The 66,311-nt window shown below is 35.9% G+C and overlaps 2 protein-coding genes across 9 annotated transcripts; one reads left to right on the top strand and one right to left on the bottom strand.

Annotated features, from left to right (window-relative positions):
• Positions 1–18,502: 18,502 nt before the first annotated feature.
• On the top strand, positions 18,503–27,866 carry LOC142631994 (uncharacterized). Of its 5 annotated transcripts, XR_012843710.1 has the most exons (9): positions 18,503–18,655; positions 18,801–18,841; positions 20,045–20,170; positions 20,278–20,303; positions 21,479–24,430; positions 25,410–25,514; positions 25,687–25,861; positions 26,702–26,983; positions 27,367–27,502. XR_012843710.1 is itself a non-coding variant. In XM_075806407.1 (8 exons), exons 3-8 carry the CDS (start codon positions 20,057–20,059, stop codon positions 27,571–27,573), a joined length of 3,579 nt encoding a protein of 1,192 aa, XP_075662522.1. In that variant the 5' UTR covers positions 18,503–18,655; positions 18,801–18,841; positions 20,045–20,056; the 3' UTR covers positions 27,574–27,866. The 5 variants fall into 5 exon arrangements, 4 of the variants coding, with proteins under 4 accessions (XP_075662522.1, XP_075662523.1, XP_075662525.1 ...); XM_075806407.1 differs by lacking the exon at positions 26,702–26,983 and having other exon boundaries at positions 27,367–27,866; XM_075806408.1 differs by lacking the exons at positions 18,801–18,841; positions 26,702–26,983 and having other exon boundaries at positions 27,367–27,866.
• Positions 27,867–28,532: 666 nt separating this feature from the next.
• Positions 28,533–59,040, bottom strand: LOC142631996 (DEAD-box ATP-dependent RNA helicase 10-like). Of its 4 annotated transcripts, none has more exons than XM_075806411.1 (15): positions 58,893–59,040; positions 56,122–56,166; positions 55,827–55,971; positions 55,606–55,729; positions 50,773–50,842; positions 49,177–49,239; positions 45,929–46,003; positions 41,120–41,239; positions 40,528–40,569; positions 40,367–40,441; positions 39,089–39,235; positions 38,801–38,938; positions 34,425–34,536; positions 34,249–34,337; positions 28,533–28,801 (listed from the first exon to the last, which is right to left on the bottom strand). In XM_075806411.1, exons 3-15 carry the CDS (start codon positions 55,948–55,950, stop codon positions 28,688–28,690), a joined length of 1,293 nt encoding a protein of 430 aa, XP_075662526.1. In that variant the 5' UTR covers positions 55,951–55,971; positions 56,122–56,166; positions 58,893–59,040; the 3' UTR covers positions 28,533–28,687. The 4 variants fall into 4 exon arrangements, with proteins under 4 accessions (XP_075662526.1, XP_075662527.1, XP_075662528.1 ...); XM_075806412.1 differs by having other exon boundaries at positions 55,827–55,951; positions 58,893–59,033; XM_075806413.1 differs by lacking the exon at positions 56,122–56,166.
• Positions 59,041–66,311: the final 7,271 nt, after the last annotated feature.

Genomic DNA, 66,311 nt, shown 5'->3' with positions numbered 1-66,311 from the left:
TAGGAAAGTTTGTATGGAAAAATATAACTTATTTTTGGAAAAGAAAGACCACGGAAAACCTAAAGTGTGCGTACACATGCACATGCGCATGCAAGGGTTTTAGAAACTATACAAGACAAGTTTTCTGCATTTAAAACTTGGTTTGGAACGAATTCCATATCTTCTGGGAGTCACCCAAAGCCCTAATTTTTTTACTATATAAAGCCATAAATTGTACTTTTTCAAAGGAGAATGGATTCTGTGGTAAAACATATAAAATTCACTAGAAAATAGTGAATTAAAGATGAAGCTTTTCACAGTCATGCATAATCTTTTCCTTTGTTTCAAAATCTACATATATTAAAGAAAAAATTAGATCTGTATCTAAGAAGGATACAAATTAGTTTTTGATTTGAGAAAAATTCAAATCTACATCAAATAAAGATGCAGATCTGTTTTCATTTAAGAAAAATTCAGATCTACATTTAAGAAAGATGCAGATCCGTTTTTTATTAAGAAAAATTCAGATCTACATCCAAGAAAGATGCAGATATGTTTTTAATTAAGAAAAAGAATTGGTTATATGCAGATTATTGAAATTAAGAAAGAGATCATAACAACTATATATAAACAAATTAGGACCATGCTTTAAACAAAACAATGATTAACAATTCACATTGTGGATGAAGAAAAACATGCATCATCATAAAAGACAAAAACATAAAGAAAAGGAAAGGGTGATTGAAAACAAACTCTTGCATGGAGCACTTCTTGTTCTTGGAAGGATGTTTTAGGGTTCAAAGAAATTTATTCAATTATCTTTGAAACCTAAAAACCCCAGTAAGTATCAAAGAGGATCAGCAAATATAAGCACTTGGAGAGTCTAAAAACATATGCCTCTCAGAGCACCCCAAAAAAAGTCCTTGAATTATGAGTTCCAGTCTCTATTTATAGAGGCCAGAAAACTCTAAAAAATATCTCTGATGTGTAGAATACGAATCGAGACTCATCCTTTTGCGAAAAGATCGAAAGGGGTGTGCTTTATCGTCACCCGAAGGGCATTGGGCCAAAGCCCAAAAGAGGCCAATTTGGCACTTTTAAAGAGCCGTTCGGCACTCCAAAAGTGCTGAATGGTGCTTTTGGATGCCGAACGCACTTTCGTGTTTAGGTGTGTTTTAGACTCTCTTTCTAGGGTTTTTTTATTCGGTCCTTGTACTTAGACGTGTTCTCATCCTTAGTCTATGATTTTTTATCTCTTTTCTGGATCATTCAGACTTTTTAAAAACAATTATCTTGTAGATAAATCTCTTAAAATAAATCTTGATAAAATTCAGATTATCCAAAATTTTATTATTATCCAATCATCCCTTTTATTCCTATGCATGCAATCCTATTTTGGACACTAATTATAAACCAATCATAAAAATATTTAACTAATTTTAATTTTCTAACCAATTAGAATTAATTTAAATCAATTGTGTGTGGTCGACTCTTCCTAAACACAATGCATGTTGATAGTCCAAATTTGATCATGCGATATTTTTCAATCCGATGGTTCGATTTGGAAACTGGACACACCGTTGCGACTGTAAGAATCTCAAGATCATTTTTATGCTATGCAATGAATAACTTGATGCATGTAATGCAAGAAAAAATTGATGCATGTAATGCAATCATAATTTTTGGGGTACATAGATGGTCATTGCAATCATCTTCCTTGATTAAATCATGGATGCAAAATCAAGTGTCTACAAATACGCCAAAAGGCTCTTTGATTACAAAAAAACAAATAACCCATTGAAATATAGGATCAAATTAAATCAAGACGATTAAATACCAAAATTTCCATTAGCTTTGAATAAACCAAGCATAATTTAAGATGAAATAAAAATTGCAAAGTAAAAAAAAGATCTTTATAAAACTATAAACAAAAATGTAATCAAAAGAAATTAAGATACCATCACTTAATTGGGAAGAATTATTTAAAAATATGTTTGCCTCTAGTTAAATGATGAGAAATGTATCCCTTTTCATTTTTCATCCTCTTATGACAAACACAAATTTAGGAAAATGAAACTTGGCTTCAACATTCATTCTATTATGACTACCAAGCCTTGTATAAATGTTCCTTCTAAATTATTCGAAGGATTAATATAGTAATTTCCCCTTAGTTAGATACCCTATCCATATGCTTAGCTTAAATTTAGAAATACCCTTTCCCTAAGTATGTCCTATAGTAAAATAACTATCCTATCGAATGTATTTCAAAAAGAAATGAATTTTTTTTGTTGTGGCATAAGTTTCTTGAATGTTTCAACCTCTACCTTAATGTCTATGATCTTATCTAATGTATTTCAAAAAGAGAAGAAAAAAAATAATCTAAGCCCTTATGCCCAGTATATAATCCAACAAAATTGTTGATATGTGATCCTAAAAAAAAGAGTAAGCCTTAAAAACAAGAAAAACAGCAAACATTATATAGGAGACAACATTGGTATTGCGCTGTTATTACTTAGTAATTAAGTACGATATTCAATCTCATTAATCATTGGGTTTTTTTTTTTTTTTGATACAAAATAGAATTTCTACTCTAACCTAATCTAATGTGTGAAGCTCCCTCCTAGACACTTGAACCCCGGCCCTTGCCCCCCACACCCCACAAGCACTTATACCTGTGGAGTGACCATCGCACCAAGGGTGTGCGGTAGTTTAATCATTGGGTTTTTGTTTAAGGTTCCAATACCATCTAAGTAACTAATTTCGGCAAACCACCATTTGAAAAATAAATTTTAATAAAAGCATATTATGGTATTAAAATAATAGTCCTATAGTAGTAAAAAAAAATAGTCCCACAGTGAATAAATATCAAAACTTGATAACATTATGTGAATGCTTTTGTGAAAGTAACGTACCAATATTCAACAAAAACCAACTGCAAATTGCAAAATCCTCGTCAAAAGACAAACTGCCAGTAGCCATGATAAAGAAGTCTTTTGCTTTTGTGAATAGAGTTTCTTCTTTTTGGATTTTGATGATGGTGTATTGTATTAGACTCCAATGGCAACGCAATCCCACTCACAACCTGTTCATAAAAATTAAATTAAAAAAGGAAGGGAAAAAACCCATAATTAGCAAAACTGTTAAAAAAAAAAAAACAGTAATTTTATCAATATAAATTTGAGTCTCATATTGTATAGCAGTTTTCCTCAACCTCATCAATAATAGAAAGCTAGCTGCCTAATAGCTACCTTCTCCCTGATTAGAAACAAAGAAGAATGTCATTAATCGTGTAAAGTAATATTGATAGAGGTCAAGCCCTTCTAGGGTGAAAATATGGTTAACAACTATAGTGAGTTTTGAAGGGCATGGATAATTTTAGAAGGAAGTATTTATCTGATTTCAAAAGATGGTCAAAACTATTTTGAAAATAGTCTATGGTTTTTGTTTGTTAATCATCGTGATTGATGCCTGTCAGGTGTCCGCCGGAAATTCTATTCTTACTCGTTATACAAACAAATATCAACCAACAATCAAGATTCAAGACATATTAGCCAGTTTGATACCAAATGCTTGTGTAATAGATGGCAATGGTCGCTACTTGGGCAGTTCAGGTGAGAGAGAGCCTACTAACAAAATCATATGTTCTTTTTGTACCATACATATAACAAGTAACATATTCAATACTGCATAGCATATGTGAATTGTTAACATATGCTATGAAGCTTTGTTTTGCTATCTATGTATGATGTCAATGTATTATTGGTGGTGGAAAATTTTTTTCAATTAAATGATGCATTCCCTAACATAAATTCTTCCAATAAATTGTGTGTATGTATGTATGTACGTACGTATGTATGTACGTACGTATGTATGTATGTGTGTATGAGTAAACTATCAAAATTCGTATTTACCACTGCAATTCAACTACAACCTAAAAACATAAAATTAAAAGAGAAAAAAGGTTATCCAGATGGACCAACAGCAAGAGAAGGTACTTACACACATTTTATCAAACACTTGGTGCAGACAAACTGAAAAGGATGAAGAAAGACAAATACTTAAATTTAGAGAAAAGATAGAGGAAAAGCAAGAGTACCTCAAAAAACAGAACCAAGACCATTGATAAACATGGAAGACCGAATGGTGGGAGCTATGGCTTGTGAGTAAGGTCCAATTTGCAAGCACGGCTAAGTATAAGAGGATTTCCCTTTCTGAACTAGACTTTTATGTGGTTCAAAAATACCCTTATTAATGAATGATAACTTTATTTAGAAATAGGGTCACAAATGCCAAATAACAAATTACAATTACTGATTATCTCTAAAATTTATCATTTTTATTTGTTTGAAAAATAAAAAATATATATTTCCAAATTACAATATATGCAAATTATTAACTTTTACCCAGAAAAATAGAAGATCCTTTTGAGCATGCGCAACGCGTGTGCTTAGAGGCTAGTATATATATAAAACTGTGGTTTAATATTGATAATGATAATTTTTGATTGATCAACACGGGAAGCTGAACCTTCCTCATCTGATCATCGGCCTTATACCAAAACCAATCCCAAGGGGATGACCTGATGGAAAAACTGGTTTTGCATCTCATACAAAACCCACAACAGAAGCAACACAAAAATCTACTTCATTCATAAGAGATAACATATAACCTTGAATTCTAGAACAAAGAAGAGAAAGCGTACCTTGATGCAGTAAAATTAAAAAAATAAGACTTGAGAATACCTTCAATCTTTGTCCCAATTCCACATGGTTCCCAAGATGAGTGGTTTCTCAATCAATTCTTAAGTACGTTGATTTTCCAAAAGAAAAGTGTATTCAAAATCCTTGTAGAGAAAAACTGTTTTTTCTTCTTTTAATCATACATACGTTTTAACTACCTTGACAGTTACTTTGTTTAATAACTCTTATTAAATAAAAACTGATTATCTAATTGGGTTAGCCTTTTGGGCTAGCCCAATTGGGCTTAAGTGTGTAGCCTGGGATGGGACCAAATGGACTAATAAAACTCTAGCTCCAATGGGCTTCAGACTTATTTGTCAACTTTTGACAAGTTCAAAGTTACCATTAATTATATAACAAATACCACTATGGAAATATAATTGTACTCTAGGCCTTATTAATAAATTATTTTCCAAGACTCTAATATGATATCATTTGACCCTTCATGAAATATCCATAGTAAACAAAGTCATAATAAACTGTCACTTTGTAAACAACTATTTTATTTCTTGAGTACTTGGTTTAATCTTTTAGTTATTCATATTTATGAAATCTAATTTCAATAAATATAAATTTTAGTAACTCTTTACTAAAGTGGTCAGTCATGAATAACTAGTTTCCATTAAACTTATCTCAATGGGATATTTCGTGTCAAAGAGATTATGGATTCCATTTTGAGAATATGTCTTCACTCAACACTACGTGTGGTTACCCAACATACTGAGATTTTGACCATTAAACTAAATCTCACTCCTGATATATCAAAGTAACCTACATTTCATGATCGGGTTCACTATCCTTTCAGGATTGAGAGTCTATGAAATTAGAAGTCGTGAGATTAATTATTCAGGTGATAGTTGTTAATTGAATACTTAATCTCACAGCGGTCCGGTTCAATATGTCTTACATACTTAAGACATATCAACACATCAACTAAAAGTCTCCACTTCCATGATCAAGACAAACCATCTTAGTTGATGCATTATAATCTTCGCAGATGAAACGCCCAATTCCATCACCGACTACAAACTATATTTTGAGTTTACAAGGAATTTGTAATTTATATCTTCTGTAACTAAATCACATACAATGCATCTCAATGACTATAATAATTTCCAATTAGTTCATTTACAAATAGTCTCATATAATTAAATAATTTAACTATTTAGAACATACCAATAAATTGGATTTTAGGGGCACAAACCCTAACTTGACCGACCCTATGGGCCATTGGGTTAGGTCTGGTGACAATCCAACCCCCAATCCCTACGACCCATCACTTTAGGGTTTCTCATGGAACTTGCGTGGGGTCCACTCATATATCCTACATGAAAACTACTTGCACAGCACGACCAAAGATCCTACCATACAATCAGATCTCTTATATATGGGAAGGTGATCTCTAATATCTTGGGATCCTTTTCTCTATAAGGAAATTCTCCTCGTATTAAAGATTTGGGTCAGCTCTCCACTACTATTTAAACCACAGACCCTAACCTTCTTGAGGTACGTGAATTCTCCCTAACTCTTGCACTCTTGAGTTCTTGGAGATTTTGCTATCACTGACTTAACCTTCGAAGGGTCTTTAGCTGGCACCACACCAGTGCCCTCTGTTTGGTTCTTCTATTTTATTCTTTAGGTACATCCAATGGCATGTGCGTGGACGTTAAACTCACTGACGATTTTTGTCCATCATCAGTTAACGCCGTCTGTGGGGAAAGAGTGATAAGTCATGTCGTCGTTTCAAAGAAAAAGAGTTGTATGGTCCTGACATGATCAATGGCCACCACTAACCAAGAGATTGGGAACCTGCCTAGCGCGTTGGAGAGGTAGGTGAAAACCTTTGCCATAGCGATTGAACAACTCACCTAGTGGAACCATGAGTTGGAACGACAATTGGAGTAGTGGAATAATCAGGAGCCAAATGTTCAGAATAACAGACAGGATAGAGACAGACGCAACAACAATCGTCTCTTGACGAACAATCACCAAGAGAGGGACAACCAAGAGGAAGCAATGTCATTAGTAAACGAGACCAGCGGGATACCAGTCATCCCTTTGAGTTGGGGGTCAGCGCGGTGCACGTGGCACAAGAGATGCAGACAATGAAAGAAAAGATGAACATGATGATGAATGCCCTAAGGGGTCAGGTGTCCACTAGTTTGGACAAACTAGTCCACTGTACTGACTCCCCCTTCATCGCACTAGTCACAACCTTCCCCCTTCAAAGCAAGTTCAAAATGCCATAAGTGGAAGCATACAACGGATCGAGGGACCCCTTCGACCACCTGGAGTCATTCAAAACCCTCATGCACCTACAAGGGGTCTAGGATGAGATCATGTGCAGAGCCTTCCCCACCACACTCAAAGGACCAGCCCCAATATGGTTCAGCAAAATATTCCCTAATTTCGTCTCAACCTTCAAGGAACTAAGTGAGCTCTTTGTCACACATTTCATTAGGGGTCAGCAATACAAGAGGTCTTCAACAAGCCTTCTGAACATCAAACAGTGGGATGACGAAAGCTTGAGGTCGTATGTCACTCAATTAAACAAGGAGGCACTACTAATCGACAAAGCTGACGATAAGGTCCTGGTCACAGCCTTCACTAATGGACTCCGATCTGGAATGTTCTTATTCTCTATTTACAAGAATGATTCGTAGACCATGGCTAATGTGCTATACTGAGCCACAAAGTACATGAATGCCGAGGATGCCGTGATCGCTAAAGGAGACGGACAAAAGAAGCGAGAGAAACATGATGATCCCCATCCTAGTAGGGGAAGAAAGTTAGACCGAACAAGTGATAAGAGGGATGAACAACCCCGCCGAGACAAATTGCCAATTTCACTCTGCTTGATTAAACCCTGATGTAGATTAGAGATGACCCCGCCTTGACGTGGCCTGATAAGTTAAAGGACGACCCAAACAAAAGGCCCAAGAATAAGTACTGTCGCTTCCACCAAGACCATGGACATGACACCTTCAATTGCTATGAACTAAAGCAACAAATAAAGGCCCTCATTAAGCAAGGAAAATTAGAATGGTTTGTAGGGTGGGAAAAGGCAGGAGAAAACCTACCAAGGGAGCAAAAGCCAAACTGCAAGTCAAAGAACGACCCAGGGCCCTGCTTGGAGAGATAAGGGTGATTGTTAAGGGAAGCACGATGGTTGGATCCTCAAGGAAGGCCAGAAAGACCTACCTACAAATGGTGCAAAATATCCAACTCATTGGTCGTCCACCCAAGTTCACTCAGATGGATGACCCAATGATCAACTTCACCGAGGAAAATGCCCAACAACTCCATTACCCCCACGATGATGCTTTGGTGATTAATCTGAACATAGTGAACTTCAATACCCGACAGGTCCTGGTGGACAATTGAAGCTCAGCCGATATCCTCTATTATCCAGCCTTTCAACAAATGAGGATTGGTAAAGAATGACTTGTGCCATCAAACGTCCTTCTGGTGGGCTTCGGCGGAACGAAGGTCATGCTTGTTGGATCCATCACATTACTGGTCACCATCGACACCTATCCCCAACAAATCACTAAGGATGTCACCTTCTTGGTAGTGGATTACTTGTCGGCCAACAATGCCATCATCAGGCTACCAACGCTCAACGCATGGAGGCAACCACATTGACATACCACCTACTACTAAAGTTCCCTACGGAGTGTGGAATAAGAGAGGCTCGTGGAGATCAGATTGCGGCCAGAGAATACTAAATAGCCATGCTGGAGATGGACGAACAGATGACTACCATGAACATTGAAGAGCGGTGAGTGAATGTAGAACCGACGGAGGGATTGGAAACTGTCTCCCAGGACGAAGAGCATCCAGATAGGATCACTCGTGTCGGCGCGCAAGCCAACTCTTTGATCAGAAACAGCCTAGAGCCATGAGGATATGTTCGGGATTGACCCAAAGATCATGGTCCATTAGCTCAACATCTCCCCATCGTTTCCACTCGTCCGACAAAGAAAAAGGGTATTCGCACAAGAAAGGGACAAAGCTATAGCCGAAGAAGTTCATAAGTTGCTGAATGCTAGCTTCATTAGAGGAGTCTACTATCCTGAATGATTGGCCAACGTGGTAATGGTTAAGAAGGCAAACGGGAAGTGGAGGATGTGTGTGTACTTCACCAACCTAAATAAAGCCTATCCAAAGGATAATTACCCCTCCCACGGATCAACCTCCTTGTAGACTCGATGGCTGGACACCAATTATTGAGCTTCATGGATGCTTTTCTGGTTACAATCAGATCAAGCTTAAAGAGTCTAATCAAGAAAAGACGTCGTTTGTCACAAGTCAAGGCCTTTTCTACTATAGGGTCATGTCATTCGAATTGAAGAATACGGGGGCAACGTACCAAAGGCTCGTAAACAAGGTGTTCGTCCGATAGATTGGACGGAATGTCAAGGTATATGTGGATGACATGTTAGTGAAAAGCAAGGAAGAAGAACACCACCTGAATGATCTTAGGGAGATGTTCGAAACTCTTTGCCTTTATGGTATGCAGCTCAATCCTAGCAAATGTGTGTTTGGGGTGTCATCGAGGAATTTCCTTGGCTTCATGATGTCCCAAAGGGGTATCGAAGCTAATCCTGACAAAATCCGAGAAATCCTAGGGATAAGCCCCCCGAAGAACATCAAAGAGATACAGAGCCTAAATGGAAGGGTCACGACACTCAACAGATTCGTCTCATGGGCAACGGATAAGTGCTTACCATTCTTTAAAATCCTAAAGAAAGCTTTTGAATGGACCGCCGAATGTCAAAGGGCATTCGGGGAGCTGAAGCCATACTTAGCGTCCCCACCGCTCCTATGTCTATCTAAACCTGATGAAGAGCTTTCCCTTTGCTTGGCCGTATCCCCCACAACCTTCAATTCAGCCCTGATCTAAGAGGAAGATCCCGTGCAATTGCCGGTGTACTACACTAGCTAGGCACTTAGGGGGGCAAAAGAAAAATATCCCCCCCTTGGGAAAGTTAGCCTTCACTTTGATCATAGGGGCTCACAAGATTAGGCCATACTTCCAAGCACACACCATAGTGGTTCAGACAGACAAACCCCTCCAAAAAATAATGGACAATCTAGAAGCCGCCGAACAATTGGTCTTGTGGGCAATAGAGCTGAGTGAGTTTGATATACAGTACCTGTAATCAAGGCCCAAGCCTTAGCTAACTTTTTTTTTTTTTTGTTGAGAAACTAGCCTTAGCTAACTTCATCGCAAAGTTTACAGTGGGCAAAACCAATGACTAGGGGGAAACCACTTGGAGGGTTCAAACAGACGGGTCATCCAACAAACATGCTGGAGGGGTCAAGGTAGTCCTTTAATCCCCTGGGGGTAGCCCTTTAATCCCCTGAAGGGGACATCATCAAATGTGTCGTCCGACTCTGGTTCCCGACGACCAACAATGAAGTCAAATACAAAGTCATTCTCACAGGGCTCAATTTGGCCAAAGTAGCTAGGGCCTCATCAGTTGTCCTTCATAGCGACTCTTAGGTTGTCATCGGACACATCAATGGGGATTACGAGGCCAAGGGAAAGTGAATGAAAAGATATCTCGACCTTATTAAAAGATGGGCGAGTCAAGCCTTTGCGGTAGAATTCATACAAGTCCCAAGATAAGAAAATAAGCATACCGATCGATTGGCTAAAGCCACATCCACAGAACACATGACGGTTAGTCGTCAAGTCCTATCCTTCACTTAGCAATCCCCCACCATTGAGGAATTGGAGATACAGATGATACCAAAAGGTGTTGACTAGATGACTCCAATCATCTCCTACCTCAAGAATGGGACAATTCCCAAAGATCGCAACAAATCCCGACGATTAAAGATGCAGGCAGCACGCTTCGTGCTAATAGCAGATGTGTTATACAAGAAAGGCTTCTCCCGACCATACCTAATGTGTTTAATCCCCGACGAAGTGGACTTTGTCATTAGAGAAATCCATGAAGGGGTGTGTGGAAACCACTCAGGGGCGCGATCATTGGTCCATAAACTCATACGAGCAGGGTACTATTGTCCTACAATGTAGAAGGATGCTCAATCCTACGTGAAGGCATGTGACAAATGCCAACGATTCAACAATATCATAAGGCAACCATCAGAACTGCTCACCCTAATGAACACCCCTAACATTTCGCTCAATGGGGACTGGATATCATGGGACCCTTTCCAATGGCAATGTGGCAACTCAAGTTCCTTGTGGTGGGGATCAAATACTTAACCAAATGGATAGAAGTAGAACCACTAGCAACCATCACGAAGAAAAATGTCCATGGCTTCGTCTAGAAGGGCATCATTTTTTGATTCGGAATTCTTAGGGTCCTCGTCTCTGACAATGGAAAGCAATTCGACAACGACGCGTTCAGAGACTTTTTCAAGCAATGGGGGATTAAGAACCATTACTCTTCACTCGCCCACCTGCAAGCCAATGGGCAAGTTGAGGTTACAAACCAATTCTTCCTCAAACTAATCAAGACTCGGCTTGAGGGGGCAAAGTGGGTATGGCTTATAAGCTACCAAGCACCCTAAAGGCATATAGGACAACTGCTCAGAAACCCACAGGTGAAACATCATTTTGTCTAGCATTTAGGAGCGAAGTTGTCATTCTCACGGAAGTAGGAGTAGCAAGCTATATGATAGCTCACCATGATGAAGGGAAGAACAAAGAAATGATTTGTCTGACTTGGATCTATTGGATGAAGTAAGAGCAGCTGCTGAACTACGAATGACTCGATACCAAGACCTCATGGCCAAGCATTATAACGCCAAGGTGAAGCCTCGAGACTTCAACAACAAGGACCTTGTCTTGAGGAAAGTAACCACAGCCACAAAAGATCCCACACAAGGGAAGTTAGGACCCAACTGAGAAGACCTATATAGAATTGTTGATTGCAACAAGAAGGGCACCTACTACTTGGAAATGCTAGACAGGAAAAGGTTGCACCATCCTTGGAATACCAAGCACCTTAGTAGATACTATCAATAATGCATCAATAGCAGCTTATGTTATTGCTTTTTCTTTAAGTTTTTGTTTAAGTAGTTGACAAACCGATTTTTTGGCTGATTAAACAGCAAGTTATCAACATTTTATTTAGTTTATTTTCAAATGGAATTATTATTATCTTCTACAATGAAGAAAGGTTTATAAAAGCAAAGCCCTACTGAAAGGGCAAACCAACTATCAAGGATGCCCTCGAGCACCTGATCCTTATCAGATCCTAAGCCCTACTTAAAGAGCAAACCGACAATCAAGGATGCCCTTGAGCACCTAATCCTCATCAAATCCTAAGTCCTACCCACAGGATGGACCGACGATCAAGGATGCCCTCAAGCACCTAATCCTTATCAAATCCTAAATCCTACCTATGGGATGGACCAACGATCAAGGATTCTTTTGAGCACCTGATCTTTATCAAATCCTAAGTCCTACCTACAAGATGGACCAACGATCAAGGATGCCGTCGAGCACCTAATCTTTATCAGATTGTAAGTCCTACCTACAGGGTGGACCGATGATCAAGGATGCCCTCGAGCATCTAATCCTTATCAAAACCCAAACTCCTACCTAGGGGTAAGGGACAATAGGTGCCCAACACTCTACAATAGTACCTCCAAACCGATGACTAAATAAAAGTTAGTTGATGCAAGATAAACCAACGAGCACAAACACTTGTGTACAAAACGCAATAGAAATATTACTACAAAGTAAAAATAAAACATTATAAAATTAATGAAAAATCCAAGTATCAACCCAAAACAAAGGGTAAAAGTAGCCTAAGCCCAACATAGGGCACCATCATTGTTTTTAAATTACAACCCAAAGACTAAGAAAAGAAGAAAAATACAGAAAAACAAAGTTTTTTAAAGATCAGCAAGGAGTTATTGGCTTGCTCCTGAGGGTCTTTGGGATCGTCGACCACATCACTAGGTTCGTCGATTACTAGCACCCTTTCATCGGTCTCCATATCGTTAGGAATAGGCTCAGCAGCTAGATTCGTCAGGGTGCTGAGCTTGATCTAGATCTAGGAGAAGTCCAAGTCTAGGAACATAAGGATGACTTGCTTGTGGAAGTCCTCAAAGTCGTCCCCATAATAACCTCTCATCTCATTGAAATAGGGTTGGGACACTTGGAATTCTTCAATGGCCTCCTCCTTTACCTTATCCATGTGCTCATGAAGCGCAACAACCTCGGACTTCAAGTTGGTATTCTCCTTCACCAGTTCGTCAACTTGGTGAGTCACCCCACTGAGTTTGGCCTTTAGTTTATCGCCTCTTGACCAAGGGTTCGAGAAGATTCCTTGAATTTCTTCAGGAAATTTGCCTTAGACTCCAAACGATCCTTCAGGCGTTTGACCGATGCCTCATGCGAAGCACAATGGATTTGCAAAGCCCACATCCTCACCAAACCCTGACAGAAAAGGGACGAATCTGAGTCAAAAGGGGACGAGTAAAATAAAGGGGTCAAAAAGGGATGAAAGTAATCGAAAGAGGGATGAATGGAATGGAAATACAACTTACCCTCATCATGTCATAGAGACCAGAGTCACCCAAAGGGTCAGTCTCATGCTTCGAGCATTCGCCCAAATCAGCATCCTGGACAATGGAACGGGCAGTGTCCATTTCATACTCCTAATCCTTCACCAGCAAAGGAAAAGGAGAAGGGGCGATAGGGCCTTGGGAAGTTATAAGACCCTTCCCAATCCTATGGCGAAAAGCGTCAGTGACAACCTCGTGTGTTTCCGGACGAATGGAGGGACCAATAGAACCTTTTCCTGAAGGCTGAAGGTTAAAAGAGTACTTCCTCTTCTTGGATGCGTGAGAGGGTAAGGCCGACGATCCCCCACCTTGAGCCCTCAACGCAGCAACCTTCTTGATCTCCTCCTACTTATTCTTCACAACTTGTTTTTTCTTTAAGGAATTCATCTTTGAAACTGACGAATAAGTTAAAAAGTGGGAGGTTCAGACTAAAACAAAGTAAAGGCGATAGACAAAAGTTCTTATGAACTCTCGAGACTCGATCCAATTGTCGGGCTTCCTCAAAAGGGATGGATCCACCACAAAATGCATGAAAAGTGTCCAAGTTGATGAGCCTCTTCCAAGACCTCTCCTCAAAAGGTATCTCAAAAACCCTTTCCAAAAAGGCCTCTTGCTCAGGAAGGATTGTTGAACAAACTGTAGCTGAAACAAACAAAAGAGCTACATCAGTTAAATAGAAAGCACAAACCGATGACCCAGAATATATCGAAGACTCACCTGACTTATTCAAAAATCCCCAAGAATGGTCGTAAAAAGACCCTATGCTATCCCACTCGTCGGGACGACACACCCAATTGACCCCTACATAAAGAACCTAATCTTCCACTAACAATCGAAGTCAGGCATATCAGATATCTACCTTAGGGCAGCTCGACGACACACGAAATTATAGAAACCCTTAGACCTAGGGATCTCCTAGGGTTTGTAACAATAGAAGAACTCCTTTAAAGTTAGGGACCGATGACCTTCACTAAGCTGACCCCACAGCACCTTGGCCCCAATGAATATCCTCCAAGCATTGGGGGCAATCTAACTAATAAACACACCCATGTAAGCTACTAACCGACGATGCATGGAGGACAGGAGCAGACAAAGCCCAGATGAAGGCAGTCTCGTAAAAGCCCACATCCAACGAGATTCTAGTATAACACTTCTCCCTTTTATCACCCTTCCTAATGGGCACATCGTCGGGAATTTGAAAGCAAGGCCTCAACCTGCTGAAAACTTCGTCGCTTATATCAACTAGGAAATCATGAATTGACTAGTGGCCAGGAAGAACAAACTCCCTAGGAAGTCGCCCAGAGGGACTAGCTTCCTCAGATTGAGGATTGGACGTTGACTCCCTGTCAAAAACCGACGAATCCTTTGACATAGACTCAAGCCTAGAATGACTGGACAAGTCGACGTCCAAACCCATACGGGCTGACGGTGTACAATCACTCATCGCTTCACTATCTCCATACATCTCTTACCTATAAGCGATAAATGAAAACTACGATTGTACTCTACCTCCTAAGTATGTAACTAACAATGGAGAAAGAACAAAAACAAAAAATATAAAATAAGACTGACAAGGCATACCTAAAACATATGAATGTGAAGAAAACCAACGAAAGAGAAGGACCGACAAATGGGCTCTAGGATCATAAATGGAAAATATTCAAATAATGAGGACAATAACGACATTGGACTATTTATAGGACAATCTGGCGCGAAAAATGAAGTTTCACTACGCTTGGCTCCCCAAATTAAAAAGCAACACATGTCCCTAGCCCTGACAAAAGGACATAATTACCCCTATTTATGATGCAGGACACTGAGGCAAGGCATTTATGGCAACATACTCCACGACCCATCGGTTACTTCGACGACTCACGGAGTAGGGGGCAGCTGATAAGGATAGTTTTTTATTGATCGACTAAACCTTCCTCATCTGATCGTCGGCCTTACACCAAACCAATCCCAAGGGGATGACCAAACCCCTTGTGCCGTCAGGTTAGGTCTGGTGACAATCCAACCCCCAGTTGAAACGACCCATCACCTTAGGGTTTCTCAAGGAACTTGTGTGGGGTCCACTCATATATCATCACAACCAAAGATCCTACCACATAATTAGATCTCCTATATATGGGAAGGCGATCCCTAATATCTTGGGATCCTTCTCTCTATAAGGAAATTCTCCCCATATCAAGGGATTCGGGTCAACTCTCCACTACTATATAAACCATAGACCCTAACCTTCTTGAGGTACGGTATTCTCCCTAGCTCTTGCACTCTTGAGTTCTTGGAGATTTTACTATCACTGACTTAACTTTGGGAGGATCTTTGGCCGACACCACACCGGTGCTCTCTATTTGGTTCTTCTCTTTTGTACTTCAGGTACTCCCATTAGCACGTGCACAGATAATCAACTCACTGATGATTTTTGTGCATCATCAAATATTAGATACTTAAGATAGAAAAGTCATTCATATATATATATAACAGCCTAACCTTGAAAAATAAAACGCTTGAGAGGTAATGGGGATTTAAAAACAAAATAAAAGAAAGAGATTGGTTAGAGAACCCACAGGTTTAGAGAACTCACTAGTTTCAGGATTGTGATTTAATATTTGATACATGGTGTTTCTAAAAATCTGATCTTGAAGAACTGTAAGATATCAACAGTATCTAATAAAAGAGCTGAATAGAAAACGAACGGAACAAACAAACTAAAGAATATCAAACATACAGAACTATACAACTAATTAAATTATTTCATGAATCTTCCAATTCTCAAAATAAAATATAGAAAACAATTCAAAATGATACCTTGCTGCGATTATTCAAAGAGAAAGACTTTATTTATAATATACGATTTTTAATCTAAGCAAATTTGGAGTTGGAATACAAAACTTGATCAGCTAGTGCGTGCATTGCCAATGTGAACAAAGAGGGAGGCTACGTTAATACTTAATACTAGTCATTAACCCGTGCGATGCATGGGATAGTTAAATTTCAAATCACATATATTTTAAAAAAACAAATAGAGAGTCTTGCATGAAAAAATATTAATTAAAAGTTAATAGAAAAATTATTTTATTATTTAAAATAGTTTCCCATAGGTATTGTATCATCAACCAAGTAGGATGCATATTTTAAATTTTTTTAAAAAAAGACCGTAATGGTGGGCAGTGGCTATTTTTTTTATTTATTATTTATCAAAAAAAAATTTGATAGGATATGAACAAATAAATTTTTAGTAGAATTTGAATAGTTTCCCATATGTATTGTATTAGTATCAACAAAGTAAGATGCATATTTTAAATAAATAAAAAAGACAAAACTTTGTCTTCTAACTCTCACATGCACCAACGCTACACCACCATCATATGTATAGAGGTTATTACACTCCCTTGTTTAGTTTCTAATCAATGTGAATTGCCACTTTTAATATGAACAATACACCTCCTCACTCCATATCTACTAATCAATCTAAGATTCCAAAATCAAGTAGGAAACATCTAAACCATTCCCATATGGACTATACTTCTCCTTTTTTTTCTTCTTTTTTTTTAATGACTATGGACTATATCACAGCATTAATATAAAATTGATTATTGATGATAGGAAATTTGTGGTTTTGATGGTCAAGAATAAGCTCTTCTTCTTGCTATTGATGACAATTTTATTTTTTATTTTTATAGAGTGGTTTTTCCAAGATCATATGAGGGTTCTATAAATAACATACATTTGATTGATAAAAATGTTAATTATTAAATTAAAATTACGATTAAATCTAATGTTTTAATCGTAAAAACAAACTTTTACAATTAAAATTTTCACATGTAGATTTTTCATACTAATAAACTCACTCACAAGTTGCAACAATAAAAATATTATAAAGTAGTAACCATAGAGAGTTAGAGCATGAAAGATGGCAACATTCCCTTACCTCTGCATTTACTCTGAGCAACTCCATGGATACAACATTACAAAGTGGTCTCATGAAGTCCCGTACCCTCTTTGCAAAATCTTCAATTTGCTGTGTGTGTTTTCTTTATGAAAATTTGAGTGAGTTTGAAGGGTTTCGACCTTGGCAAGGGTTTATATTTGTTAAAATTTTTGTTAAAGATTTTTAGTTGAAGTAGAATTTTCAAGTTCTTGAAACATATATCTAATAGAGTTTTACTTAAACTAAACTATTGTAACACTTGATAAGTTAATTACACGTTAAAGAAAAATAATAAATATATAAAATATAAAACCTAAAAGAAAAAAAAAATAGTGGTGACGTGGAAAATTGTAAGAGTTTCAGAGGCTACGATTATATGTGTGTATATATATATTAAAGATATTAGCTATTCTAATTATTTCTGCTTTGCTGTTGATTTTTCAACATCACATCGGAAAATAAACTGATTAAGAAAAGAATTAGAAAAACCCAAATGGAAAAAAGAAAAACAAAAGGGACATGCCGAGCTTTAGAGGCACGAGTTGAGGTAAAGCATAGATTATGTTATGGTTAAAACTTGAAAGTCAAAATAGCAAAAACTACATAATTTTGTCCTTCAAAGGGAAGGGAAGGGAGGGTAGAATACGCATGTTCTACCGTTCTAGGGTTTAAAGCTTATTAAAATAGATAATATCTTTGTCCTCTCATTTTTTGTGTGCAAGCTTCAGAGTTTAAATCAACATCAAAAGTGGAATAATTAGAATAGCTAATATATATATATATATATATATATATATATAAAAAGAAAGGTCTAGAACTGTATTTATAACATTGCTCTAGACCACAAAGAGTAATTTGCAATTCAAAAAATACAAAATCTCTTAATTTAGATGAAAACCTCAATTTCGTTTTGGAGGTTAAGTAAAAAATTAAGGGTCTGTTTGGTAGTTGTTTAAACAATACAATATGTATTTTCACATCACTTTTTTACCAATATGTATTATCACAATATTTAAATAACATTACTCAAATAATATTAACAAACGAGCCCTAAGAATTTATGTCTAAATTGTGGTGATGAAGCACGTGAAAGGTATAAATTGTAATTTTAGCCAGCCCAAAAAAAAAAAAAAAAAAAAAAAAAAAAGGGGTGAGGTGAAAGAATTTGGACAAAACTTTGAGCGGTGGAGGTGATGCGGACAGGCAGTGAATATGGGAGGACACGTATCGGCATGGTGTTGGACGAGCCAAATCCAAAGGGTTTAAAGAAAAGAAAGGAAAGAAAAGAAAAGGCAAAGCTGAAATTGCGAGAAGAGGTATCGGAGAGTAAGCAAAAAAAAAAAAACAAAACAAACAAACACAGTGAGACAGAGACAACACAGTCACAGAGAGGTTGACTCCAAGAGAGAGAGGGAGAGCAGCAAATCTCATCAATCATATGGACATGGTTTTGCTTTCTATTAACTCTCTATCTATTTATTTATTTTTGCCAAGGAAATGAAAATCTGATTGATTGATTTTATATATGTTTATGTTTAAAAGTAAGAAAGACTATATATAAATATATAAACTAACTTGTTTTGTATTTGTAGGGTGCATAAAGAATTCCCTCAAATACCAAACTCTAAATTAGGTATAGAGCTTTTCATTCCGTACAATGCAAAATGCATTTTCCCTTAAAAAAGTGAATTTATCTGTTTTCCGAACTTGACGCCTATATTTGATGGGATGACAAATATGTTTTTGAGATTTTTATTTTTATTCTTATAATTAAATTAATAACGATTGTAGTAGTGCTAGGCTAGAAGAAGAAGAAGCTGGATGGGTTGAATCTCTCTGGACTCAGATTCATTTCAATTCAATTCCAAAGGCCTCTCTTTTTCTCTTCTTCTTTCCTTTCTTTTATTCAAAACATAATAACTATTGATTGTCTTCTTGCCATTTTTCGTAGTCATTTTTTTTTTTTAATGAGGAATTCATGACTGTTCCTTTCTTTTAGTTAATATGATATTGGCTTCTTTGTGTCAATTTTCTGTTTCTTGCGTTGAATTTTAGTTATTTCTTCTTCTGCTCAAATCCATAGCAAAAAATTGCTCATTATTCTATTGCTAATAATATGCATTCCCATTTAAAGATCTTTTTATCCCTCAGCCATCATGAATTCTCTTATTTATTTATTGAGGTTCGTTCAATGCTCACTTTGCATATAAGACCACACCATACTGCTCTGCTTGTCAGATATTAATTTCTGTGTGATATGATTTATGAATACTGCAATAAGATGATGATGATGATTTTTTTTTTTGATAAGTAACAATAAGACGATGATGATGATACTTGTATTGTATTGTATTCATTTTCCCTGGCTTGGGGGGATGAAATCTTCTATTGGTGTTATTTCAACTGAGAGTGAGAGTGAGAGTACGCACATTTATTAGCTTGTGTAAGCTGCTGCATTGTTAAGGTTTGTGTCGCTCTTATTAGGCCTTGTGTCTTGCACCCACCCCAATTGAATTTGATATTTATTATTGTAGTATATACTTTTGCCTAGACTTTGCCAATCAGCCTAATATGCTTGCCTGGATCCTAAAGATGTAGACCCCCAACATCAGCAGTGGGTGATATTCTTATTTCCTTTAGCACCTGTTGCAGCTTATTCTAGTTAAAATTAGGCGTTCTTTATAATAGTAAAAACACTATAGTTTGTTATTTGTGAGTGATTTAAATTGTGCGGACATTATAATTTTGAATACAATTCTTGAATAAAGTATCTCTATCTAATTCTGCTTTAAAACATTGGTTTATGTTCTTAACTTTGTGCTGTTGACATGGACAGGCATAATCAAAGATGCATTGTGGCCTTCATATAACCAAGACTGATACTCAGAAAGTTTCAGAGGAAGGAAAAGACTCCTTATCAAGAAACTTTCAACAAGAACTTGGTTTTAGCACTTCTTTAGAGGTCTTAAATATTTGTGACATTAACTGATTTGGGTCTATACTTTGTTCTTTAATTTTTTCTGAATAAAATCTCTGACTTGTTTCCATGGATTTTAATCTTCTCTTCAGGATCGTGGAGTGTTTTCTATCACGAGGTAAAATGATTGTGGTCATTATGTCCGATTGTAGCTTATGTATATATGTATGTATGTAATCATTCCTTCCGATAATTGTGGTATCAGTTCATTCTTTGCTTTCTTCCACTGGTATTTCTTTAATAAATTTCACTCATCAGATATTGCTATTTAAATTTGATCCATCTCTTTATTTCTTTATCTCTCTCTGAGGACTTTATCCTTCTTGTTGTTATAGAGCAATTGGGTTTTTCTATAGTATAAATTCTTCAAGAGTTCATGCACATGTTTAGCTAATAAAGTGTGTATGATACCATATTGATTCTGCCTCAGGGAGCCTGCACCTTGTTAGGTTTTTACCTGTGCAAGTAATCCCTCCTTACAGAAATTTATGACTAAATGAACTGTTTGTTATTTGAATAATCTGATAAATTCTCCTTTATTTCTTTTCCTCTTATTAAATCTTGACTTTATATCTCTGTTCCATCTATTATTCATTTATCACTTTCTTGTGGTTAGACAGCTAATATTGTTGTATGAGTGGTACTACTGGATTATACTCTTCTAGAAGAATCTAGAAGAGTCTAGTGGTGAGGTTTCCCCACCAGTTCTCATTCTCAGAATATTCTTTAATCATTTGTAATTAACTCTCCAATATATACGGATTTTAGAAGATGATGACTTGAGATTGAAATGTTACAATAAGGAATGTTTAATGTTCTGATGATTTTTAATGTTCTTTAAGTCTCAGACACTCCAGAAATGGATGTTGGACTAGTGGTCCAGTGGTATCAACATCCTCTTCAGTAGATCTTAGGATTTGAGTTTTTTATTTTTTTTAATGGTAGGTAAGTTACACACGCAATTAGTGGGTCTTTAACCCACAACCTTACCTTCCATCTAACAGTTGCAAGGGCATGTGGTGCCAGTTGAGCTAGAGCTCATTGGCAGGATTGAGATTTTTCAGCTTAGAGATATTTGAGCTGGAAGCCTATATTGTGGACTTAGGCTTACTGTAGATTAATTCCAAACAGGAGAACTGTGGAAATAATCTTTCTAATCAAATACTGCAGTTCCTGGTTGCTGCATCACTGTGGGCATTTTTTAATACAGATTTTCACATTGTTCTGCAGCTATATTGTGCAGCTATATTGTAGCCGATGTGTGATCTTCTTTCTTTCCTCTTATTTTATCAGGTGTCCTATTCTTACACTTTTTACTCTTGAATTTAATGGACACTGGAGGATGTTTGCAGTACCGCTGCAATGTCCAGATCATACTAATCACATGGGATCTGGAGTTCAGGTAAATATGGAGAGTCTGCACATGGTTTCTCCGCCATCTATTAGTTCATACAGGGATCGACAAAATGTGTGGAAAGGACCTCCAGCTGATGGTACTTACTCTGTGGAGTCATATACAACCAGAAGCTTTCCTGGGTCGAATGTGCAACAACAATCTCGAAACAAGGCCTTGACAAATAAAGCCACTAAATTGAATGAGCTTTCCAACAATTCTTCTCATCAGAATTCGTTTATCTGCAGCAACTCCCCAGGATTGAACCGAAATGGCTCAAAGGCTAATAGTTCATCTGATCTGCTTATTGACAGTTCTCAACTAGACAAGGCTGTAAAGAGAAATTCAAGAAAAAAGGCTAGAAAGAAGAAGAAACAGAGTATGAAGCTTTTGAGTGACTCTGGCTCTACTGAATTGGAAGTCCTCTCTGAGGAAAATGCCCATGGAAGTCCAACTTCTGAAACCTCAGTGGCACCAGAAGTACTATTGCTCAATCTTATGGTTGACAGAAACGGATATGAAGGAAATAGCAATAGCTTTATTAACCTTTGTCAAACACCAAAGACATGCCACTCATATGTTGATAAGGTGAATGATTCAGAAGCTATTGCTCCTTCAGTTGTTCGGAATTTTACTAGGGAACATCTTGTGTGTAGTTCAGATGATCTCTTTCAAACCAAAGATTCTATCTTTGATGGAGTGGAGCATACACATTGTGTACAGATTAGTTGTTATGATGATATGTATTCCAAAGGTTTGTCTGATATGCATGACTCCTTAGTGTTAAATTCAGTTTCCGTTGGTTCAAACAGTGGTGATAACGTTCATGCCGTTCATGATGCACAGCAATCTGAAAATGAAACGTTCAGAATTACTGTTTCTGATTCTGAACCACCAGGTTTTAATTCCAGTAAGGAATGTTTCTCTCATCAAAGCTCATTAAATTGTTCTGTGAATACCAAAGATCACACTGAGAGAAAAAAATGCAGTAGTCAAGTTGGTAGCTGTAGTGATATGCAAGTGGTTTTACCTGGCAAGAGAGGCACGCAAAACAAAGCAACCCCCACCAGTTCAAGTGTCCACAGATTTGGAAGTGTAAGGTATATGCATGGCCATACAGGGAAAGAAAATAATCATTCTATATGGCAAAAGGTTCAGAGGAATGAGGCCAGTGGATGCAATGGGGAAATGAAGAAAGTTAGTCCAGTTTGCTCGCAGTTTGATGTCACATTGAAAGAGGCTCCTTTGCTTAAAGGAATTTCTAATGATGATGTGACTTTGTTATCAAAAAGTGTGGATAAGAAACACTTAAAAGGTAAAGTTTCTAGGAAGTTGAAAAGAAAAGGTATTCCAGCTACAAAACAAGTCTACGGTTATTCCAAGAAGGGTTCTCAAATTGATAAGGCCAGCTCAAACTGTTGTGCAAAAATTATTATGCAACAGAATGAAATAAAAGATTTCTCATCTCAGCTGAATGATCAAACTGGATTGAGCTGTGTTTCAAGATCTTGTTCTCAGAGTAATTCTCATGGGGCTAAATTCCAGAGCAACAGAGCTGAAAATATGACATCCGAATCTGTTTACAGCACACAAGTATACCCAGATGTGTTGGAGCCACCTGAATGTAACACTGTTTCTAGTACCGACAATTGTAATACAGGAAATCAGGAAAGCTCATTGCCAAAATCATGTGACTCAGATCAGTCAAATCTGCTTGAGGTGAAGTTTCCAGTGTACCTTCCTCATCTTTTGGTTAATGAAGTTGGCCCAATTCAGAAAGAAATTTCTCTTGCGGAATACAATAAGCCAAGCCATGGTATTGGATCTATTTCACAGAGATGGATACCAATTGGGATGAAGGATCCTGGCTTTACCAGCTCTGCTAGATCTGACTGCTCATCAACAGATCATTCTGATGTGCCGGCTGCGGAATTGAAAAACAATGTTGAAGGTAAAACGGCTTCCAATTCTCAACATCTTGTTTCTTCATTAAATGGAGTAATGTGCATGGGTAAGAACTCAGGAGATCTAAGTTCTCATGAAGATGAGGCTCATACTCAGAAATTGGGCAATCAAGATGCATGCACACTTAAAGAGCAAAATAACAAGCATGTTGCAGTTAACTGCTTCACTGTTGAATCAAAAGATCAACATGCATTTGAAACCAACTCATATAAGATAGCACAGGCAGTGAATAATGCCTGTAGGGCACAACTAGCTTCTGAAGCTGTTCAAATGGCCACTGGTTGTCCAATTGCTGAAATTGAAAGACTTCTTCATTTTTCTTCTCCAGTTGTTTGTCAATCTTCTAGTTTGATAAGCTGCCAGACATGCATGAGGGACCAGGTTGGGGGTGTGTCACTCTGCAGACATGAGATACCTAATGTTCCTTTGGGATGCCTGTGGCAGTGGTATGAGAGACACGGGAGCTACGGATTAGAAATAAGGGCAGAGGATCATGAAAATACAAAGAGATTGGGTGTTGATTGTTTTGCTTTTCGTGCTTATTTTGTCCCTTATCTGTCGGCAATTCAGCTGTTCAGAAACCATAAAAATCATCCTATTGATACTGGCAAAAAAAATCCTAGTTTTGATGTTCAGGAGGCATGTGAGACTAGAGAAACATTGGAAAAACCGTCAATTTTTTCAGTACTTTTTCCACGGCCACGCACAAAAGACACGGGTGGTTTGCTGCTTGTAAATCAGGTGCATGGTTCAAAACAATCAGCAGCTTCTGATGAAGATGATGACACTGCTCAATCAGATGAGATGACATGTTCCAGAGATTTTGAGCCACTTTTTGAATATTTTGAATCTGAACAACCCCAGCAAAGACGGCCCTTATATGAGAAGTAAGGATTTTTATTGTTGTGTGTGTGTTTTTTGTTTTCTGTGTTTTTTTTATTTTTTACTTTTAAGAACTTGGGCTTATTAAGGACAAGAAACTCTAAGAACTTGGGCTTGTTAAGGACAAGAAACTCTATCGCAAGTGGAACCTTCTCTTGAGTTCAAGTGTTTATGAGGTTATGTGTTCAAGAACCACTAAATAATTCATTTACAAAATAACCAATGAAAAATGTTGGCTTTTAATATCTATACATTATGTATTTAATTATGATACACATTTGCACCTTAGGTAGACTTCACACATACATGAAGTTAAATTGTTCCATTCTTTTTATTTTTAGAAAGTAATTATGCACTATGTTTCTCATGCTAGTTGAAAGTAATTATGCACTATGTTTCTCATGCTAGTTGACATGACCCCATGCATACTTGATAATGAATCAATAATTTGTTTACTAGTTTTCTCCAATAATTTATAGAATATGTTAAAAGGAACTTCCAATGTAGAACGTGAATTTTTCCCTCCCCCCATCCTTCCCTCTCTGTCTGTTTCTATGTATTTGTATTCTGGTTTCTATGTTACAAGATCTCACTTTATCTATCCTTTGAAAATTTTAGTCACCATGAAAATTTATATCTGGTTTAATCCTTTGTCATATAGGGCAGTGGCATGAGAATAATAAATTTAGATCAAATCATCCGATAAATTTTAGTTGAAATTGTTTAGTCATCAAATTTAACCTATCAAATAAACTTAAAATATGTTTTTAGTAACTTTACTTAGGGAAGGTTATTTAAAGAATGGGTACATAAGAATTATCTCATTCAATTTATCCTAAGAGAGGCAGAAGGAAGCAAAAGAGCTATGTCATTCAATCTGTTATTTGACATCTTTTTAGTAAAGTTTCTTTATTTGAGTCAGCCAATTTAGAATATTTGGTTCTTGTTTTCAGATTGATCTTTATTCTGTTTCTGTTATTTCAGGATTAGAGAGCTGGTTAGAGGTGATGGACCTTCACATTGCAAAGTATATGGGGATTCGACTAAACTAGACTCCATAAATCTACAAGATCTGCACCCCAGTTCGTGGTTAGTGTTAGTATATATATTCAGAGAATTTAAAGTAACTTGTTCCGACTCAATGAAACAGAACTTCAAATTTTAAATTTGTTTCAGAGAATTCATTCAGAGAAAAGTACAATAAATTACTGACTCTGATTTAAAATTTGAATATTAATTTTGCATGCACTTTGATCTTCAGGTACTCTGTCGCGTGGTATCCAATTTATAGGATTCCGGATGGCAATTTTCATGCAGCATTTTTGACTTACCACTCACTTGGCCATTTAGTTCGTAGAAGTGCCAAATTTGATAAGCCAAGTGCGGATGCTTGTATAGTATCTCCAGTTGTGGGTCTTCAGAGTTACAGTGCTCAGGTACTCATAATGATGCTGCCAACTACAATAATAAACTTCATTACATTGTTTCTGTGAGTGATTTTAAAATATTTTAAGAAAGCCCTTATGTCAGTAACAAGAACTTTCAATGCCTTAGGTTCCCTAATTAAATTCAACCATGTGGCTTATTAGCCAGTGCAATACAACTACATGACTTATTGGCCAATCCACTTCCTTGTGTATAGTTACAACTTTCATGGCTACGTGAATAAATTTAATCAAGTAGCCTAAGGTACATCACCTATGGGACTGTATCTAAGTTTTACCCTTATAAAAATGTCAAGTGAAATTCCATTTATTTTAATTCAATGCATAGTGTCTCCATAAGTTGTTGCCTCTGTTGTCTCTGAAAGTGTGTTTACGGTATTCTAAGTTAATTACCCTAACACACATAACGTGTGTGTGTGTGTGTGTGACTACAATGATATTTCCATTTTGTTCCTAACTCAAGCTTGGATGTATGTATATCATACAATCCCAGCTTGTTACATAATAAATCCAAACAACTCTTACACAGCTTTGGTAAACATATTAGCTATCTGGGCTCCTATCAAAATATGGCCGTGCAAGATGCACCACAAATATATAATGTACAAACATGTTATTCTATTATTGCTTTTAAATTAGTTTTAGATATGTTTTCAAACATTTTATTGTTGTTACTTATTTTTAAAACCTAAAATAAACAAATTATGTCCAAAAATAAATAAAATATACCTAAAAAAAGTAAATTGTCATATCCTCAATGCGTCGTATCCTTGTTTTTCAAGAAATGTTGTGTAGTTGTGTCATGTCATACCTTGTATCCATGCTTCATAGCCCAATGAACACACAACGCCAATACTTTCTCAAACCCAAATGCCATCAAGAGATTTGAAGATCTACCAACAATACAAGATATCGAAGGAGAAAAGGGAACACAAACCAGCTCTCTGGTGTCACAAAACAGGAACTCAGCACTTACAGAAGGCAGAGGGATTGATAAAGTCGTCATAGGTACATTTGGCACCTGAGAGCGACTTAGCAACCGGTCGTACGAGGTTGACAGCGCTAGGAGATGACGTTTACTGCAGGGAGGGCTGGGCTTCGAGATTCCAACAGGTTCTAGTGTCTCCTGACTCATACAACTCAATTTACTCGGTTTCTGGAGTCAGGTGACTCTATAGTCTCTATTTGGGTGGTTGCGGTGTTTGGCAACTTTATTAGGGAAGTCGGTGAAGGGCTCTGGGGGTGTTGGTTGTGGTTCTTTAATGCTTTGACACCATTTTATCTTTGAAAGTACGTTTAGGGTATTCAAAGTTTAATACAAACTCATAAGTTTTTACTTATCCAAAAAAAAAAGTTATTGCCATTGCAAGTTCTTTTGGCCATCAATATCTATTGTGTTCATGGTTCATGTAGATACGCATAATTGAATTGCATTATTTAGTGTTGTATGTAAATCTGTTAATCTAAGCAGTGCACTCTTTATGGCTTATGAACAGGGTGAATGCTGGTTCCAGCTTAGGCAGTCTGTGCTGAGCCAGACGGCAGAAACCACTGGCTTAAACCCCTTTGGAATCCTTAAGGAGAGGTTGAGGACACTTGAGGAGACAGCATCTCTCATGGCAAGAGCTGTTGTTAACAAAGGAAATATGACCTCCATAAACAGGCATCCTGATTATGAGTTCTTCCTCTCTAGGCGACAATAGAGACCTTTTTCCAATTTTCATTTAGTAATTTCTTCTATTTATCAATAAGGTTGGCTACATTTAGATAGGATCTAACCCCAAATAGGGAGTGAGAGCGGCTGATCTTGTTCTGTTTATATTCTTCATGTTTTTCTCCTTTAGTGGTGGAAATTGTTCCAGTTGTATATAACTCGTGGGTATCTTTTCAGCTTTACTGCCCTTCCTCTAAAGGAAATGTAAATCTCAGGACTTATGTGTAGACAGGTAGACAGTATAATGCTGACTTTGAGTTAACAGTTTCTTCATGCTGTAAATGTGTTCTCAATTCGGAGTTTGGCTCTCCATTGATTAGCATTCAATCTGCGCATATGCCAGCCTGATTAAATAGTTTGATTACTTGTTTTCCTTCCTCCTCTTGCGCCCCCCCTTAAACTGCACAGAGAAGTTTCACTCTTTGTTGCATTGCACTAGTTCTCATCTTCTCTGGTGCAAGTTGTCTAATGTTCAAATGTGGAAACAGGTTTGCACCCAAACCAGCTAGAAAAGGAATGAAAACTACTATGCTTATTGTTTTCATTTGGAGAATTTTTCATGATGCTTTACATACATGTACTGGATTGATCAAATGAAAGAACTCAATACTAATATATATATTTGCAGCAGATGTGGATCTAGGCCATTTTTTCTTGAAATGCAGCTTAGCTAAAGTTGTATAGTTTGCGTTTGAAGTCTTGCTATTCTATGATTCTCCATGAATTTTAATTTCTAAGCTCTTCGGATGGATATTTTGAAGAAAGCTTGGCGACACTTTACAAGTTCGTGATACCGACTAGCCACAATTTGAGCAACAATGTGAGCGTTTTGTATGGTTGCCAATTACAGCAGAAAGCACGGGTTTTTAGAGCTTCAATATGTGTGTGCAACCAAATGATTGACATTTTAAAAAGTAATGATAATGAAAAAGTAACGATAACAAAACGTTTAAACTTAACAAAATTTGCATTAGATGCATACGTGTTCTTATAGACACAAATATCTTCCCAACACAACTCCAAAAAAGAAAGAAAGAAAAAATCTAATGATATAAAACATTTAAACTCTTAACAAAATTTGCTATCCAGGGCTGCTCCTATATTTATTTTATCTTCTTCGACGACTTCGCATTTCTGACCTTTAAGTATCTGTCCATAGCCTCCTCACCATCGTCTCCTCTTTGCTTCTCCTTCCTGCCTCCTAAATCTTTCATACGCTATCAAAAAAATAGAGTTAATTAATTAATTAATATTATTAAATAACCTCGCGAAAAAGACAATTCTTTCAAAATATGGCAACTCTAAATACATTTTAGAGTAGCGAAAAACTTTGGTAATGGCAGAAGAGGTGTCCATTTAAACCAACAACCGATGCACTCAACCAAACTAAATCACACCAAAGAGCTAGTTTGGCCCTATAGCTGAAAACTTATTCAAAACTTGAAACTCCAAAGGAATTAGTTCACAGAGAGTTTTCACAGATTGACAAAACTGAACCAACCCAAGTTTTGAATAAGTTTTTAATACATACTAAAATATTGTATATTTACAAAATAAGCACAATGGACTAAACTAGTAGTCAGTAAAACAGATTGTCTGGCATGATACACTTGGAGGCAAAACAATTTTTGTTTCCTTGGTGATAAAAGGGCACAATTTGAATATATTATACTGGCCCAAAGGCCCCAAACTGACAAGCCAAACTGATCCAAACCAGTCACCTACGAATTGGCTTGTTTGGTTATTTCAGTGTGGTCGACCTGGTTTGTTTGGCTAAAAGAAGCCTTCAAAACAGAACAACCCAATCTGCGTAGAATGTAAAGATAGAAAAGAAGTTTATAAGATATCACAAACATAAACACCATGGAGCGCTAAACAGTTACAACAAAGAAGCTTGCAAATGGGAAGGCCAGAAGACCAAATTAATACTTGGGGTGGATGCCAAAATGATTAAATATTTGTAAATTATTTGTTATCAAAGTATTCTTTGAAAAGAGTGTAAACATCCTTTTATGTATCCCCTCTTTCGTTTTCTAATAAATTATTTAATTACCAAAAACAAACCATCATTAGTAGGTCAGGTAATCAATTGAAAGGAAAAATCAAGCTTCAAGAACATAATGTGATGGAAAACACCTCCCGAAAATAATAAAACCTACAAAATCTCTGAAAACCGTTAAACATTTATTAGAGATTTATTAGCAATGGTCATGACAAAAGACTATCTCAAGAATCATTTACATGCAGAAAATTGTAAAACAATCAGACCACATATAAACTACCCTTATTTGAATTTTACAGAACTCAGTCACAGTGGAAAGAGCTAACATGATGCAACTAAGATGATGGATTTGAGAGACAATCTTTGGAATTCTACCCAACAGAGTCAAAATTAGGGAACCTTGAAGAAGGGATTTGATCCCTCCGTGTGCTTACATCAAAACTAGAACCTTGAAACTGCAAGGTTTCAAGGAGGCAGTCTAGGTGTAGGTATTGCTAAGCTGTAGAAGTGGTGGAAGGAAATGAACAAATAATAAGGCATTGTGTTGTCTGAAATCCTAATCAGGAGACTAGTTCATGTGTGGGGATTGCCCAGAGTCTTTCAAGATGTCTTTTAGTCTGTTTGAACGCACTAAATGAAATTTTAGAAAATTAGAGGTCATAGCTCGACTTCAAATAAGCGTTAGCTTCTAGTTTTGCTCAACTGCTCATATAGGCATGGTACTTTCTGAATTCCTAATCAGGAATGTTTGCATGTACCTAGCTGACAAGGTATTGCCCAAATCTTTCAATGCATCTTTAATCTGTTTGAACACGCTCTAAACAAATAAATATATACATACATATATATATATATATATATATATATATATATTTTTTTTTTTTTTTTGTTGATAGGTAATACAAAAATATTATTAATAAGGAAAACATGAAAAGATACACGAGTTCACGATAGTGAACAAAGACAAAGGACAAATAAACATTAAAGAAAGCCACCCTTTAGTAATCTTTACTTTCCAAATGCCCTTCCAAGGGAAAGTAAGAGTAACATCTTGAATCTTATGATAAAAAAATTGAGTGTCAAACTTCCCACTTCCATTGAAGCTCCAACAAAGACCACCACCCCTAGGAATCCGAGATTGGATCAAGTGAAGAAAGGAGAAAGAAGATGCTAACTCCCAATCATTGAATTCCCTACAAAATCTTAAATTCCAAACTCTATCATTTCCACCCACTAGAGGACTCAAATCATCAGAAATACTAGCTTCCTTAATGGCTGAACACACAAGTAACTAAGGATAAAGAGTTATAAGATAATTTTTTTTTTTTGATAAGAAGAGTTATAAGATTAATTATCCCCAATCCACTGATCATGCCAAAAAAGAATACGCGAGCCATCACCCACCACAAAAGACAAGTGCTTAGAAACGTTCTCCCAACCTTCACTAATGCTTTACCATAAACCACACCCATGAACCCTTCTACAAACTCTAGTACTCCACCCCCATTTCCCCTCCCCATATTTCATGGCAATGACCCTCCACCACAAATGGGTAGTTTCATGGCCATACCTCCAAAGCCATTTTCCTAATAAAGCCCGATTAAAAGACAACTTCCGAATTCCCAAACCACCTAGCTTAAGCGATAAGCAGACCTTTTCCCAAGCCACCAAGGGGTATTTGAAACACTCCTCTGAGGAACCCCACAAGAAACTCCTTTGAATGTGTTCTAACCTAATAGCCATGGCCTTAGGAACAGTAAAAAGAGAAAGATAATAAGTCGAAAGACTTGAAAGAGTACTTTTCAACAAAGTGAGCCTACTACCCTTTGACAAATAAAGATGCTTCCAGCCCCAAAGCTTCTTCTCCATCCTCTCCAAAATAGGGTTCCAGATAGCGACTGTCTTATACAAAGCACCAAATCGCAATTCCCAAATAATTCATAGGCAAATTGCCCACCCTGCATTGAAGAATGTTAGCCAAAGTCTGAATGTTACCTCCCCAATAGGGACAATCACACTTTTCCCGCATTCACCTTCAAACTATTAAAGGCTTGAAAAAAAGTCAAAACCAACCTAATAGAGAGCAACTGCTCTCTAGAAGCATCACAAAAAGGAATGGTATCATCAACAAAAAGAAGATGGGAAATACGAATGCCAGTAGTATTAACAGGTCCCACATGAAAACCCCGAAGAAGACCACCTTCCTCAGTTTTCTTCAAAATCCGACTTAAAACCTCCATGATCAAAATGAAGAGGAGACAACAGATCACCTTGTCTTAGACCACGTGAGCAACCAAAGAAGCTAGCATTGAGATCCATTAATCGAAACTGAGAAATGGACAGTAGTGACACATGCCTTTAACCATCCCCTCCATTGAACCCAAAAACCCATCCTCTCCAATAGATAGAACAAAGTGTCCCAATTCACATGATCATAGGCTTTTTTAATGTCTAACTTACAAACCACTCCCGGAGTACGATACTTCAGTCTACTATCAAGACATTCGTTAGCAATAAGCATTGAATCCAAATCTGTCTACCACCAACAAAAGAACTTTGCGACTCAGAAATAAGTTTTTCCAACACCATCCTTAATTTGTTAGCCAGCACCTTAGATAACAGCTTATACACAGCCCACTAAACTGATAGGCCAAAAATCTTTAATATTCAAAGCATTCTTTTTCTTGGGTATTAAAGATAGGAAAGAAGCATACAAAGACAGTTCAAACTCTGAGCTCCTATGAAAATGATCAAAAAAGGCCATAACATCATATTCCAATACACTCCAACATTTACCCAAAAAAGGCATAGTGAAGCCGTCAGGACTAGGGGTTTTATCAACCTGCATCTCTTGGAGTACCTTTGCCACCTCCTCCTTAGAAAAATCCCTCTCAAGAGAAAGACGCCCATCCTCCTCAATCATCCATAGTAGGACCATACACTCCTGTACATGCCCATACCAATTTTCTAAAATTTTACAACTTTGATATAGTAGCATCTAAAGAAAATTCGTATTTTATTCTCCCTTTCCTTTGACTCAACACTCTCTCTTTCTTTTCTCTCATCTCTGTCATCTCTCATTCTCTCTCCCAAATCCTCTGATTTCTCTTCACTGAGGCTCCATGGCTGAATCTAGCTTCTCCTCCACCACTCACCACCACATGGGTGGTCCCTCCCTCTGAACCCAAGCCCAACTCTGCCCTCTCTTTCTCTCGCCTAACTCATTGTGCCGAAGCTCCATGGCCTAAGAGCTACAGGCTCCACAATGAGATTTTATTGCTGTGGTGGCTGAATTTTTCTGGTGTGCGTGGTGGGTTTAGTGTGTGGGTGGTGGCTGGGTTGCTGGCCGGTGGGTATGGGTTTGATTTTGGGTCTCTGCTCTTTCTTTCTTTCTACATATGGCTAAATGCACAGATCTGTGGCGTTAAATCCTCATTGTTTTAATATAAAACCAGGTTTTTTGAAGTGGGTTTCCTTTATTTCCGCAACCCATTTAAGGAAAATTAAGGCTTTTGCATTAGTGCTTCAAATCTTTTTTTTTTTGTTTACTGCTGATATGGTTCTGGTGTGTGTTTTTCTTGTTCCAATCGGAAAGAACAAATGGGTCTCTACAAGGAACCTTCTTGCTTTTTGTTAGTGAATGGGTCTGTGGATCTATAGATTTGAAAAAACCTCATTTTTTAAAGCTTAAGACTTGTTTTGGTGAAGTAGGTTTTTTTTTTTTTTTGTGAATATTAATTGGCATTGGAGAGAAAAAAAAAATCAAGGCTTTTTCCAAAGTTGCAGCAAGGCATGTATTGCTTTGTTGCAAGAGAGAAATGATTCGGTTGTTGTTTATGGTTTTGTTTGCCGTGGTGATGGGTAGTTGTTCTGGGTTTGGGTTGGTGGTGGGTGGTAGAGAGAGAGAGAGAAACGGAGAGACAGAAATTAGAGAGAGAACAGAGATGAAGAGAGAAAAGAGAGATTTTTTATATTATTTTATTGTGTAATTTAGATTATTTTAATATGTCGTATGTAAAAATAAAACTTATGATGTTGAGTGTGTTATAAAATGGTATAGTATAATAGATAAAGTAGCTTTTGAGATGGTAAAATAGGATATTTCTCAAAAACCAGATGCTAATGCTCTTATATAAGGATTCACTCTCTTTGTCATAGGGTCTAAGTGAGTAGACCATAGTCATAATATTCTCAACACTAACAAAGACAGTATGACAATCAGCAACACAGACACGGACACAGACACGAACATAGCAATGTGTCAATTCTTGAAAATTAGGATATGACATGGTGGGGTTACCACAACTAATTAATTAAATATACATATCAAAATCTTTAAGAACATATCTAAAATTTAAGGAATCCTTTTTCAATATAATATATATATATATATATATATATATATATATATATATATATATATATATATACATTCTCTCCTAACATAATGAGTACATGCATGCATAAGTGACCTTGGTGTGTCCATGGACACGCTGGAGGGTTTTGAATAGTCCATGCTTCTTAGCATAAACCAGACCACAATGCATGGACTGCGGCACGTGTATCCCAACCCAATTATTGGCACAAGCACTCTTAATCTTCATAAGTTGTTGAGAACGAAAAAAAAATTTAAAAAATAAAAAATAAAATAAAAATCATTACCACCCGAGCTATTCTTTGGGCCTCTGTGACGCGCTCCATGAATAGCAGTACTTCCTCTCTTTGACAAGGAAACTGTGATATCTTCTTGCCTGAAACACACCCAAAAAAAAAAACTTTAGTTTTTGAGATGCCCCCCTTTACAATGCTTCACCACACAAATGGCATGTGTTGCCTACCAATATCATTCTCTATCTGTACAAACCATTCCAACTCATACTGATTCACTAAAGAGATTGCAACACCCGATCTTCCTGCACGAGCAGTTCTCCCCACCCGATGGTTATAAAGCTGTGGACCACTTCAATCAGCAAACCAGAGCATATAGAACAAGCAGGAAAATACCTACTAGCATAATTCTTTCAATAATAAAATCAAACACAATTACAAGAGAGGATATCTGGATACACTATTTCCACAAATTTTTTATAAGTAACAAAATTTTATTGAATTCGAGGAGATACTTCACTTACATAGAATGTGTGCACAAAATACTACGAAAAAATTACATAGTCAAATTACATAGTCAAATTACATGCGAAAAATGGGGAATAAAAAAAGTCTCATAGAAAATGAATTCTTGGATAGTAGATTGAAGAGTGGTATTCCAGGTGTGATTGTCAAGTTGGATATAAAGAAGGATTATGATCATGTAAATTGAAGTGCATTGTTTTACCTTATGGAGAGGATGGGTTTTGGGGAGAAATGGGGGGAGATGGATGAAGCCGTGCATCTCTACAGTACATTTCTCAGTGATTATTAATGGGTCCCCAACTGGTCCTTTTGGTAGCACTCGTGGTATTCGTCAAGGGGATCCTTTATCTCCAATATTGTTCTTGTTGGTGATAGAGGTGCTGAGTAGGTTATTGAAGAAGACAGAGGAGGGAGACTTTCTTAGGGGTTTCCAAGCAAGTCCCAATGTGCAAGGAGGTTTGCATATTTCTCATCTTTCTTTTTGCTAATGATACTATTCTTTTTGTTATGCATCCAAGGAACAATTATTATATATTCGGATGGCGTTGATTTTCTTTGAAGCTATTACAAGCTTGAAAGTAAATGTTAGTAAGAGTGAGATTGTGCCAATTGGTGAGGTTGGGAATTTGGATGCTTTGGCTCGTATTTTATGTTGTAAGGTTGGTTGTTTGCCCATATCTTATTTGGGAATGCCTCTTGGGGCTCATTTCAAGGATGCTTCGATTTGGAACCCTATTATAGAAAGGATGGAGAAAAATCTCCCAGGTTGGAAGCGGTTATATTTGTCAAAACGGGTAGACTTACTTTATTGAAGAGCACTTTGTCGAGCCTTCCAACTTATTATTTATCTTTGTTTACTATTCCACAACATGTAGTGGACAAATTAGAGAGGATTTAGAGGAATTTCCTTTGACGGAGATCTGAGGAAGTTTTAAAATATCCGCTTGTTGCTGGGGATAAGGTTGTTTGGTCAATGGAGGCAGGTGGTTTAGGGATTCGGAGGATTGGGCTTTTTAACCAAGCTCTACTTGGGAAGTGGCTATGGTGCTTTGGGAAGGAAGTTACCCATTTATGGTGTCAGGTAATTGCCATAAAATATGAGGAGGTTATTGGAGGTTGGTGCACTAGAGTTGTTAGAGGGACACATGGATGGGGGTTGTGGAAGAACATTAGTTTCTTTGGTAATGTGGTGTATGCAACTAGAGAAGGTATTTGTATTTGATATTGGTACAACCCTTCAAGCAGTCCTATTTCTTTGAAAGAGTTATATTTGGAATTGTTTGCTTGTGCTATGGTTCAAGATGCTCTGATTTCTGATCTGATTATATATGCACCAAATGTGTGACATAGGAGTTGGAACTTACTTTCCTGTCCCGACTTCAATGATTGGGAGTTGGGGAGATTTTACTCTTTCTTTGAGCATGTTTCCACCAGAATACCAAGGGGGTAGGGAGATGATATCCTGATTTGGCAGTTGAATAGTAGTGATATTTTTTATGTGCACCCTTTTATAATTCTTTATAGAAAGCCCCTTCTGTTTCTTTCCCTTAGCAGAGCATTTGGTGTTTCTTTCCCTTGGCAGAGCATTTGGTGTATTAAGGTACCTAAAAGGGTGTCTTTCTTTTAATGGACAGTTTTTAGGGGTGGAATTCTTACAATAAATAACCTTGTTAAGAAGAACTTACCTCCGATTAATTGGTGTTGCCTATGTCAGTGTGATGAGAAAACTGTGGATCACCTTATGCTCCATTATAAGTTTGCTCATGCTTGTAGAGTGAGGACTTTCTTATGTTTGGGGTACAGTAGGTGATGCCAAATACAGTTGTCTCTCTTCTTTTCACTTGGAGGAATTGGTTGGGGCCTTAACTCCAAATGTTTGAAATATGGTACCGGCATGTCTTATGTGGATAGTATGGAAGGAATGCAATGCCCAAAATTTTGAGGACATCGAGAGACCTATTGATCTGTTGAGGACTTTGCTAGCTAGGACTTTGTTTGAGTGGTCTCGTATTTGGAGTCTTATGCATTGTATTTCCTTGTCTAATTTCCTTATTTCTGTTAGTTATCCCATTTGATTTGTTTGTATTCTTTTCAAATGCAGTGAGTTTACAATCATAAACACATTGCACTTTTGCTATCAATAAAACTCTTTATTACCTATCAAAAAAAAAAACCATAAGCTTTACTAAAAGTAAACCTTATCCATTTCTCACAAACTCCAACAACCCCATCACCAAACATTTCCCCCATTTTCGTAGTACCACACAACCCCACAATAACCAAGACAAAAATGAATCAAAATCCAGCTCACCTGATTGCATTGCAGAGCTAAATAGTATCGAATTCCACGCCAAGAAATCTCTTCTCATCTAAAATCTCAGAAATCAACCACACATGTTTATGCCTCATCGCCTCACTGCTGATCTCTGCCTTCTCTAACAACCTTTAACACCCCCCCCCCCCCCACACACACACGTCGTTTTTCCAGGCTGGTGCTGGGTTAGGGATTTCAGTTCAAGGCAACAGGTTTTAGCTTTTTTATAAATAAATAATTAGACAAATTCCATGAGGCATCCAGTCAGCATAAATATTTTATTCCCTCCATTTGCTACTTAGATTTTCATATCCACCACTTAACGAAAATAACTTTTTTAACACAAGAACAAAAGGTTTAAGGACTAAAACAAAATATTTGAAAGGTTAGGACTATTTTGAAACATGGGGTAAATGTTGAGGACTAAAGTGGTAATTAAACCCAAAAAGAATATATAGAAAATGGCAAAAGGAATCTAGAGAGGAATTTAGAGGTGCTGATCTAAGAATTTCAATGAATTATATAACATTTTGGTGACAAAGGCGGAGACACATATTTAAAAAAATTGCTAAAATTGGTAAACGAAACTAGTGACGTGAATTGTGCCGAGTGTATCAAATATAAGGATCAAAGAATTTTTAGTAAAGGAAGAAGAGATTAAGGAAAGATGGAGGAGCTATTTAATGGAAGTCACACAGAGAATTGAGAACTCAATAACTCTATTGAGATAGAAATCATAGCTTTATATGAAGAGTTAGGATGGTTGAGACGAAAAGAACAATGAAAATGTGAAAAGTGGGTCACGATGGAAATCCTATTTTAGTTCGGAGGTGGAGGTGGAGGTGTGTTAGTAGCCCAGTATTTTTTTTTTTTTTTTTGAAAGGTTAATAATGAAATATTATTGAGTGGTTCTCAACGGGCATGGATGGAAAGTGTAAAGGACTTGCATGGGTTTTGACTAAATTGGAGGCAGTCACCTTCCAAAGAATTATTAACAGAGAAAGACAGAGAGATTAAAAGAAGGTAAATGCAAGCACAATTGGGTCATTCTTTACTTAATGCCTAATTGTAAATTACAACCATCTATTTATAGGAGATAGCTCTAATCTCATTGGTTCACATGGCTCAAGACAATTGGCACATACTCTAAGAATTAAGCCATGTGTTAAATGTTTTAAGCTAAAATGCAAAACTGACCCTCTAACTTTTTTTAGATTTCATTTCAGTCCTCTAACTTTACTTTCATTCATTTATGTCCTCTATGTTTCAGATTTTTTCAATTAAGGTCTTTCCGTTAACTTTTGTTAAAATTTTTTGAAAAAAAAATCTAGAAAATATTTGTCAATCATTAATTGAATTTTTTTAATTTAAAAAATTTGAAGAAAAATTTATGAAATTGAAAAATTAACCACAACATATAACAAAAGTTGATGGAAAAGCCTTAATTGAATAAACTTGAAAGTTAGAGGACTGAAATGAACAAAAACAAAGTTAGAGGAGTGAAATGAAATCTAAAGAAACTTAGAGGGTCAATTTTGCATTTTACCCAATGTTTTACATGTGTTTAATCCCTAACTCCTAACTAACTAACCAATCGAAAAGATGGAACTACAACACTTATTAGAAGATTACAAAAATCACACTAATTGAGTCGAGTTGAGTAAAAGCTAAGAAACAATCAAAACGGAAAGCATGTATGTAAGTATGTTACACCATAAAACAGGTATACCCCTGCTCTTGGTCAGCACATAGGTAGCAAAGCCTAACCTTGTAGCTTGAGGGAATATCATAATTGATAACCATATCAACAAGTTCAATGTCAAGTCCTCTACTTGCCACATCAGTGCAGATAAGAATATTGCACTCTCCTGCCTTGAACTGATTTAAGGCTCCAGATCTCTTCGACTGTCAGAAAAAGTCCCAAAATATTATGGCAACGCAGAAAGGGAGAATATATTAAAGAAAGAAAAAAAGATAAAACGAAAGAGCTAACCAACATAATTAAAAAGCTACAGATGGAAATCATTTTTACTTCAGTTAAATAATCTATATTACCTGGGTCATTTTACCATTAATTGGAATGGCCCTGAGACCAAGATGTCGGAGCATCATAGCAAGAAAAAGAGTTGCATCACAGGTACGAGTGAAAACCATTGATGTACATCCAGACATCTCAGTCAAAATATATACAAGGTAACACTCCTGCAAAACAGTAAATATGAATATATGTACCAGGAACAAAGACCAACATCATACAACATAAGAAACTCCGCAAAAGAAACTAAAATGAATGCAATTAGATGAATAAACCTTCAAAATGCATGCCATAAACACACTTTCTAAATTGTTAGTGTGATACACTTCACTCTTAAATGATTGTCACTTGCACTAAGAGTTACACCAGAAACATTCTTCACATCTAATCACTTAACCACTTCTTTACACGCGAACAAAAATGTGTATGTATATATAAGGTCATACCCAATGCACAAATATCCCACTTCTATACAAATTCAAGGAGAGGATATAAAAAGAAACAAATAAAAACAACTTGTTACAATGGTCATTGCAACCATATTGTTTTTGATCAACAAAAAGACTACAAATTTGTCACACATCCATATCTGTTTTTGCTTACCTATGGTTCATTTTAATGGAGGGATCAAGGGTAGCAAGCCTGAAATCTAGTCACATAGGGTTTCACTATCTGCTAGAAGCCATTGACAAATTTATTAGTGGCTAAATACAACTTGTTTATGTCAAGCCTCGAATTTCTGTATATCCAGAACCAACAAATCGCCCAAAATGAAGTTGTCCACAATATTCAAAGAATCAACTTGTCAAAAGTATTCATTAACAAAAACTATCTAAAGAAATTCTGATTGTACAAAAGAAAGCTATCTATATGATCTCTTTAGTTGTCTAAGACCTCAAAACTTCTGCCCTGCCTTGTAGGAGAGCATAAACTTCAGGTCTACCTCTCATAAAAAAGCATTTGGTGAAAAAAATGTCATTTTTCCTATGATCTGGTACATGGCTTCAGAGGCAACCTTCAGCACAAAAGACCAAACTAATTCTTGTAGATTTTTCATGAACATTTCCACTGTCTTTCTTCAACAGACTCCAGAACATAAGCATGCTCAGTTCAATGTAAACAAAATAATTCCCTGATAATGAATTCAAACATTTAACTGATTGGCACTAATCACCAGCCATAATACCTGGCATAAGTATTAAGTCTTTAATAAAAACATCTTCAAAAGAAGCTTAACACAGAGAAAAGGAGAAACCTTATGTGTGTGTGTATTTTGGATAAGTGAAATAAGGAGAAACCTTGTATTTAGCTGGCAAAAGGCAAAACTGCTGCTTTAGTGTGTCAACAGTAGAATATTTTGATGCTGCTTCAATCTGAAATCATTTAAAACTGACAGCTGTTAGAAGTCACAACAAAAACTGTGAACAATTGATATAAGTGTAAGACAGATTATCATTACCTTCACAGGATTTCTTAAACAAGCCCTTTGGAGCTTCTTAACCTGAAACATCATGAATAAATAGAACATTAAGTGGAAGACTAAAGAAATTATACCCTTTTCATATAGGATTCACCTGTGCAGTGTGAATCTCCAGTATAACTGGTCTAGGAACCACAAAGACAATACTTGTAACAGTGTTGATATAATACTAATGGGTGGCAGGTGTCAGAAGAACCTTTTAACAACCATATGGTGTCTATAGCATTAACAATTGTTAGAACATGTGTGCTGTACGGCACCAAATATCTTCTCCGCTGGTGTAAAGTGTGTTCTACAGGTCATCTAAAACCCTATCGAACTATCATGCCCTGATGAGCATGAAATGTCAAAATGTTTTTCCTCAAAATTCCACTTCATTTTCATGGAAACATTAGTTCCATAATGAGTTTCTCCAGAAATTTCAGAAAGGGATTTAAGGAAGTAGAATATCCAGGATTCACTATAAATTTACAAAACATATGTAGCTACCACCCACAGCAAGAAAAAATTTAAAAAGTACATCCTTGATGACAGACATCTTTTAGGTACAGCAGGATATTTAAATACATACCTTACTGGTCATAGTGGCAGAAAATAGATATGTCCTCCGTTCACGAGGAATAACATTCAAAATTTCATTAATTGGTTTCTCGAAGTCCTCATTCAACAACCGGTCAGCCTCATCTAGAACCTGCTCAAAGTGTAACCCAAGCATGCAGCTTATAATAAATGATTTCATAGACTAGGCAACATCATTTGAAGTCCTAGCTAATTAGGACCCTGTTTGATTGTTCTTGGGCTTGGAAATTTACACATTATACTTCCATTTTTTATTTTCAGCGCTCTATTAGTTTCTCATTTTGATTTGACTGTAATTGTTTTAGATACTGTGTTCATCGTGAACATAGAGTTCTTGTTTCTTTATCAATAAATTCTTATTATTTATAAAATGAATATAGACTAAGCAACACCAAGGTTGCCCTAACAGTTGTTTTTTACCGGTTCTAGCTAGATCAAAGATATAGAGATCTATGAGTTTAGCATACTATATAAGCCACCATCACTACCACGGCAGTTGTCTGGCAGAGTAGCAAACTTCACCATGACTTGAGGTAGAGATGGACATTAAATGAGAAATAAGATGCAGTAAAGGAGATGCCATAGTTAAAGAACATATAAAAGGATGAACTAAACAAAAGCAATGAATGGACCACTAGTAACTAGGGTATCCGTTTGGCATTGAATTATAAGCCAACTTTAGCTTTTATGTACAACTTCTTAGAACCTCACTTTTCCTCACTTTTTTAAAGTACAAGTATACTTTAGCACACTTTCAGCAAAAAACTAAATAAGTTGTTCTCAAACGGACACTAGATCTAAATAGATTTGATTTTGTGAATTGTAAAGTGGATAGGAAAAGTACATAGTGTACTTTGCACCACAATGTCTAGTCTATGCATACCATTACCCAAAAACTCTAAAGTGCATATCTTTTCTGTGTTTATAGAGTGCTGTCTATCACAGGTAAAATAATATAATCTGGGGATACACTCACATGCTGCACACCTTGCTAAGTGTCAATTACCATTTTCTTGCAGCATGTCTCACACCATAGATCAAAAGGAATTAAAAACATGTGCAGTAATCAATTTCTAATCCTCCCATATACTTCTCAAATGAATTACAAATGAATTAAATTAAATTAAAACTTGTACATCTTATAGATGAGATATTTATTATTTTTATCTTGATATTACGATCTCCACACTAGCCAAATCAAACATAGTGATGTAATAATCCAAACATCCGAGGAGTGACTCCCAATCCAATTCTTCCACCCGAAAAATAGGTTAGCTACCGTTGAGTTCATCACCCATTGAACCTCAAACATCCTAAAAAATACACTCCTCAAAGAGTAAGCAATCTCACAATGGAGCAACAAGTGCTCCACTGTTTCCCCACTACAACGACACATACAACACTAGCCAACTAAATAAAGACCTCCTCATGGTAAGATTACCATAGGTAAGAGTCTTACCCCAGACAAAGGACACCATATTTGGGAAATTAACCCCCAAATACTCTTCCAAGGGAATGAAGATATATTGGTACCATGAATAGCCTTAATAGTAAGAATGCAAATCAAACTTGCCACTCCCATTAAAACACCAGCGCAATCTATCAACTCCCTCCCCCCTAGGAACCTCTGAAAAAATAAGGCCTAAAAAGGAATTCACTGACTCTAACTTTGAATCATGAAAATCTTTGTGAAAACGCACGGATCAACCCCTATACCCCCTTATCCAATAGGCTAACCAAACAATCAAAGATTGGGGCCTCTCTAACAGCTGAGCAAGCGAAAAAAATCAGGAACAAATCCTTCAGAGAGAGCTGCCCTTACCATTTTTTGTGCCAAAATCTTACATGTGTGCCATCACTCAAAGGATACATACAGGAAGAAATTATCCCAACCTGCTCTTATACTCTGGCAAAGACTATACCTACACATCCCTTTACTTGGTTTAGTACTCCAGCCACCCCTTGCTTTTAAGTTATCACTTGACACCACAAAAGCCTTAGTTCATGCCCAAAGCCATGACTATTTCACCAATTAGGCTTGGTTAAAACTCCCTATTTTCCTAATCCTTAATCCTCCTATCTCAACAGGTGAACAAACTTTATCCCATGCCACCATGAGTATTTGATCTACTTTTCTAAGGAACACCACAAAAAATTCCTTTTTATTCACTGCTAACCTATTTGCCACAAACATGTGAATAGTAAAGAAGGAGAGATAATATGTAGGTAAGCGTGAATGCATACTCTTCAAAATAGTAAGCCTCCCACCCTTTGACCAGTATAATATTTTCCAACCAGATAATCTCCAATTCTTCCTCATAAAAAGTACCATCCACTGCTAGACCTCTCGTGTGATTGGTACCTGTGCGAGTTAGCCAATATGTGGAAGAACCATGTGTTCTTGTCGCCCTCCTTCAACCATCATCTCTATGGCAGCCTTCTTTCACATCCAGACCCAATAATTCAATTAACAAATGCTTTTTCTTATAAGTAACATCCCCAGATTCCTGCTTGTTCCGCTACTTCAAATCTTCTTTACTTGCTTTTAATGTAAGAGCTAATACAAAACTAGGAGACCCAGTGAAAAAAATACCCATTCTACCAATTCTAAACCTTCTCTACAAACCCCTCCACTTTCACCCACATATTTTCAAACTTAATTGCACATTTCCCCCTTGACATGCCTCCTGCTACGACAGAAAGAGGACAATGATCCGACACCACTCAAGCTAGAAGTCGTCGTTTTACGTCCATGAAGTGTTCCTCTCAATCCACAAAAACCAAGATTCAATCAATTCTGGAAAAAGATCCATCAAAGCTCTTACACTATGTATATGAAACCCATTCAAGTAATAAATCCATTAAATTAATAATCTCAATAAAATTCGAGAAGTCGAACATGGCTGAGGTAAAATTATTGCATCCAAGCCTCTAGATTGGATATCTAATTACAATGAATTCACCAGAAACACACCAAGCCATGTCCCATCTTTGCCTCTCTCCTTAACTCCTCCCATAAGCTATTTCTGAGGTTATCATCATTCGAACCAAATAGCATGGGGCACACCCACCCAAACCCATCCTCCACACCCTTCAACAAAGCAGACACTGAAAATAATTCTCACACATGTCAATTTTCTCCAACACCCTTTTTTTTCCCAATAGTAGTAACAGCCCCCAACTGTGTCAACTGCATCCAGAACTGTCCAATCTACAAAAGGACTACCCCACAGACTTCTAATCATGTTAGCATCCATTGCATCTATTTTAGTCACCTGAAGACACACTACATCGCACCTCCATTCTTTCAACAGATTCTTCACAAAATCCCTTTTTTGGGGATTGTTCAATCCCCTAACCAGCCAAGTTAATATACGCAATGATGCAAACTTAAAAAGCCCCGTAGCAATCACGGCCTCTCTCCTTCCCCTACTTCACCCATGAGGCCAGTCATAATTTGCTGAGGAAATCATACTTTTGATTCTGTGAAAGCTCTTTGATTTAAATTAGTAGACCGCCGAGAGCCACTAGAAGTTCCCATTGAGTACAACCTTCTTAAGTTGACGTAACAAAGCCATATACTGTTGCTCAAACCGAGCAACAAGGAACCCCACAAATTTACTAAATCAGGCTTGCCACCCATTTAGAGGGCTCCTCCAACCCTCAATGTCAAACCCAACATCTTCCTCGCCTCCTGCTGAAACCAATTCCAAATTCTCCCCTAGGTCTATGCAACATAAAGGTACCCAGCTTGAGATGTTGCTATCCTCATCAATACACTGAGTATCAGTGGCTTATGCTATCCTCCCAAGTAAGGCACTGGACATCAGAAGCCCAAGATAAGCCCACCTAAGTCATATCACTACCCAGCCCCAATAAAGCAAGAAAAGGATTTTGACCCAATATATTATGTCAGAAAAACTATGCTGGGATATCCACCGCCACCTCACTCATTGCCAAAGCTACAATACCTACTAACTCCAGTCCTCGCAACGTGCCACCCACCACATTGGAACCCAAAACCCCATCGGCTTTGATCACTACCTCACCACATTGATCGTAACCTATATCATTGCAGGTACAAAAAGATTCCCCCACTTTCCACTGGTTCACGATGACACCACCATTCAATTGCAACTAATATTGTCTCAAGATTTTTCTGAAGCCAAAGTCAACCCCAAACCTTTCATGGGATCGTGCTTTTGGGAAAGCTAATCACTCCCTTGGGACTTACTATCAAGTACGGGTATTGGGCATGCACTCATTTGGGCTTCAACCACCCATTAAGATGCGCAACAAACATGGGCCTTTTTAGCGACCCAACGTGTTGTAATTTGTTGTTTGGGCCAGACTCTTCTCATCCGGTGCTCTAATGATCCTTAGTGCTTTACGAAGTTAAGTTTCTATAAATTTAAAAATTATAGTGGGTCTACCGAAATCCAAAGAAATAAGGAAGTTTGACCTGAATGATGAATGATAATCCCTATAATAAAGGAAGATTCTTTTTATTATAATCAATGATCCTTGGTGCTTTATGATTATGCATGTAAATTATGAGAAATTCCGCTGTGCATATTTTGCTTTTTTCATATTCAAGTCAAAGATTCTAATTTAACTTACAATTTCAAATAAGGATATTGATTCATTAACCTCATGTCAAATTGATTGCATACTCTTAAAGCTCCCTACAATGTATCAAGACTACCTATAATAAGTAACATAACGCATAGACCGATATGTTACCAACATGTATGAATCTACAAATGAAAACTACATTGCTGACAAGATATAAGTACCGTACCAAATACTTCAATGTGCGAAGGGAAAATCCTTTCGTGTTGGAAAGATGATCAACAAGACGTCCAGGTGTTCCAACCTACAAAGGCATTTAAGAAAAAATAAATAAAAAATGAGAAGTGGAATGAACAACAGAACAAAAACAAAATAGCTGTAAAATTGATTTACCAAATTCATTGCATGATATACTGATTTAAAACTTAACAAATTAAGTTCTTTCAAAGAATCCAAACAAATCCAATGGAGATTCCTTGGCAAGCAAGTCTTAGGGACATGAATATTTATAGCCTAGGAGTTAGTTATTGGTGATCACATCATCCATAGCTAGACATTTAATGTAACACATTAATGAATAATCCCACGCTAGTCTATTAAGGATCCATAGCCACTCCCAAAAAATTGGGATTAAGGATTCTTGTTGTTGTTGTAAATTTAATAAAGTGTGACTATTATTTATCAAAAAATAAAATAAAGGGTGTGACTATTATTTTTAACTTTTTCCTAAAATCTCTAGCATAAGCATGTGCCACGAACTAATTTTCCCTTCAATTTTCAAATATTCCAACAACCTTCACACGTGGATTTAGCTACAATAACCATATGGCACAAGTGAAATACAACTCTTAGGCTAGGCTGGCGGCCATCTTCATCAGTTGCAAAGTGTATTGTAAAATGTTGTCTTTGAGAAGGGTATAAAGGATTCTGCTTCTCATTGTGGACAGTGAGTGGTCATAGGAATTAGGAAGTCCATCCAGAAGAATATGTGAACCATGCATTCAAATGTAAACTGATACAGGACATTGTTGCACTGTTGTGGAACCAGAACATTGTTGATGTCCATAAGCCAATGAAGCTTATATGGACTGTAAACATCTTCAATCATGAGGTCCATATTAGGTATAACAACTCCCTTAGAAACCACATTTTTATTAGACTTACGCAATTTTTGTGATTGATTGTTTTCACCCCAGTATATTTCGTGTATACTTGGAAACTTGGGTGAATCCTTTTTTCTGATACATATTTTACTTATCAAAAAAAAATCATAGGATTGCCATCGATGGTGGCATAGAACTGAAAATATCGGTTCTTGAACAATCTTTCTTGGTTTCATTTCTTTGCTCTGATACCAAAATGATGCAAGAAGATTAATACTTGCGTTTGTAGAGAGAGAGGAAGTAGAGAAAGAGAGGGAAATCAGATACCAAAATGATGCAAGAAGATTAATATTTGCATGTTCTAGAGAGAGAGAGAGAGGGAGGTAGAGAAAGAAAGAGAAATCACACCTTGATCAAAACTCAAATCTAAAATTCTGAAATTCTACTATCTATCTCTTTACAATGCATGTACATAAATATTTATAGGCTAGGAGTTATTGGTGATGATATCATATCATCATCCATAACTAACTCACCTTTATCAATTGCTTTATCAAATGTTAAATTACAACATATTAATCACATGCTAGATTTAATACAGCACAACTTCTACTTCTAACAACTTCCTAAAATCTTGCATGTGCATGTGCATGTGCCACGAACTAATTTCCCTCAAATTTTCAAATACTACAACAAACTTGGCACGTTTGGATTTAGCTACAATAACCATATACCACATCTGAAATTCAGCCCTTGCACTTGGGTTGTTGCCATGTCACTACAACAAACTTGGCACGTGTGGATTTAGCTACAATAACCATATGCCACATCTGAAATTCAGCCCTTACACTTGGGTTGTTGCCATGTCACTCCCTCATGTCATCTCACCATGCCACATCATCATCATCTATTTTTTGCATTATACTCATGCATCAATGCCAAAGATTCTTTTAATTTTATTATAATTGTTAGAATAATGGTTAAATGATTGAATTCATCATTTCCTAACAATGTAAGCTTTTGGGACAGTCGGTAATTTATCATGGTATCATAATAGAAAATCCTGAGTTTGATCACTATCTTCACTCTACCTCCCATTTGAAATGTTAAAAATCTCACATGTTAAGCCCCACTTATTAAGGCAGAGTTTAGACCTACACGTGAGGAGGAATGTTAAAATTATGGTTAAATGATTGAATTCACAATTTCCTAACATCTTAAACTTTTGAGAAAATTAGTAGTTTATCAATAATCAATATAAATTCAAAAATAAAAAGTACCAAATACTTGTTCATTGAACAAACAAGTTCATATTATCAAGTAAAAGGGCCATGTAATGCATCTTAAATGCAAAACCAAAGGTAGAAATGACTTTATTTTTAGTTAATTAAAAATAAGCCTATAAATAGAAAAACCCGCATATAGGAGGACGCAAAACCAATAACAAATTAATTACAGTAAAAAATAAATATATAATTGAGCAGCTCAAAATCCAAAACCTAATATGTGACAGAGTCACTAGAACTTAATATATCAATATACCCCATCAATGCTTTGTAGACTCCACTCATTCAAGTAAAAAGTTATTAGGGGTTACTAAGACAGCCCATCAACATCTACCCCCAGTGATGCTCAAATAAAAATGAAACCCCACAATACTAAGACACATGGCAATCCAATCCAAAGTCACAACCTTGGCTGCAAAAAGTTGAGAAAAGCATAACAATAACCAAATCAAGCTGTGGGAAAACAAGCTACACCATAGCTCTAAGACATCAGTCTACAATCAGCCTGCAAATGTTCAAGTTTATGTATTATAATGCACATCAGAGTAGAGACCAAGTTGAAGCCTTAAGAAGGATATTGCTAAGACAAATGCCCCAATCATTGTGGCTTTAGGGAGAATCAAATCGAAAGCCAAACACACAGCCTAATAAAATAATAATGTTCATGTCTTATGTTAATTTCTCCAATCTTCTTGGCTGTTACATAACTATAGGAGAGTAATTAATGGGATCATGGATGAAGTCATTCAACATGTATCAAGTTTATCATAAATTCATAATCATCAAATTTACTTCCAAATCAAAAGCATTTTTGAAGTCATACAAATCAAAAACATAATCTTCAAAATTACTTCAACATTATTCGAGTAAATTAGGTTGGATTCCTTCAGCAATACTCAATGCAAAAACTACAATAGTATAAAATTGAGAAATTGTTATCAAAAACAAAAAAATAACTGTAAACTCCCACGTAATTTGACAATCCAACATATACGAAATGTTCTCAGTTATCCACCTTTTATACCCTCATACAAGATTTAAAGAAACCAAAGATATAAAACTATTCAGCCAATAAAACAAACACTTACAATAATATGCGGCCGGTTTGCAAGGTTGTTAGTTTGTTGTACCCTGTCTATCCCTCCAACAAGCTACAAAGAATTTGGTAAAGATGCTTATTAAAGAGATTGATTGATGTTAACAAAAATGCAAATTAAACTTATAAAAAAATTACAAACTTAACAAGAAAATCTATTTAACAACAGTATTATACAAATTGAACCTGATAATCATAGCATCAAAAACTTTCGAAACCAAATAGAGACACCTCTCTTGGATATCCCCCATAAATGTTGTTCACTTATTTATTTCTAACATGCATTTTTTGCTAAACATCATTTAACCAAAGAAGAAACGAACCACAAGATATAGTCTTGCACCTCCATGAAAACAAAATTTATTACATTCCAAACTCTAGTTATGATTCATCTAACAACAGGTTATGGCATATTTTACATATTAAAAGCCCTAAAATTAGACTAGAGTCATCAATACCTTTCAGCATTAAAAAAAAAATACAAAGAATGAACTTGCCTGTCAATATCTCACATATGATGAGGAAACCGTAATAAAAGAATCAGTGATGGTGAGTGCAGTAGCTTACAGAACATCATTTTCCAAATCTATCTCTTTGATGGATTTTTTTTTTAATTGGCAAATTACACACACCCGGTGGATCTTGTCACCCTCCATCCCATTATTATGGAAGGATTCATTTGAGATAGGTTATTGGAATTCAATTGATGGAAGTTAAAGCATTCAACTTTTACGATTTTATGATTTATCCTTTCAATTTATAAAACTTATAGCCCAAAACCAGTGCTAACTTAGAAGTACAGCACTACAGCTACAATAATTAACCATTATAAGGGATAAGTTTAGACTAAATAGAATGGATAATTGCGTACTTATTAGCATAATTATGCTGTACACAATAATTAACTGTAATTAAGGAAAGAGAATCTCAAGAACAAGTTTTTTCCACGTGGAAGGGTCTGATGTGCGATAGAATATGCATTTTAATGTTTGTTTATTCATTTTAATAATTTTCATGTAATTTTTGAAATTTTAGATATAGGGTTGTTTTATCTTTGATTTTATTTGTAGGTGTTTTAATGCTTTTATAGTTAAATTGTGGTCCTTTAATTAGGATCTCTTCTTAGAATATTTCTACTTGTTAATCAAGTTTTATGAAGCCTTTAAGTTGGCCTCCAAGTCTGCACATGAATTTTTTTAATTCAGTTTGCTAAATAAAATTTCAGAGGTTTCTTCTTTTCCTATTCTGGTGAATTCCAGGAATTCTCCTTCTGGATTCAAGGGTCAGTTTCTTGAAGCGGACACGTTTTGTTCACTTACCATCCACATCATAAATTCTGCTGTAAAATTCATTGATTCTCTTTCTTTTCATTTTTGTAAGTCTCTTTCTTTGAAATTTTCTGGTATACTTATGTATGCTTCCTACATACTTCAGGTAGATCCTTTTCGGTAACGAAAACTATTACTTATTAAAAAAAAGATTGTGCCATCATGTAATGCAAAAAGAAAATGAGTAATACAAATATAATCAGAAAGCTCAATAATGTGTAACATGTCTATTTAGAACCAATTTTGGCCCAAAAGCTCACCACAGCACACTTAACACCAATGCAAGCTCCTAAAGCTTCGAAATGCTCAGCAATTTGAATTGCAAGCTCCCTGGAAAAAAAAAAATAGAATAAGTATACGCAAAAGAAAGAAATCAAATTATTATCAACTAGCCTCTAAGCAAGCGCTCACGCAAGTTTATTTAACTCACAAATGCATAAATCTCATCAGACCCCAAGATATTTGTGACTAGAAAATATAGCAACTTTGAATTATAATGAATAAACACTATTAACCTTTACACAAAAACTAGAAGAGCCTCTAAGCACACACTCTAGTTTTTTTTTTTTTTTATTATGTAGAAGTTTTTTTTTTTTTTTTTTTACATTGGAATTTTATGAAATATCAATGGATATAGCACAATCATTAATGGATTACACACATGAAAAAAATTAAATCAAAATTTTAATTTTTTTAATGAGTAGACGATTAAAGCTAAGTTTAGTTAATGACTAATGATACCTAACAATAGAAAATGAATACATCCATCCTTACACATGAAGTGATGACTTAAATTCTCTTTTATGGAGTTGTCTCTTGTATTGATCAATGTTTTGTAAAAATTTCATTTTGACTTTCTTTTGAGGTTCTCTTACACGTTTACTATAAGCCCATTATCTTAGTGCTAATGTGTCATATGTACATGAGACTAAGGCTGCGTTTGGTTGGGTGTAAAATATTTTCCCGGTGTAAAATAATTTCAGATGAAAATAATTTCGGGAAAGGAAAATGTTTTTAAGTGTTTGGTGGCATTTTAAAAAATACTTTGGAAAATATTTTCAGGTGTTTGGTTGTAATTTTGAAAATATTATAGAAAATATATTTTCTACTTGTTGCTCACATTTTCTCACATTTTCTCAACTCCCAAACAAATATATAACATCATTTCTCAACAAAGAAACACAAAAGAAACAAAACCCATAAAAAAAAAATCATAAAATCCAGGAGAGAAGAAGGAAGAGAGAGAGGCGAGATCGCGAAGGCGGCGCGATCGCGAAAACCCAGCACCGGCGCGATCGCAAAGGTGGTGCGATTGTGATCGTGAGATCGCGAAGGCGGCACGATCTAGATTGCGCGATCGCGAAGGCGGTGCCGGTGCTGGGATGCGATCTCGCCGGTGCTGGGGTGCAATCTCTACTCTCTCTTCTTTCTCTCTCTCTCTCTCTTTGCGCATCTGTGAGCCCGGAAATGCTTTGAAGTGAAAATAACAACTGAAATGGTTTTACAGGCCAAGAAGGGTATTTTACGGTCAACGCGGAAATTGAAATCCGTTTGACCCAATTTTCAGTGCTTACCAAACACATAGAGGAGCGTAAAATGATTTCCTGAAACCCTTTTCAGCCAAAACAAACACAGCCTAAGGAAATATGCTTTCTCAGTATTATTTTTTACTATTGTGACTGTCCAGCAGTTGCTAGTATTTTTCCCATGCACGTATAAAAATAGTACATAGAAGTAACAAAATGTGCGAGTTGCATTCTAAACCAACTGGAGCTGCTATTGTGATTGCATTTGTGTGTAGCCTTCTCTGTACGCTCTACGCACATTTTTAAAGGCTTTTTAGTTCCTTTTTTTTTTTTTTTTGATAAGTAAGAATGATATATATATGAAAGGTTACTCTATGCCTGAAAAACACAGAGCAACCCAGAAAATACAAGAAGAAGAGAACAAAGAGAAACAAGAGAGAAAACCAAACAACAAGAAATTACAATAGGAAAAGGGAGCAAAGAAAAGAAGGGAGGGAATCACTAGACGTGAGTCCCCACGCCCGAGACCAATCAAAGAGAGTTCCACTAAAAGAAGCAAGCAACTGATCACTAGAGCTATCCAAATCCTCAAAAGTCCTCCGGTTTCGCTCCTTCCAAATACACCATAGGATGCACAACGGGACTAAATTCCAGATCTGAGACGAATGCTTCCCCAGCCAATTCCACCAACCAAAAAGCAAGTCTGGAATCGAACTAGGCATAACCCAAGCCAAGCCAAAAGTTATAAAAACAAAACTCCATAACCGATAGGCCACTTTACAATGAAGAAGTAGGTGATCTACCGTCTCTTCACAATGACGGCACATAATGCACCAATCCACAAAAACCAATCTCCTCAATCTCAGATTGTCTCCTGTTAGGATCTTGTTCCAAGCTACACACCAAACAAAAAAAGAAACTCGCCTTGGGACCTTAACTCTCCAAATAGCTTTCCAAGGAAAGATAGTTGAATGGGAATTTCTTAGATTGTTATAGTACGACCGGATGTCAAAAGCCCCATTAGGCTTCAATTTCCATCTCATCCGGTCTCCAACATCCATAGGAGGGGTTATAGCACCCAACATACGAAGAAACCGCAGCCCTTCATCCATCTCCCAATCATTAAAAAATCTACTAAACCGAACATTCCAAAGTCTTCTATCCTCTGCCCCCTGCCTATGCAAAGAAGCTTCAACAGAAGCCTCCTTATCAATGGCAATGCCATACAGCCTTGGAAAAGCCAATTGAAAAGGTTGATCCCCATACCACCCATCCTGCCAAAACCTCACCCTATTCCCCAACCCAACCACAAACTGACAATTTTTGCTGAAATCCTCCCAACCCATGCGAATACTTCTCCACAAACCACACCCATGAGCTCCCCTACCCAGCTTTGAGGTCCATCCCCCCCAATCTTCCCCATATTTTGAAGCTACTACCCGCCTCCATAACCGACCCTCTTCCTTTCCAAACCGCCACAACCATTTCTCCAATAAAGCCTTATTAAAAGTAGTGAGTTTCCTTATTCCTAAGCCACCATTGGCTATAGGAGCACAAACTTTGTCCCATCCTACCAAATGAATCTTGCTATCTCCCCATAGGAAATCCCTTTGCAACTTTTCAATTTTATTAGCCACAAGAGTAGGAATTGTGAATAACGATAGAAAGTAAGTCGGAACCATTTCGCTCTTATGCACATTGACCTTCAAACCTGTTACCACCTGAAAGCTAAGAACCATTTCTTCCTATTTTTATTTATTTATTTGTCTTTTCTTTTAAGGATTCCCTAATGGTTTCTATAGGCATATAACTTCAAATTAAAGAAAGTATACTCAAAAAAAAATCTGACATACATGAATAACATGAAACTAATAGAAAATATTCAATGTCGTGGGCATATTTTATAAAAACTTTTTAAAGATTCAAGTGCAGATGAAGAATGTAAACAGAAAATTTGTGTTAATCTTGTGAGACACTTTGAAACAACATCATTCTAAACAAAAACAAAAAGGGGGGGGGGGGGGGGAAGAGAGAAATTTCTAGACAGCCATTAACAGATCCCATTTGTCATATTTTTCTCAAAAAATTACATGCGAAATTGTTAAATTAAAAAAACCAAAAAAAAAAAAAAAGAAAGAAAGAACAGTTTGACGTCAAAGAAGAGAAATAAGTACAAACAAATAGAAATTTTCATGTAGTAATAGACAACCAAATACATATTGTGAAGTCAGGATTTCATGAAATAGGTGCTAATCGGTTGTTGGTAAGATATTGATGAAGCATGATATGAAGAGCATGGCTGTGAAAGTAAAATCTCATTATCAAAAATACACATTTGAGAGACATTTAATGTTATGTTATACTCTTGAGAATCTCTACCTTTGAAAAAAAAAAAAAAAAAAGAGGAAGAAGATGAAGGAGAAGGGGGAGTATAATGTGAAACTAAAAACAAAATCCGGATAACTAAAAGAAGTTAATAACAGTCGTTCATAAGAAGAAGTTAAAGAGTAGTTTAAAATTTTAAATTTGAGGGCAAAGCAATTTGTTAGGAGTAAAACGTGGGGGAGTGGAATTCAAGCACTTTGTTAGGAGTAAAATGTGGGAAATGGAATTCAAACGTGTTAGGGTTTTATAAAAAATAAAATAAATAAATACCTCTTAAATATATTTAGTTCAAATTACATTTATAGACTCAATTATTTTTGTTTAGAGTAGTGTTTAATAAATTTTAGTGGTATTTTAGTCATTGTAAGAAGAAGGTAACTAACTTTCTGAATCCTCTTAATATATAAAGATCTTAATATATAGAGATAACTTGTGATTGTGGGACAGTGGTAGTTTTATCCGAAATTTTAGCATATTTTACTTGAGTTTTTAAACGTGAAGTTATCTAAAACTTATACTGTTTTTAAACTTTGTATTTGGGAAAAAAAAAAAAAAGGGTCCCTGGGGTAGTTTTTTTTTTTTTTTGGATAAAATGTGGGAGAGTTTTTTTTTTTTTTTGGTTCAAAATAGGAACGTGGTAGATAATTTTTTTATAGAACATGGACTTTTTTCATTAGGTTTTTTGTTTTTAATTTTTATCAATTTAAGATTTTAACCCATTTCTTATGATTTAGAGATAAAGATAAGTTTATTAAATTAAGGGTATTTTTAGAAATAAAAAAGACAATAACTAACTTTTTTAATCTTCTTTATAAATAATATAGAGACAATAACTAACTTTTTTTTTTTTTACTGAACATGAGTTTTTTTTTTTTAGAATAAAATATTAGAAACGTGTGGATTAGTGGGAGTGTTCCTATTTTGTTGGCAATGTTTTTTCAAATTTATCTAAAATTTAGGACTTTTTAAATTAGTAATTTTACATGTCTAACCCTACTATTTAAGCTTTACAAACTAGTAAATTTGGAGATATTTTGAGCATCAAAATTGAGGAATCCAAATAAAGGAAGCCTTTTAAATAGTAGTATAAATTCAAACACCCTTCCTAGAACATAGAACAAAAAAATTATTATAAAAATTAAAAACAAAAAAAATCAATCAACCAAGGATTAAATATCAAACCTTGTTGGGGACAGCACACAAGCAAAGAATGCTTGTGGAGATTCTAAAAGCGATTGCAAAATGGGAAGAGCAAATGCTCCAGTTTTACCAGAACCCGTTTGTGCAAGTCCAATCAAGTCTTTTCCTAAAATAGAAAAACCAAAATAGAATCAAGTACATGAATACACTACAAGAATAAAAGAACAGTGTGATAATAAGAGAATATGAAAGAGAGAATGAACCTTCAAGTGCGTGAGGAATTGCTTCGGCCTGTATCTTTGTTGGAATTTTCCATCCCAAATTATCACAAGCCTCAGCCAATTGTTCGCATATTCCCAAATCCTTAAAATTCTTGTCTTCTTCCATTCTGAATAAAAAAAAATCACTCTACATTTAAGAAAGCACAACCATAAGTGAGAAGCAGAGAAAAAGCCATTACAAAGGCCAAATATAAACACTTAATTAATAATTACCACAATACATAAGCCCTCAAATTGAAAACGTCTATTTCTTTTAAGAGACAAAAAGAATAATTACCTTATTGTACAGTGGTGATTGGCCTAAGACGGTGGTTGGTGGTAGCTGTAAAATAACCCTGATGGGATTAGGGGTGGCAAAAGGTTTGTATAATACGGGTCATGTATATACTTTTTCAAATTTTAACAATGAGAACCTACATTTTGTATTTTAGCAAACCAGTTTTCAAAACACTCCACATCCAACTCTCTATGGAATTCCAAAAGAGAATTCATGTAATCAAAATATGCAAACCGGACTTTCTTTGACAAACAAACAAAAAGAAAGAATAACGAAATACATTATTATAAACTTTATCTAGCAGCTATGCATAATAAGATTTCATATGTATTTGAGAACAGGTGATATTTAACTAAATATGAGCATTCATAGGGTGGATAGATATAAACTAAACTAATGGAGTATGTAAAAACTAAAAAATTAAAAAAGAAATAAGAAATAGGGATTCATGAATAATAGTAAACCAAATAGGCACGTTTAGTTTACTTAGTTTCTTACAGTTACAGTTACTGGGTTTGTTTGAAACCAGCTCTGGTTTGCCACCACTACATCGTGATGAAGATGGAGTTCAGGGGAATAACAAAAGAATATGAGATTAAAGGCATGGGTACAAAGGAAGGTTAAAAAAAATTAATTAAACTAGTCACTAACCCGTGCGAATGCACAGGATTTTTTTTTTTTTTTTTTTGATAAATAACGGAATTGTATTAAAATTTAAAAGAGAAAAACTAGGTACACTAGGGGTGTAAATGAAAAACAGTACATCAAACACTTAAATTACAAAGGTCAAGCATTTCTAAAAAATTAGAACAAGGAAAAAGATTAAAGGACGAACTCCACTCCAGCAAGGTATGAAAAAGGAGAGATTTAAGATCTGAAATAGACCATTCCTTTCTTTCAAAACATCTTGAGTTCCGTTCTCACCAAATACACCATAGGACACAATGAGGGACAGCCCTCCATAAATCAATGCTTCGATGCCCACGGGATACTTATATAAATATTAAAACTATTTAGTTTACTTTTGATAAGTAATAAGTTTTATTGATGTCAAAAAAGGAGCACTCTAGTACACAAGGAGTGTACAAGGGGTCAACAACTCAAGTATAAAAATTATAAGAATCAAGGAAATCAAAAAAAGAAGGGAATGATTGGTTTTGCATAGCAACCAACCAATCCAATAAAGTTACAAAGAAAAATAACTTGAGGTCTGGTTTGGATAACTATTTAGTTTACTTGAAGGTACTATAACTTGAAAATGATAACAGAAAACTTAGGATACACGAATGCAATTCATATATAGTTAAATCCATTGCTATAAAAGTGCTCTTACATCTGCTTTGATAAGTACTAATAATTTTAGAAGACAAAAGAATTACTACACAGCATAAACATATAAATGCTCTTAATATAGTGACCTCTTAAAATTAAGCCTATAACATCTACCTAACTAGTTGTGACTCCAAAAGTTCTTACATTTAGGCACTTTGAACAATCTTTTTTATATGAAATTAGTGAAAAAGGTTCAAATCATCATCATTATGTGCAAGGATACAGTGGTAATGCTACAAAAGATGGACAAAAAACTTCTTCAAATTAGTTAATGAATATAGGCCCAGCAGAGTAAATCTAGAAGACATTATGTCCTCATATTGCAATAAGAAACTAAGATTATGATACTTGGTGAATGGAAAATGAATGTGGTGGCACTCATGAAACTAATTTACAGGTTGAAAGTTTCAACTCTCATATCTTCAATAAGAGGCCATATTTAATTTGAAAATTGCGTAAGAAATTTTAAAGCAAACCTTATTCTGGGTTCTTGCATATATTGGACTTGATTCTCAAAAATTTTATTTCCTACCCAACACTTTTTTTTTATAAGTTCATTTCCTACCCAAAACTACGAGTTTGATTCCAAAAAAGAAAACTTGTACCCCATTTAAGATAGAAAATTTTAAGTTTAAAAAAGGTAAAGGGAAATCACCAACCCAAGTTGAAGCGAAATCCTATATATAGGGAAGATGCTATAATAACCACTACTTATTGGGGCTAAAAAAAAAACCCATTGGTTAAAAGCTTTTTAAGTTCCAAAAGTGATGTTTCCCCAATAGCCCATCACTATCATTACATCCCACAACCTATTAATCATCTACAGTTACAATAGTCCATCCTAGGAAAACTTCCTCCTCACCTACTACATGGGACTTCAGGAGGACAAATACCTCATATTCCCATCATTCACATGGCTACCTGCAGATATAAGCTGCACCCAATGCAGGATCTTTATCCAACCTATTTAAATTATCCATAAAATTCAACTCGGACATTTTGTCAAGCATGTGGAGTCCACTTTAAAGAACAGATAAATATTATAAAGAAAATAAATGATCTTCCCCACAAATGAGGGAGATCATAGTATGATACTCATGAAAAATAAAAGGGAGGTACACCCCAAGAATTGATATATATATATATATACACACACACATATAACAAAACCTAAAAAGTAATCCACAATTGCAAACCAAAAAGATGGTTAAACCCAAAAAGCTTTGTCCTCTCATGTAATACCTAAGCAGCAAAACAGAGGTAAAATACACTTTTGTCGAATGTTGATTGCAGATTTTCTAACCACCTTATTTTCTCGTTCTATTAATGTAACATTCATTATCAGCAGCTTGACTTGACTATGAAAAGAGCGAAACAAAATCATATGAAACCTGAAACAATCATGTTCTCCAGAACCAAATAGGATTACAAAAACGTACCAAGTTTTAGAAGCCAAGACTTGAGCCAGCAGAGGCTACGAACAGAGAGAGCAAGACTGAGAGAAGAGGTGAAGGGTTTGGCCGAGATGCTCTACGTTTAAGCCAAAGAGAAAGGGACGAGGGGCAGCGTGAAAAGAGAGGAGTAAACCTGGAGAAGTTTTGGAATGGTTAGCTTTTAAATAAATAAATAATGAAGGCACGCAGCGAAGACAAAAAAATAATAAAGGCTATATTTCAAAACTTCCCCTCTAACTTTCACTGCCTTTTATTTTAGTTCTCTAAATTTTGCCATCTGTCATTTAAGTCCCTAAATTTTAAAACACCCAAATTTTACCTGTAGCTTGTCCTACACGACAGTTATCGTTTTGCCTTTAATTAAAAATTTAATTTTTATTTTATTATTTATTTCCTTAAAAACATTAATTTTATAAAAAAATCCAGAAATTAAAAAGAAAAACTATTCGGTAAACGTAAACCCACCCACAAAAAGGGCGTTTTTACAGAACTAACTACAAAACTCAAACTATATCATTAGTAAGCAAAGGTTTGAAACATATTTGGTTTCTAACAATTCGAGTCTATTGGACTCGATTTTCGGTTCATATTTCTCCATCGCGGCACTGGCTGAGCTGGACAGGGAGGCCACGTAGGCACAAAAATCGAGTTCAGTGAACTCGATTTTTGGGCACCATGGTTTTCGGGCACGTGGATGTAACTCGAGTCAAGGAGGCTCGATTTATTTGCTTCTAAAAATCGAGTCTCCTGAACTCGATTTCTGTAAATGGTCCCCAACCCATCCACGTGTCATGTGGGTCCCAACTGGGACCTTTTTCCCCCTTACCCGGCTCACTTATGCTCTCATTTCTCTTCTGCTCTCACAGCAGCACCACTCACACAACCCTCATCACTCACACAACCCTCATCACTCACACAACTTACTTCACTCACACTCATCTTTCATCAACTTTCATCAACTCTCAGGTAATGTTTTTTACAATATTGATAATATTTTTTGTTAGTTAAATATAGTGGTTATTTGCTAGGTTATTTTTTTTAAGAAACAATTAGAACATATTAGGAAAATTTTTGTTTTTTTGTTTGTTAGTGTAAATATTGTGATTAGTTTGTTTGTTTGTTTGTGATTAGTTTGTTTGTTTGTGGGTAGTTTGTTAGTATATTGTGATTATTTGTTAGTTTTTTTTAATTATTATTATGATTAATTATTGGAAATACTTAGTACTAAATATTGTGATTAATGTTACTACAACATATTTGGAAATTTTTTTTTTGTTAGTGTAAATATTGTGATTAAGTTATTTGCTAAGTTTTTTTTAGGAAATTAATATTGTGATTGTAAATTGGGAATTTTTAGTACCAAATATTGTGATTAATTATGTTATTACAACATATTGGGAATATTTGCTTATTTTTTGTTAGTGTAAATATTGTGATTAAATTATTTTGTAGGTTTTAAAAAAAAATTAATATTGTGATTAAATTATTTTGTAGGTTTTTTAAAAAAATTAATATTGTGATTAATTATTGGGAATATTTAGTATTGGGGAAATATTTAGTACCAAATATTGTGATTATGCTAGGTTTTTATTCAAAATTAATATTGGAAATATTTAGTACTAAATATTGTGATCAATTGTTAGGAATATTTAGTACTTTTAGGTTTTTGTCATTGGTATGAAATGGATTATGAGTTTGATACCTAAGACACCCATTACAGTCTTTTTAGTATAAATTATTTCAAGAGGATTCTAACATGAGTTATCCTAACATGAGTTATCCTAATAGGATTCTAACATGAGTTATCCTTACGTGATAGCATACCAAGCAAGTTTGGCAAGCATTGCTATATTGTTTGTAAAGAAAAAAAAGCCTAAACCCTTGTCTCCTTCAACCAACAGCTTACATAGGGATGACCATACCAAAGGTACGAGATGGTTGGAGGACTATTTTCTTTGACTTACACCATAATCCCCTAAATATTACATCCATATATTCACACATGCTTTTGGGGATTGAAAGGCTAATGTAGTATCAATTGGGGTGGCCTAGGCCACTAATTTAGTAAGTGTAGCCTACCTATGATAGTTTTTTACTTTTCCAACCACTAGTTTTAACTTAAGGAGCCCCTAATATTTGACCCCATAATGTAGCTTAATTAGTGCCAATTGGTTTTTAACTTGCTTTAGAAATTTTTAGTGTACTACTTTGAAGGGAACCCCCCCCCCCCCAAACTTTTCCAAGTTGATGAACTGACATGACTAAGCACGATAGGTGTTTAAGCACTTCATAAAAGTATTAACCTCATCCATGTGAATAGCTAGTTAACTATTAAGTAAATTTCTATATTATTTGTTAATTTTTCAAAGAAAAATCCTCAATTAGTTCATTTATGAAATTGAAATCCCATGCACACTTACACCATCAAACTAGTTGAGCCTAAAAGCAACTCCTGTTAGAGAAATCTCTCTTAAAAATGTGTGATAATATGGTGTCAAATATGATCATAATAATGATAATGATTTTCAAGGGTGCTAATTTTCACTAGTTGTGTCTCAAAGTTATTTGTCCTAAGTAGCTAAATTCTCTTGGTGTCAAGTGACCCTCCTTTATTAAAAACATTAGTAAATTATATAATCCCCTATAATTTTCTATTTAATTTAATTGTATGGTTAAAATATTTGTCTCTAGTTTATATTATAATTCTTAATTAAGTTGTTCATCATATGAACATTATATTAGTTTGAAGGAAACAAGCACAATTATTGGTTCTAAATTAAAAAAAGCACAATTACAGAAAAACCATAAAAGAATCTATTATAAACAATAATTGTGCACATTTGCCCTCAAATTGATGTAGTTTATTTATTTATTTTTTACAATTTTTTAAAAAATGAGTGATTTTTTAACCAATAAGAGGATGGATAATTGTTAGTTTACATTTATTGTGCACATTTGCATAACATTGTATAATATTATACAAAGTTCATGCATTTGTTTATGTTAATCTTACATATAGAAGGTAAACTAATAGTGCTAAATTTTCAACAAAAAAAAAAGTGAAAAAAAAAAGTACCAAATGGGCATTTGAAAGATAAAAGGAGTAAGGAATCCTGGAGAAAATTGGCATAAGACACCCATTTTCAAACATATACGTTAGTTAACATCGTTTTCAAACTAATTAGCAAACTAACATTTCGAGTTTCTTAGACTCGATTTTACTGTGATACAATAATTGTTCAACACCTATAGTATTACATGCAACAAAAACAAATTCTTATATATATATATATATATATATATATATATATATATATATATATATTATCTACTTCATTAATTATTTATCCAAATTTTTATCAACTGTATTTCTTTTGTAAAATAACCCTAAAACTAATCATAAACTAGGACATATGCAAAAACCAAATCTTGCTGGACTTTGAACATATAGCACAGATTATCCTCCTCCTCCTCAACAAATGCCCTCAAATTTCATTAGCCAATTAATAGTAAAAATTAAATTATGTAAATACAAAATCAACCATTTATTAACACAAGAATAAATTAAGAACCAGAAAAATGAAGGGGAAATTTAGTAAAAACTTACCTTGCAATGGAGATGGTTTGGGTCTTTGGGTCGGATTTGGGTGTGTGGAGAGACGGTGGGAGAGTGTTTGAGGTGTGACTGACAGAGACAGTGGAGACTGAGAGAGATTTGACAGTGAGAGATGGTGGAGAGACGGTGGAGACTGAGAGATTTGACAGTGAGAGACGGTGGAGAACCGGTGGAGAACCGATGGAGAAACGGTGGAGAGACCGTGGAGACCGAGAGATTTGACAGTGAGAGACGGTGGAGAGAGGTGGAGAGACGGGGGAGAGACTGAGAGATTGACGGTGAGAGACGGTGGAGAGAGGTGGAGAGACGGTGGAGAGACTGAGAGATTGACAGTGAGAGATGGTGGAGACTGAGAGAGATTTCAGAGTCAGACTGAGAGAGACGGTGAGAGTGTTTGAAATTGAGGGATTAAGTGGAATTAAGCTTCAAGGAAATCGAGTTCAATGGACTCGATTTACTACGTTTTTAATTCGAGTCCAATGGACTCGATTTCTAGGCCGACGTGGCCTCCCTGTCCACGTCAGCTGCTGGCAGATGAACAAATCGAGTCCATTGAACTCGATTTCTTTGCCCAAAATCGAGTTCTCTGGACTCGATTTGTTAGAAACCAAATTTGTTTCAAACCTTCGTTTACTAATGATATAGTTCTGATTTTATAGTTATTTTAAAAAAAAATTCCACAAAAAGACATGGTATAGCAATGAAAAGGAACAAATGATAATTTCAGGCATAATCTGTTATATTTTTGGTTCTGTCAAAGGCATAATATGTAGCATAATTTCAGGTTCTGTCAAAAGCATAATCTGTTGCATTACATCAACCATGAATTCACCATCAGCTTCTGTTATATTTTCGGTTCACAAGGGAAATTGGTTTGCAAATAATCAAAACTAAGCTAACACACAAAAAACTGAAAATCCAATGGTTTGTGAACTTGCCCAACCGAGAATTAGACGGAGCTACCGAGTAGTGGCCGGAGCCGCCGGAAATACCACCTTGGAGCTGCCAGTTATGATTTTTTTTTTTTTTTTTTTGGAGCAGCCGAGATAGCTCTCTCTCGGTATCTCTTTCTCTCTCTCGATCTTAATCTCCTTCTCCCTCTTCCTCTCTCAATTTTCGGGTTAGGCTGTGATTTTTTGGGTGGGTTCACCGAATAGTTTTGGGGATTTTGATTTCGCGGAGAGTGTGGTGTGGGAGGGTAAGTGGGTTTACGTTTACCGAATAGTTTTTCTTTTTAATTTCTGGAATTAAAAAAAAAAAAAAAATTTTAGGAAATAAAAATTAAATTTTTAATTAAGGGCAAAATGATAATAACAGCAAGAGTGGAGGGTGTTTTGAAAAACATACGACAAACTTAGAAAACTGAAATGAAAGGTAGTAAAACTTAGAAAAGTTTTGAAACTTAGCCAATAATAAAATATGAGAGATCTACATGCACAGTATTTTTACAATATTTTCACAACAAATCACAGTTATTTAGTTGTTATTGGTTCAAATTTGAACCTAACACTAAGATTACTTTTTGGTTCTAACAATAACAACCAATAACAACTTACCACTTAGAATTTGTTGTAAAAATATTGCGAACATATCATTCCTAAAATTTAGGATGGGAATCCCTTAATTTTTAGAATTTTATCCATTGTCAACTTCTAGCCCACTTTTGACCTCCAAAACGATTTCTTTTTGAATTTGTGGTAAACTAAAAAGTTGTAGACCTTCAAGTCTTCTTTCCATAACCGCAAGAATTAGGTCAATTAGACATCGGTGCAAGAAGTCATGACAAAAATACTAAAATTGTGCAGGATGTTTCTATATCAAGATTTTTTCAATTTTGGCTTGAACGAATCTCTTTCTTCCTTTTTTTTTTTAATTCTCACAAGTTTTTTACTTATTTAATACTTCAAAAACCATGCTCCAATTGATCTTGACCATTGGATTCTCTTGATTGCATGTCCGTATGATTAGCTGAATGGTTTTAATCTCATACAAGAGAAAAATACACGTAATGAGAATATTTTTTGAGAAATCTTTCAAACTCACATATTTGCATGTAATTAAACATGAAATTAATGAGATATTGCCTATAAAAACTAAGATAATAGTGTAATTTTAGCAATCAACATGAGTCGACTCTTTCTATTCTCTTCAGCTCAACCAAGATGAAGGATTGCACTTTACACACACACGCGCGCGCGCACACACACACACACACTCTCTCTCTCTCTCTCTCTCTCTCTCTCTCTCTCTCTCTCTCTCGTGTTTACGTGTCACCTCTCCAATTGAGGAGGATCCTATTTACAGTGGTAGTGTCATCCCATCAATGGGTGGATTGTGTAAAGGAGATTGAAAGAGGCAAAATTTGCTCAATAGCATTTTTTCAGAAAAATATTCGGTGAATAGTATGTGGCTGAAAGTATTTAGTAAGTTGGACTGTTTTTTGAAAATTGAGTTTGTGAAACTCGAGTTCCAACCCAAAATCGAGTTTCTCAAACTCGATTTAGACCTGACATGAATTTTTTTTTTTTTTAAAAGTGGAACTCAAGTTTAGTAAACTCGAGTTCCATTTAAAAAAAAATAACAGAACTCGTGTTTGCTTCCCTCAAGTTCCATCTGCATTATTTTTTTAAAAGTATGGAACTCGAGTTTATTAAACTCGAGTTCCACTTTTTTTTTCTTTTTCTTTTTAATTCACGTAAGTCTAAATCAAGTTTGAGAAACCTGATTTTGGGTCGGAACTCGAGTTTCACAAACTCGATTTTCAAAAAACAGTCCAACTTACTAAATACTTTCAGCCGCATACTATTCACTGAATTTTTTCCAAAAAATATGCTATTTACCAAATTTTTCCGATTGAAATATACTTATCTCATCAAGGGTTTCTTTCACTTTTTAGGGGGATGAGTGGGTTGTTAGGTGTGGTGGGCCTTTTGTGTGATATTGGGCTAGACTGGTTCTTGTAGTGCTAGGCCCAAAGTGTTATGGGTCAAGGAGTTGGGACCGGTCCAATTGCAACCCACATTGGTCCGACTTGTACGCAAACTATGCCTGGTTTAGACTAGACTTTGATCACATGCCTCTGGCAGGCAGAGCTGTTATGACAATTACGGCAGGCAAATATAATAAAAATAATAACAGTGATTTATTCACCACTTAGACAAAATAAATAGAGGGTCATCACAAGAAACACATGTTTTACGAGATAGCAATACAAATAAATACGGAACATGTGTTAATAAGCTTATTGAATCACAAAGAAATATCAGTCTGCTGTACAGAGCTATGTCACGGGGTCTAAGTCAATAAGGAAAATCATTTCCTCAATGCAAATAATCTCTCCGGTGAATAAATTAACTGCTTTGAGGGAACGGGCCCTAAATGACTTGTGCCCAGATGAGCATCTTGCTTTTAGCAGAGAGCGTGGTTCGAGAGGGAGAGGAGGAAATCATCCTATTCGGTGCATGTCTGTTATGCTATTCTCTCTTTTTTGTTTTTTTTTTCTCTCCGATTCTTTCTTTCTTTTCTCTTTCATTTTTTATCTCTTAGTGTTTTACTTAGTCATGGTGGTTCTCTCCTGTTAGATTACTGTTCCCCCCCGGTGCACAATAGGGGTTCCTTATATAGTGCCTATTGCAACTGGTTTTTACCATTTTAGCCCTTAACCGTCTTTGTTTGGTGTGAGCGTCCTTGCCGACCATTACTGATTGGTCAGTCGCCCAGCCAGCGCCACTTACCTGTGCTGGCCGCGCCACTCCACCTTACCAGACAGAGAAGACTATTTTGTTTGT

This window comes from Castanea sativa, chromosome 4 (assembly GCF_040712315.1).
Source record: "Castanea sativa cultivar Marrone di Chiusa Pesio chromosome 4, ASM4071231v1".
NCBI classification, from domain to species: Eukaryota; Viridiplantae; Streptophyta; class Magnoliopsida; order Fagales; family Fagaceae; genus Castanea; species Castanea sativa.
Note: the sequence above shows the minus strand (reverse complement) of the source record. Positions and strands in the feature narration are given on the sequence as shown.

Coding starts and splice junctions, on each gene's coding strand:
- LOC142631994 (XM_075806408.1), top strand. CDS start 20,057: ATGCATTGTGGCCTTCATATAACCAAGACTGATACTCAGAAAGTTTCA. Junction 20,171..20,277: donor GTTTTAGCACTTCTTTAGAG/GTCTTAAATATT, acceptor TCTTCTCTTCAG/GATCGTGGAGTGTTTTCTAT. Junction 20,304..21,478: donor GGAGTGTTTTCTATCACGAG/GTAAAATGATTG, acceptor TTATTTTATCAG/GTGTCCTATTCTTACACTTT.
- LOC142631996 (XM_075806411.1), bottom strand. CDS start 55,950: ATGGAAGAAGACAAGAATTTTAAGGATTTGGGAATATGCGAACAATTG. Junction 55,730..55,826: donor AATTCCTCACGCACTTGAAG/GTTCATTCTCTC, acceptor TTTCTATTTTAG/GAAAAGACTTGATTGGACTT. Junction 46,004..49,176: donor CAAACCGGCCGCATATTATT/GTAAGTGTTTGT, acceptor ATGCCTTTGTAG/GTTGGAACACCTGGACGTCT.